At 36.5% G+C, this 72089-nt stretch overlaps 2 protein-coding genes across 3 annotated transcripts in view; both read left to right on the forward strand.

Annotated features, from left to right (window-relative positions):
- Positions 1-4486: 4486 nt before the first annotated feature.
- LOC140162979 (adenylyl cyclase-associated protein 2-like) lies at positions 4487-43333 on the forward strand. 2 transcript variants are annotated; one of them, XM_072186305.1, is made up of 13 exons: positions 4487-4642; positions 17366-17546; positions 18367-18467; positions 19251-19328; positions 22030-22176; positions 28571-28656; positions 31389-31494; positions 32373-32556; positions 34229-34440; positions 35350-35470; positions 39518-39600; positions 41889-42032; positions 43011-43333. In XM_072186305.1, exons 2-13 carry the CDS (start codon positions 17384-17386, stop codon positions 43089-43091), a joined length of 1506 nt encoding a protein of 501 aa, XP_072042406.1. In that variant the 5' UTR covers positions 4487-4642; positions 17366-17383; the 3' UTR covers positions 43092-43333. The 2 variants fall into 2 exon arrangements, with proteins under 2 accessions (XP_072042406.1, XP_072042405.1); XM_072186304.1 differs by lacking the exon at positions 28571-28656 and adding an exon at positions 27365-27450 and having other exon boundaries at positions 4488-4642.
- A 26792-nt stretch (positions 43334-70125) lies between these two features.
- LOC140162980 (uncharacterized) overlaps positions 70126-72089 on the forward strand; it is a 6087-nt gene continuing 4123 nt past the window's right edge. The window contains exon 1 of the mRNA XM_072186306.1: positions 70126-70281. Coding sequence (XP_072042407.1) covers positions 70275-70281 — 7 coding nt within the window. The 5' untranslated portion in view covers positions 70126-70274. The remainder of the gene's footprint in view (positions 70282-72089) is intronic.

Below are 72089 nucleotides of genomic sequence, written 5' to 3' on the forward strand. Positions count from 1 at the left end.
ACTGATAATCATCTTTGAATATGTGATGAAAATCCATCTCCAAAGAAATGACTGTGTGTGTTTTATTGTCAAAAGCGCCCCCCAGTCCATATTCTTGGGAAAATCTATAATTTCTGTCTTAACCAAGTGCTATAATACTTTATTTCACACTGAAAGTTGTTAATATGTATTATATATTGATCTAAAGTTCAGAAAATCTGCTTTGTAAAAGTGTAATGACAACCAGGACATCAACATTTGTAAAATTTGAGGTAAAAATTACCACAAAATGCCTATTTCACTGAAATTTTGTATCGAGGGCGCTTGTGCCAATACCACACATGCTCATTTTGTTGGTGATTAATTTTATCACCGATTCGAAGATGATTATCAGTACTGTAAGCATAAAAGATTTGAGCTTCTAAGTCCTAACGGTTTTGATATGGCAGCTACTTTAAATTGTTCGATCGGCTTCTAATTGGAATTGTACAGGGGTCAACGAACTTTACTACATAGGAACACACATTGTAACTTTAGGCTCTCGGTGGCCCCCCAGGACGACCTCCGAATTAATTCAAACTTGGCACATATTAGTTTTGTGACAATAGGAACATTTTAAGACTAGGGACAGATGAATCCATTGACATGAGGGGCATCTGATGCACCCCTAATGCAGACATATTTGATGCTATTATCTTTTATCACTATCTTATTAATAATATAACATACTATCCACATGACATAACATTAACAAATACATGGTTCCCATAAAAATGTAGGCCTACTCATTTTGTTAGATGAACAACTAAGTAAATAATAATAAATAAATAAACAAACAAAATAAATAATAAATACATAAATTATAATAATTATAAATAAATAAACAGCCTATACAATACACAATAAATAGGCCAACATAAATAACAGGAAGAAAGCGAAGAAATACACTTTAGCTAAGTTAAATAGTCCAGTCTAGTCCAGCCTAGTAATATTAACAACAAAAAAAAAAACAAAAAAGTATAATAATATAAATAATAATAATAAAAATATTAATAATAATATATTGACGATAGGCCTACCCGCTAGTACCCGGTAAAATAACAAAATAATAATACTTTTAATAATAATAACTAGGCGTAATACTGAATTAGAATCATCCGTGTAGGGGGCCTACACGCACCAGTTCAATAGGTAAATTCATTGCACTATTGCCATTCAACATCGATCGATTTTTATACGTGTGATCAGCTGGTAATAGCTCATAGTCATACAGAATACGGTGCATACATTGGATAAACAAGACTGATTTTAAATAAAGATTAATTTCCTTATATTATTTCCTTCTAAAGATCCTAAACAATTATTATATTCATGCAATCTTTTTACTGTCACGCTCAAATAACGCTACAATAGCGTTTTAACATGAGGGGATGAAATGTCCAGGGGATGAAATGTCCAGGGGATGAAAATGCGAGGGGATGAAATGTCCAGTTACCCCCATGACGAATGCCCCCGGTCGAAAGCCCGGATCGAAAGCAAATACCAAACCATTTCTGCTGTCACAGATTACGCCTGATTATTATAAGTTTAAGATTAGGATTGATAAATACATTTAATACAAACCATGTTTATGCCCGGTGTATGAAAGCAAAGCATGAACCGATCAATCGTATCGCCACCTGCTGGATTGGCGCGGGTTGCGCCTGCACAGCTAACACACCGCCAGCACCAGCGTAACTGACAATACACGTTCTTACACTCGGTGTTTTTACCTGTAGCTACCTGTGTTTTTTATAAGGGCTGTGCAATACCTTCGAAGGGGCAATACCGTAAATTATTTGTAGCCCCCCCAAAAAAAAAAAAAAGGGGGAAGCAATTTTGGCACTAGTGCACCTTTTAAATAGCCACCAGTGGCGTAGCAATGGGGGGGACATGGCGCCAACCTTGGACTTGGTGGGGGGCTCCGAATTGATCAATTCATCCAGGCCTGAATTCATCATCGATTCTGAGACCCTCCTATACCGTAGCTTCCTATAGGCCTAGTGATGAAAGTCAAAATTTTCATGTATAATTCCACTTTTTGTTTCACAATTTTTATACATTTGTGCAAAAGTGGAATAAATGCGTGCGAAGCGGGCAAAATTAGGATTTTTTAATTAGCTGGGGCAAGGATTCATTGCTAGTTAGTACAGCGCTAGATCTAGGCCTATATGGTGTGTGGGGTGGATAAAATTCAAATTGAGAAAATATTCTAGGTATGGCTTGTTGTAGGGTAGATGCAGGTAATATGGGACCATTAATAAGGACGTTTAGCTTATTTGCATAAAAACTAAAGAAGATATGCCCACAAGAGATTGTTATGATGAACAACCTGTCCTTTAAGATTAATAAAACAGGCAATGTTACCTTATTTTTATGTTTGTTTGGACGCTATGGCGTCAAAATGACGTCATCGTCAAGTGTCCCAAATTACCTGCATGTGCAGGTAATATGGGACACTGTGTTATCTCTATGGTGAAAATCAAAAAGTTCAGAAAATCACTCTTTTGTTCTAAAAACATCCCCGCACAGTGACATCGCCCCGATGATATCTTCAGTAGAAATCGCCATGGTAGGTTGAATCCACAGCCGGCCCCATGACCATTTTATTCGGACCTTAGGGGTGGTGCAATAATTATGTGTACCTCGGGGTGAATTATAGGGGGGCAAAGATTTTTGGCAGGCCAAAAGGGGGGGCAAGCATTTTTGGCAGGTCGAAAGGGGGGTCAAGCAATTTTTGGCAGGTCGAAAGGGGGGGCAAGCAATTTTTGGCACAAATATTTTGGGCACCATTTCTATATTACGCCCTAAAAGGCGAGGAAAACGTTACATAAACACGCGTTCAAATATGCAAAATTCCCTGCTCGCTGCGCGAGCATTATATGTTAAGACAATTTAAGGTTTTAAATTGGGTTCCCCAAAATCTTGCATGTGTAAGGGGGGCAAAGATTTTTGGCACGCCAAAAGGGGGGCAAAGGTTTTTGGCACGTCGAAGGGGGGCAAAGGTTTTTGGCACGCCAAAGGGGGGAACAAGCGATTTTTGGCAGACCATTTTGAGAATTCACCCCGGGGTACACATAATTATTGCACCACCCCTTATGAGATGCATAATTAGCGACCTGACTAAGGCTATGACAATAGACGGGGTAATTGATTTCTCGCTGTGTGAGTAAGCTTGTATACGACATTGCGGTCAATGGTTATACTGTCTCCACTTGAGTGAGTGCCGCTATAGCCTGCTGCGCTGTAGTCCATACAGGACCAACGCAATATAAAATTAGAGTTTTGGTCAAATTTTGAGTTCAAGACATACGGCCAATTTTCAAAGCGCACGCTAACGACTATCATATCTATTCAACACGTATTTTCAAGTGTATGAGACCACATCTGATTTCTAGAAAAAAAATCATTTACGGGAGATATTCATCATTTTCTAACCCAGTATCCGAAGATTTTCGCCTGATATCAAAATCGTGCATAGCAATTCACACGTGTATCGATCCCGTGTATTCATTTTAATGTCTCTGCTGCACCAAATAATTATTAGCCAGGCGATGTCGGTGTGCCCCGTATACCTTCAACCAACCCCCTCCGGGGTTCTCACCCAATGACCCCATATTTTTTACATTTTGCTCTCACCGAATGCCAAAAAAAGTGCCAGCCCTATATATCCATTTCATATTGAAGTGCCCCCCCCTCCGGATTATTTTACCTCCGAATACCTTTTCAATTTTCTGTAGTTCGGACTGATTTCTGGGGAATTTCTATCAAGTCTATTTACAAACCAGCCTGGCGGTGTGGTGTCAGTATCATTCTCAGAAATCAACGTACAATATTATTTACAAGTTACTGTAACTTAGTGGACATTGCAATCTAGGGATGCGTAAATTAATCAGTGGACAAAGGCTAAATAAGGTTGCCAACTTTTAGATATAACGCAATTTTGGGTTACCTCTAGACTATTCTACATAAATTTTTTCGTGATCCACAGCCTCATCCCCCCACTTTTCTCAAAAAAAGTTGAGATTTTTATATCACTGGAAACCTCTTGCTACATAATGTTTATGTACAAAATATTTCTTGCAGATTAATTCGTTTTGCAAAGATATCGTGAAATTTGAATTTCGTTCTGGTGCACCAGAACGAAATTTAACGCATTGTCTATGGAGCAGTGTAATACACATAATCATGCATAACTCGCAAAAGCAAAATCGGAATCAACTGAAATTTTGGGAATAGTCTTTTTTTGTGGATATGTACTGAAAAATGTCATAAAAAGAGGATGCTAGGATCACGAAATACTCCTTTAAACGATGCTGGTATGAAAAACAGATCATCTTCAGTATTCTTCACATCTTTTTTTGCAAGACGTAAGTTATTTATAGGTTAAATATCATTGCTTTGAAAGCAATATTATTGCATTCAATGGAGTCTTGGGTAAAACAATGCATATCAAAGTTTCTAGCTAAACTCTACTCCCAAAAATAGCAACACTGAAACAAAACCAGAGAAATAACTTCCGGGTTGTTCTACTTCCGCAATCCACGATTCGGTGTGTGAGACCACTCCTCTCGGCTTGTGAAAAGTGGGCGAAGAAGTTGGAACTTCTGTTTTGTCAATTTTGGTAAGTATGTATTCCCTTATTTAATGAATTCTGTTCGTAGTTTTGAGTATCAATATCTTGTTTTCCCGTTTGCGAGCTGTTTGTAAGACTCACGTGGGTTACTCTGCAGAAATTGGAAGTCTTTTCAATTTCATTTCATTTCATGATTTTCTTGAACATTCCTTTTAAGCTTACATTCATTGTACGTCATTATATTATTAGCTCAGTCTCCGTTACTGTAATCTCAGGGCTCCGTACGAGGCTACAGCAGCGATCTATTGAAAAAAACACCCATGGTTTTTCATCCTCCTGTGACATTCCACTTCAAAACGCGTAAACGAGTACAAATCACAGAATTAGAGAAGGAGAACCGGGACTCCTATACTATATCAGGCTGGACACATCACACTACCGTGTGATGTGTCCAGTTCTTCGCCGAACTTACATATATATAAGATGGAGAGTTTAGCATAACGGCCTGCCTATTTACGCTTCCTGAAAACACTCTTGCACATAACATACAAAACCACAAATTCACTAACTTCAACTTGCACTAGCGACACAATGAAAAATATTTTAATTATTACCGATCCTTCAGAATACTTGCAAATATTGGCAGTTTCATAAAATCCTGCTGCTGAAAATCGTAAATTCCACAATCTTCTGTCAGATCCAGGTCAGTAATCACAGATGGGCGAATCTACCAGCGTGACAAGACCAGAGATAATAAAGGATGAGAGGCCACGCCGTACAAATAGCTAGCCTGATTGGCAAGCGTCGTCGCTGGCCAGATCTTCTACGGTCGTGTATGATGAGTAGAGACCATAGAGCCCTATCTAGGGCTCTGTGGAAGAAATGGTTCCTAATTTTGAAGCCATGGATAATATATTCATTTATACGAGAACCATCTTTTTTTGTACCAATCACAGAACAGAATTTCACCTACTCACAGCTGTCAATCATTCTTGTGAAACGAAGCTCCGCCTAGTATCAAGGTCTTCTTCTGCGCATTGGTTGTGCGCATTAAAACGAGCCTCCAGCACAAATCCTGTGCACACGATCAGGTTGGATGGGCGGTTTACGCCTGGTTTACACAATAGGAACTGCGATGCATCCTAAACTGGATCGTTTCCGTGTATTCGCATTGCATGGTGGGTAATCGCCTGCCAGTTTGCGTAGCTCCACGTTCACAACAGTTTAAAATCAACACAGGTAAATCCATATAAAAATTAACATGGACACAAAATTGACATACATTTGTAGCTTATGTAATTGAAATAATAAAATAATAAAATGTAATATTATCATGATAGATGCACGTTTTATTAAAACTTGAAAAGATTATTAAGTCCAATAATTTGTTTGTGTTAGCTTGCACGAGTCACAAAATGGCGACCCATCACGCATTTTCTGCATGTGCCGACATTAGTAACTCATCATAGTGACTGTCCTCAAACTAGCGCCAGTGTGTCTCAGGCCTGATAACGACCCAGGTAATTTTATGCAGAAGGTTTTCTTGCGAACAGCTGCAGGTGACAATTAAACAATGAACACGGCTTGTTTAGGCCGTGTAAAATTAATATTTTGGTTCTCGCCCACTCCTCCTCAATTTCTGGGATTTGTCAGATTTTTTTTTTTTTTTTTAGATTTTTCAATTTTTTAGACTTTGGAATGATTTATGAAATCTTCATACATATAAAAAAAAAAATAAGTTTATTAGAGAACAAGCATCACTTCCAAGTCTTTTTGTGGTACTCTAGGGGTTTATCCTCAGAATCTCACATTTGAAAAAAAAAGAAGGGCCTCATCGCTTCCTCGAGCACTGTTAAAAAAGACCAAAAACTAGGCCTATACAGACAATGCTGATTTTACACTTTAAAACAAACCAAAACAAAAAAAAACACCTCCCTCCCTCATCAATTAATGAAAATCCTCTGGACGAGAACCAAAACATTAATTTTATACGGCCTTATGTACATGCGTGGGGAGGCTTGTATGTCAGCCAGTCTCAATATTTTGTTTGATTTATGTGAAGAGCCAGTCTCAACGTGTTTTGGACATGTTCCGGCGTAAAAAAGTGTTGTTTTTCTTCATGAAAAATACCAGCGATGACCAGTTTTTTGTGGGCTATTTGATTTACAGGTATGTCGGTTCGTCATAGGGTAGAAATGATAGCTGTACAATTTGTATAACATACAGTTTAACATAGGCCTAAACATTAAATGGGCACAACTCGACCTTCCGTATTATGCACAAGTATGTGGAAGTGGCAGGCATATCCCTATACCGCCATGTACAATCGCGCCGTCAGCTATGGGGGAGAAAATTGGGGTATTCGGGTCCTTGCCGACGGTGCTGTGGAGACGAACGAAAACAATTCTGCGCCTCATCTGAAGCGTCTTGGTACCGCGTGCAGGTCGCATCTCTGTGCGTCTCTCAAATTCGCCCATCATCCATGTCGCGCTTGCATGACAACGAATGCCTCGAGCGAATTCCGAGGGAAACCGAATACCCCCAATTTTTGCTCCATGCCTGTATCAAGATGGCGGTCGAGTCCTGGTTCTCTGGTTTTAATTCTGTGGTACAAATAATGTAGTCTCCGCCGCTGTCCGCAGCTATGGCTATGCCTATGACTGTCTGGTTCCATACAGCAATACGCAGTATTGCTGTCTGGTAAGCAGGTTAGGTACGAATAATTCCGCGTGAATTGAGACGTCGGAGCAGGTCAAACACAGAGGACTAGCCTACTACATCCCGTATCCTACTATCACTCAAACAAGCAAATCTCTTCACGAATTCACTCACCTTGCGATCCTACATCATCAGTTGAAACAAGCATCTAAGTTTCCAAAAACAACTTTGTCATTCGTCAAAACTACAAGTAACTTCATTAATAAAAAATTGAAATCCTACTATTACCCGTTATTGAAAATTTTGTTTGATTTATGTGAAGAGCCAGTCTCAATATTATGTACCCAACTGTTAGTACGAGGAACCCATACCGTACTTAGCTCTGCTAGTACGGTATGGGATGATCTGTATACAAAAAGCAAGTGCAACGTCATTGCATGATTTCAATTAGAGTTTGCACTAAAAAATACAAGGCTCCTGTGGCTTAAATAGTTGCATGTTTGTCATAATATTAATTACGCAGCTTCTTGTACTTCTTGCCTAAACACCTATGCTTGAAATTGTAATTAATACTATATTATTTATACAGAATAAATAAAAATTCATTAGCACATGATCCAAATTGGCGCACCCAAATTGAGATGGCACTTCAGTGCAAACTTAAATAGGGCAGCACCAATACGAAAATGGCATACTGATAAATGACGTGTCTGTTTTGCCCGGTTTTTTAAGTTTGCGTTGCGAACTACCCAACTGAAATAAAAAAAATGTTGTTGTAAACTACATCTGTAAACTACAAATTGTAATTTATCACATGTATACATGGGTAGTTATTGGTTTACACCTGTAACAGATGCAATAATGAAATGGTATGAAATAAAAAAAAAAAAAAAATGAAATGGTCACCTACACAGTCATGAAAAGTTGTGTAACGGGAAACAAGGAATTGACTTTCATTGGCCTAACATCATGCGCCATCATTATCCCAACCTGCATTTTGCATTTTTTGAAGTACCAAATGGTTACATTACAAAACCAAGAAAAAAGTTGGGATCTTGATGGCGCACAAAATCAGCAAATCCAATGATTTGATGAAAAGCGCCCTCGTGCAAACTTCAAAGCATCATAACGGGCTGCGCCATCAAGATCCCAAGTCCGAACAAGTTTGAAATTAAAGTTTCATTTTTCAGCAAAAAGTTTTTGGGATTTCGATGGCGCACATAGTTAACAGAGGTCAAAGGTCAAAATTTCCTATTTTCGCACATTTTACATGCCTGTATATTATTGGTTATTGCGGCATAGCGTCACCGACTCTCGAATAGCATTTCATCAAAGAAGAGGTAATTCTCTGCAAGTACTGAAAAAATTAGCTTGGGATCTCTCTTCATATTTTTCTGATTTTTTAAAAATGGACTTAGCCTCATTGTGGAGGTCAATAATTGCCCTCTTTCCCCCCTCATAATGACACGTAGCACAATGTGGGCTTTTTACTGCATCACAAAAAGATGCGCCAACAAGATCCCAATTTTATTTTTCATCGTCTAGCTTCTTTGGCAACTGGTAGACAAAAAAAAAAGTAACAGAACTACTTGGGATCAAGTGGGCGCACTATTGTAAAAGAGGTCAAATGTCAAGCTTTGTGCCAAAGTGACGCATATTTCCCTTTGTGCAGCACAAAAGTGGAACTTTGACCTGCAATAAAAATGGCAAAATAATGGCAATTCGGCACAAAGTATGAACTTTGACCTCTATTGAATTAGTGCGCCCACATGATCCCACTTTTTTTTACTTACAATCAGTTGTACATAAGCCCCTTTAGCCAATCATCCAAAAAATAAGATGGGATCATGTTGGCGCACATTTTTATTATGGGTCAAAGTTCCACTTTTGTGCTGCACGTCGCACATAATGTGTTACTTTGGCACAAAGCTTGACCTTTGACCTCTTTTATATTAGTGCGCCCACTTGATCCCAAGTAGCTGTTACTTTTTTTGGTCTACCAGTTGCCAAAGAAGCTAGACGATGAAAAATAAAATTGGGATCTTGTTGGCGCATCTTTTTTTGATGCAGTAAAAAGTTCACATTGTGCTTAGCATCATTATGAGGGGAAAATAGGGCAATTATTGACCTCCACAATGAGGCTATGTCCATTTTCAAAAAATCAGAAAAATATGAAGATCAAGAGATCCCAAGCTAATTTTTTCAGTACTTGCAGAGAATAACCTCTTTTGATGAAATGCTATTCGGAGAGTCGGGTGACGTTGGCGCGCAATAATACAGGCATGTAAAAATGTGCGAAAATAGGAATTTTCGACCTTTGACCTCTGTTAACTATGTGCGCCATTGAAATCCCACCCAAAATGACTTTGTTAAGCGCCCTGGGCGCTTATTGGAATGAATACAGTTCATACATATAAAAGCAGGGCCAAATTTACCTTTTTCAGGGCCCTGGGCCCAGCTAAAATTTAGGGCCCCTGGCTATATCATGGACGTATAATAGAGCACGAAGTGCGATGGACTTGCAACTCCGTTCGTCGATGTGAGGTCAGCGTTCGTCACGCTTGCAACATGTGGACGTAGATGGCAGCAGCATTTTTCTTTAATTAGCATATATATATTTGTGACGTCATGTTAACGTAAGTCTCCACAGTACTACGCATATTTTTTTAGGTAGCTTTTAGTACTGTCGTGGTGGGCTGGTGGCAGCAGCATTTTTCTTCACTTTTCTAAAATGGCGACGCCCAGGGTTTAATTACAAATTCTTCAATTTATCAATATTTCATGAAAATTTACCAAACAAACGGATACAGTCATGACAGTTAATATTTAAAGTACATGGTCATAGTTATAAAAGAAAGAATATAACTAAGAAACATAAACAAATGAATTGTAGCAATATTCAATATTAATGGCAGCGGCCGTGACTTATCAATGGCGCTGGTGGGTAATACACGGGGGAAGCCGACGGTGTCGCCACCTTTTTGCATTGCGCTGGTATACGAGTTGCAACGGCCTGGCTATATCCAGATCCACATGTTACATCCCGTGATCTGTGATCCCAGTAAGGTGTAATAGTTCTCATTTCAAACCAGTGCTGACTAAATTTTCCCACTTGACTTTGTTTTTTTTGTTTTATCCTCTCAAATTTGGGATCCCCCCTCCTGGATCTTGGGCCTGGGCCCATCTGCCAGTCCTGCACTGGATTTTCATTTCAAAATACAGTCAGATCATAAAATTTCAATTTTTCGAGTGCATGCATAATATTTACCATCTTCTATTCATGAGGTTTAAATCAGAGACAGAATTTAATTCCCTTCTCATCACTCATCAGCATTTTCATTTCCCGGTTTCATTTGGTGTAATTGTGGACAGCTATGCTAAACAAGGCTCTTGGCAGCAGCATAATTTTGTTATTTTTTCACCAAAGTTGAATATCATTGCCATACAGGCTGCAATACATGTATGTTGAAAATTCTACCAAAATAAAACAGAAATTATGCACATAATCATATTGTGAAATGAAATCATGTTTCAGACTGAGGGTTGATTGAATGCTTTTGGTGCGGTATTGTAGACTTTTAAGATAATTTTTGGGGACTTTGGGTTTATCATCACAACTGAGTGTGTCTGATGTTCTACCTAAGTGTGCCTCTTTCTGTGCTAAAAATAAATACTGTCATCAAACTAAATTTGGGTGGATGTTCAGGTTTCCCTGATGAGCACCTTAATGTACTAGTATATAGCTATAATTTTTTTATTAAATATTTTTTAAAAACATGAAAGCGCATACATCTTACTAATTTCAGTCCTGTTGTACACAGGGCTTTGCTGTTTGAAATTTGCAGGGGAGCTTTTGATTGCTCTCCTTGAGTGCTACAGGAGAGCACAAGGAGATCATTTTTACTGTACTGTATATATGTGGTTATTATTGTTACACCAAAGGTAGGCGAGCAATAAAAAGCTCTCCTCAGCTTTATTTGAGGGGCTCCTGCCGCTCGCAAGGCCCCAGTGATTTAGGAGCAATCACTCCAGCTCTCATCAAACTGCAAAGCCTGTGTACATGCATAATATCAACAAATTGTGGGGCTGTATTTATGTAGAGATGACAGAATAGTAACATCCTGATTACACTTTGGGGCTGTGCAATAATTATGAGCCCCCCCCAGCACGCCTAAAAATCGTTTGTCCCCCTTCGCCTGCCAAAAATTCTTTGCCCCCCCCCCCTTGTGCATGCCAAAAACTGTGTATATTTAAGCATTTTCGTACTGTTTTCCTAAGCCTTTTTAGAGCATTTTATTTAAAAGGCACCCCATGAATATGTGAAATAGCTTGCCCCCCCCTTTCAGCTTGCCAAAAATGTCTTCCCCCCAATTTTACCCTCCCCAGGGCTCATAATAATTGCACAGCCCCTTAAGATTAGTAGATTTTAAATTATCAACAATATTTTGGAAAGTTGTAAGCTATAAATTATGGTATCTTGTCCTTATTTATAACTGTATGTTTGGTTTAGATTTAAATGACTGCCAGTATTGTTTACCATGCTGCTATGGTGATACAGTCATGCCACCGTTGCTTTAGGGCTTGTGTTTCATCATGGCTTTATTTACACTCTTACAGATAGATAAGCGACAGCATGCCTGCATTAAATTTTAACAATAGCATTTAACTTTTAAATTTGAATAAATAGAGTAAAAAAAATCATACTTCACACCGTTAGGTATTATGTGGTGTCGTAAATGAAAATTTATGTAGAGATATTCGAAATGAATGCTTTATTATGTCATGGTTGTGGTAAAAAGGTTTCAAATTGGACTTTTCGTATTTTAAAAATTAGTTTGTTTTTTTTGCACGAAATCCTTAGAATGGTTCCCAATTTGTTTTGAAATGTCTGTTTTGAAACGGTTTCTGTACTGTGTGCGAAATGCACAGTAAATGAATTATTTTAAAGTTCAAAATCCTGTTTTGTTGCAGGGTGTGCACAGAAATTGGATACTGCAAAATTAATGTATTTAGTCAAAATTTAAGCTATTGGGTCCCTATTATATGATACCCAAGTTAGAAATTGGAATTTTGCAAGATTTCTAGAATTAAAAAAGTTGTAAACAGATCACCATGATTAGGCCTAAAAAAAATTGTTTGATTGGCGTAACATTAAAAAAAAATTAGGGTAGGTCGGTCACTAATTTTTTTTTTACACACATTTTAAGCTGAAAATCATGATTTTTTTTCTTTTAATCTTTTTGATTTTTTTATTCATTTTTTGAAAAAAAATATGAAAAAAAGTTTAGGGTCGGGTCTATTTTTAGGGTCGGTCGGGTTACGCCAATCAAACAATTTTTTTAGGCCTTATATTTGTAGCATTACATGCCAGGGTATTACTATTATATGTATTGTATATTGGTGCCATTATTACGTGTATGCCTCCATTTGGCAGGTTGAGAGGTGAGTCATTGTGTTTACTCATCAATGCCTTATATGGGCAATGAGCAAGATGTAAATAGCTTTTTGATGTGACTGCTGGAATTCCACTCCTACTAAATGTGCAATTTAGAAGCTCTTATTAATTAGATTTACAATATATACCAAGCAAAAATCAATTTAATGTGGAACTGGTAGACCTGTGATTTGTTTTCATATATATACTTAACAAATTATGCATTCTAATATGAGAGAATTTGTGTCAAACGATGCAATACTGTTTATGTGAAGATTCTGAGCCCTGGGTAGAATGTACAAGTGTACTTCAAAAATATACAGTGAATTGTGTTTGATTGATTCAACATTTTTTATCATTTTTACAAGTAATTAATTCCTGGATCAAAGCATTAAGTACTTGAAGTTGAAAATTGAAAAAGAAAAAATATGGACCCACTCCAGAAATGTGTTCCTTCTTTAAAGCGTATGATTATTGGTTTTCTTCTTGCAAGTGGCAAAATAATTTTTTAATTTACAAAATAAGATTTAAAAAATGTATTTTTGCCACTCTCAACCCATGTTGCACTAGCAAATCAGTACAGGGAAGAAATGCATTGTTGGAAGTGTACTGTAAGATATCTTCAGTTTTTTATTAGTGATATTTAAAAAAAGTTATAAGAATAAAAATGTAACCTTGTTTAATTATATATTTTTTAAATGATAAAAATAATGAAAAAAAAAATTATTGTAGAATAAGAGTACTGGGCCGATATTCATAAAGCCTTGCTAAATTAGCAACCAACTAGTGCTTAGCAAGATGCTAAATCCACTAGTTGATAGCTACGTAGCAATCAACTAATTTCTTATTCATAAAACCTTGCTAAACACTTTGCTAACTAGCTATCAACTAGAAATATTTAGCTGATAACTTATTTGGGTGTTTTGGGTGCTATGGCCTTCAACAGTTGTGTAACATCTAATACAATAGGCTTATATAATACATGTCTATTATACTTGAGCTCTGAACCACAGTCAAAATGATCAAAATGTAATGACTGACTAGTTGTCAACTAGTGACTTAGCGCTGCTCCAGATCAACTCTAAGTTTTGGCAAAATTTTAGAATATCGCTGAATAAAGCTTGTCATCGTCAAAGAAGTCCAATGGACTTCTCCTGTCTCGAAGACGCGTTCTTTCCTTATTTGTGATTTAAGTTCAACAAGCTCCATGATTCTACGAGCCATGTTGTCAGTACGGTGTCCAAATGCAGACTGACTAGTTGTCAACTAGTGACTTAGCGCTGCCCCAGATCAACTCTAAGTTTTGGCAAAATTTTAGAATGTTGCTAACTCTAACTGGGTTTTATGAATAAGAATTAGCAATCAGCTAGGCTTAGCAGCTTGCTAAAGTCAATTTTAGCTGTCAACTAGGCCTAGCGTGGTTTTATGAATATCAGCCCAGGACACTATCAATGTGTAACTTCTCCAAGTACTTCATAATTTTGTTTTGTAACACTTCAATTGAATTTGAGTGTGAAATCAATTAACACAAGTACAAATTTAGTACATTCAATTAAAAATAATTAGTAACTAGTGGGTCAGTTTTTAAATGGTCACTAATATAAAGTACAAGGTATTCAATAGAAAATAAAATGTTAATTGTAATAAAGTGATGTGAATGTGTACGATGTGTACCACTAGTTTAGTAGAATAATAATGTTATTTTTGCAGGGTTACCTTTTTGCAGTTTTAACTGATTCTTCTTAACAGTTTGATTGTTTCTTTTATTTGTGAAAATTTCCCGTTACCGGTAATTTTTAAGTGATGAAATACTAGTTGAGGTACACACACAGATGCCAACTCTCCCTATTTTAGAGGGAGGCTCCTCCCGGGGGCACTCAACTTTGAAGTGACGGGTATGTGTGCCACCGGAGTCACGTAAGTAGGGGCCTATCGGGTACAAAGCGTTATTTTAAAAAAGGGGTCATTGGGTACAAACAAAATAAAAAAGGGGTCATTGGGTACAATATTTCAAAAAAGGGTCATCGAGTATAAGATTTAAAAAAGGGTCATCGGGTAGAAAATTTTGAAAAAATGGAGCAAAATTTTGAAAATTTCGCATAATTTTGAAAAAATTGAACAAAATTTTACAGTTTCGCATTTTTGTTCCATTTTGATGATGCTATTCTAGAAAAAAGGGGTCATTGGGTAGCCTCAACCAAAAAGGGTCGCCTTAACTAAAAAAGGGGGTCATCGGGTATGGCTTTTAAAAAAGGGGTCATCGGGTATAGTCGACTTCAAAAGAGGGCCTATTGACAGGCACATACCGTCACTTCAAAGTTGAGTGCCCCCTCACTCGGGGCTCCCTATTTATAATACATGTCCATTTTGACACCCAAATTTGGTATAAACCTCTCAATTTCTGGCAAGTTTTGTGCCATTGAAATTGCATGTAATTTTTAAAGCCTCCCTATTTTTTGTTTGGATTTTCTGGATGTTTTTAAAATCTTGGTATCTCTGTGCATATAAACACAAAGTTTCATCTACAGGAGAGAGGTGACTTTAATTGCCGGACCCGGTTAGGATATGCTGGATTGGTTCCGGCAAATACGGTGATTGTTCAAATGTGCATCAATTTAAATTTCAGAGAGTGATGATGATTATCTGTCAAGGGATGGGGGGTAAAAGATGGGGACATACAACTTTTATGAGGCTAAAAAGGAAGCAAGCAATTGGGGGGGTTGACAAATTTTGCTAAAAGTGAAATAAATACTTTTTAAACCAAAATAGAAGAGACAATTTTCGAAAAGAACCTCTTCTCGAACCATTTTTTTCCCAATTTGTGCATATAAGGCCAAAAAAAAAAAAAGGTTTGTCTCAAAGCTCACAAGAAATTTAAAGCCCCTAACGCTACCCCCCACCGCTTTTTTTTTTTTTTTTTTATTCCGACTTTTCTTCATGGTATTTTGAGAAAAAAGTTTTCGCCGATTTTTTCTGGAAAGAACTGAAAAAATTTATTTTTTTTGATATAAAAAAAATTTCCGCATTTGTTTTTTGTCAAATCGTGGGATTTTACAAACGCGCGCGCAAGCTTTGAGACAAACTTTTTTTTTTTTTTTGCCTAATCTAAACCTAATAAAGAGCCTGAAAACTTACAGCTAAGATTTGTTTTGATTTCCCCTCTTTTTAACAGCTATCTGTAGACTCCTGAACCTATAACTCTGTGGAAATGCTTTTCACAAAACACACGATTGTCATAAATTTGCACATAACATGCAAAGAATAATCTTTCCCACATTACACTGTTTCAATGTTGTGGATGTACTAAGAATGATATTATCAAAACATATTACAAGGTGTTAAATACATCAACAATTATATCAGTTCTGTTCCCTGTATTCCTTGAGGCTGTGGCAGGACATTTTTGTGATGCAATTGATTTTTCGCTCTTTGTGCAGATACATTTGGAACTTTAGAATCGCAAATTTAAAAGGCTGTGAAAAAGTATTTTGTACTGATAGGGTTATACAATGTATGTGTACTGCACATCTTTGCAAAAATAACAAACCTAAAAAGTGCTTATCTTAAAATTTGTGAAAAATTCATCCACTAAAATATTGCGGTATACATATAGTAGTTGGTATTTGTGTGACATTGCTATGATAACAGTATGTATCATCAGTTGTATAGGACACACATGTGACAAAATAATGTTATTAATAGGGTCTGATCATCATGATTGACTGACCATGGACGTACTAAATAAGATGTACTACGATATAGACATGATATATGTGGTTTGTTTGCTCTTTTAAAGTAACTGGCCTGCAGGGAGGGGAGGTTGATGATAATAATTTAGTTAGGGATGGTCTTTCATGGGAGAACTACTGAACCCAAAATTGCAACAAAGTGAAAATAATATACCATTGCAATGGATTAGATTTTTGAAATTTATGATGAAAAAAGAAGCTTCTTATGCAATTATTTTGGAAAAATTGTGCTGTAAAATAAGCACACATATTGTGAGAATCGCTTTTTTTCAGTACCGGTCGCCACCAGCATTGCTATAACCCTGGAGAGAATTCATACAAAGTACAGCCATATGTAACAAACGTTTACAAAAAGTTTGGGGTTGGGCAGACTCTAAATATTATAATGTAAGCATAGGGAAAATGCGCTATTTTTGAGAGTAAAATGCGCGCGCCAGTTTTTGAAAATGCGCAATTTGTGCATTTTTTTACCAAAATGTGTGATTTTTCTCCCCAAAATGTTCAATATGCAATATTAATTTTTTTTTTACTGTATTTCTTCTATATTTTCTTGCAAATTTTTGTTTGTGATGGCCTATTTTTATACTTTTTTTATTACATGGATTGCGTTGCAGATTATTATGGATTCTTTGATTTTAGTGAAAACTTCAGGTTTTTGAAAAATGAGTACTTGAAAAATGGTTATTTTGGCCAAATCTTAAAGTTCGCGGTCGGACCTACATGTGTAAAATGCACAATTGTACCCAAAATGCGCAATTTTTGGCGTTTTTTGCGCATCACACATTTTCCCTCTCCTTATTATAATGTTACAAATATGTAAAAACAGTCATGGTAAGAAACAATTTATAGCTTTGCATTGAAATTGAAATTTAGCCTTGTTGCCAATCCACAGACAAATAATCAGTACATTTCTGTCTTTTCTTTCTGCAGTACTAAGTCTTCCACAACATGGCTGATCTCTCTGCCTTGATCTCGCAGCTGAACAATGTCAGTATCGATTTGTCCAAAGCTGTAGAAAGCGTTAAGCTTAGTGATGTGACCAAAGATTTCACGGAGACGTTAGAGGGCGTCATTACCAAATTACAAGGCGTATCTAGGGATACTGGCGGAGGTATGTATGATGTAAAGTTGACATTAAAGGTAGGCAATTCGTTAAATAGCCTCATCCCCACTTTACCCATCAAAATGAGGATTTTTCACTGATATGTACAGTGAAATTATAGGCCAGACATGTTTTGTTTAGGCAGTATTGAAAATGGGGTTTAAAAATGGGTTCATGTGATTTTCTCTAAGCACTTTTGCCCAAATTTGACTTCGCAGATGGATTTGTCAAGCCTTTGCCATTCTAAATATGTATACTTTTATACACTTTAAAACCAACAATGCTCACTTAAAAGGGCATTTTGTGATCCACAGACTCATCCCCCAAAAAAAAAAAAAAAAAAAAAGTTGAGATTCTTATAAACCGCTGGAAACCTCTGGCTACATAATGTTTATGTACCAAAAATTTCTCGCAGATTTATTCAATTAGCAAAAATATCGTCAAATTTGAATTTTGTTTTGGTATACCAGAACGAAATTACAACAGTGGCCTATGGAGCAGTGTAATACACATAATCATGATTATCATGCATAATTCGCAAACGCAAAATCGGAATCAACTCAAATTTTGGGAATAAGCTTTTTTCGTGGATATCTACTGAAAAGTGTCATAAAAAAAGGATGCTAGGATCACGAAATCCTCTTTTAAGAGGCCCAAATGTATGCATTTTACAGTGAAGTAGACAACAGATGAAGCTAGATACTGCCTTTGATATAATATATAGAGCCACAGTTGGAATGGCAAATGAGATCATGACATGAGTCGGTGCTATATACGCCATATCAATGGTCCAATAAAAAAAGTAACATTCTCTTTCTTTCTTAACCAGGTGGAGCAGTATTTGTCCAAGCTTTTGATGAAGTTATAAATGGATCACTAGCAGAGTTTGTGAGACTTAGTGGAGAGATCGGTGGCAATGTCAAAGCACAGGTATTTAAAATTGGTATCATGAGACCCCCCCCTCCCCATTAAATTGTTTTGTTCTCACCTGACCTACCCTAATCTTGAAAATCTGGGAAAATATATGATATTACTACTAATTTTGGAAATTCCAGAAAAACTTTTTTTTTTTTTTCACCAATTGTGATCCTTTTAAAAAAAGTTTTAAACAGTTTCTTCACACTCCCAAACTGTTTTAAAACATGAATGAAGTGATACAGTAGAGAAATTTCCCAAAGTGCAATTTTTTTTAATCATAGCTAATGAGGTCATATACATGATGAAATAAATCAGAATGACTGACTTTGTCTTCCATAAAGAGTGCTAGGACAAGCAAAGAATTTTTGCTTTTGCCTATTAAGAGGTTCTGGTATGCTAAATTTGATTCAAATTTCTGAAGTATTTATAACTTTTTTTTTTTATTTTTAAAAAAATTCAAACGCTTTGGCTACTGTAAGGCAAAATGAACAGGCATGAAAATTTTCAGGCTTTTGCCTGAATTCAGGCAGTTTTGTTGTCCAAATTTACGAATTTTTAATTTATTTTCAGCCTGTTTTTAGGCCGAATTCGCACGCTTTTTCAGGCAGTTTTCAAAAAAGCCATTCTCCTGTCTGAATGAAGATAAAAATACCAAAATTGGCATAGAAAAAAAGCCAAAAATGTGACCCATGTTTGCAGAAAATCCCTGATTCCCTGTATGGTCATTTGTATTGAGAACCCCCAGGGGATATTTTCTAATAAATTGAGACATTTTGTTTTGCTTCTTCCTGACAGTGTGATGCAGTACAAGAAGCCTTCAAAGCACAGAAAGCCTTTTTGGGAGCAGTAGCGGAGTTCAAGGTGCCCTCACCGGTAAGCATTTTTAAACCTCCAATAAGGGAGTGCCCAGGGTCGTCACTAGAGGGGGGGTGTGACACCCCCATACACAATTTTGTTGGCAAAAATTGAATGTTGTCGTCAAAACCATGTGATTGTCGGCAAATGTAGTCAAAGCTATATGATTGTCGGCAAATTGCAAGAGTCATATAAAAGATTAATGTGTTACGAAATTGTGCTGTTGTTTACATAATAGACCAATTGTTAATGTTATAGTAGTTAATAATTAAAAAAAAATTACCGAAATTTTTTTTGACTCCTACCCTCCTCCCTCCCTCACCGGTAAGAGTTTTTAAACCTTCAATAAGGGAGTGCCCAGGGCCGTCACTAGAGGGGGGGGGGGGTGACACCCCCCAATACACAATTTTGTTGGCAAAAATTGAGTGTTGTTGTCAACCACATGATTGTCGGCAAATGTAGTCAAAGTTATTTGATTGTCGGCAATTTGCAAGAGTCATATAAAAGATTGATGCATTACGCCTCGAATCATATTGGTCTAGCGCGTCCCTGGGCGTGCTTGTATTTCAGAGCACAGTTCATACCACCAAGTTGTTTGAATGCAGAATGGGGATGGGGTGAAAATAAAATATAATAAAATGTTATGACTGGATGACTTACTAGTATGTACAAGGTCAAACAGAATATTTTCATTAACAGTTAAGTCAATGATGTAACTCAGGATGTAGAAACAGGAACTGTAGAAGAAATAACACACAATGATTGCACTCAATGACCTAATGAGTTTTCTATGATTTTAACTTGTAGCGCACTTGTAGTGCAAAAGTGCAATGAAAGATGGCATTTAAACATGTTGAACATTAAAAAATCCTCAGATGGTGTTAAATAGGTAGAACTAATTACCATATTTGTTCCATTAATCGCCCGACTTTACAACAAACAAAATGTGAAATTATTAACCGCCCATGCATCCAATGCTGTCAAAATACTTCCATTAAGCTTACCTATGATCAAGCATGCATGTGGGAAATTGAGCATTAAAATAAAAATTATCCAAAATATGGAACAAAATTAAATTACAGCACTTTTTTATAGTGGGCAGATTTATAGATATTAAAAATACTTACCAATAACCAGGCTGTAGATGCATTTAACAGGCCAAGTTAACTAAATGTTATCAGATGGTGATGGATGACTGTTCAGCAATGTAAAAAATAAGCGCCCTCCATAGTTAGTGATTCCGGGCTATGTAAGCAAAAACATGCAGTGATTTCACTACCAAACTCGAAGTGTTAGGAAAAGGTATACTTGTTTTGCTTTGAGTTTGATAGCGAGGTATGTGCATATTTTGCTGTTCACAGTATCAGATTGTGGGCTAATGTAATTATCAACAGCGTATACACACATTTACAGGGTGCTTGTAAATAAAGTTGACCTATTTACATCACTACAAAATTTGAGTCAAAAGTCCATCCAGACACAGAGCATAGTAAGTGCTTGTCAGGGCTTGGCTGTGTATTTTAGTAAGGCTTGAAGTGCATGCTGCTTAAAGTTGATGGGAGGGTCACAGGGCCGTTTCTACATCCTGTCTGCTCTGGTTGCTATTGCCACTGGGACTAAATGTAAATAACCATCAAAACTGGTAGTAGGTCACCTACAGACTATCAAAATGATTGGTAACCATCACTTTCCAATTGACAAGATCGCAAGATTGAAATGCAGCAATATAAGTTGTAAACAATGAGGTAGAAAGGATAGAGTGCCCTGCTCGCCGAATCTGTGAAGCCGGTTTGGGTGCTGTATAGATCACAAAGTTGAACAAATCATGTATTAAAACGCATTAAATTTCCCAGTTTACCATTGTTTTTATCAAAAAATTGCTGAATTATTAAGGCAAACACGCCTGAATCTGGTATTTCAGCAGTGTTGCCACGCTAAACAACTCTACCACTTTACGAAATTTCGCCTTCAGTCGCCGTTCCTGTAGCGCTGCATGGCAACGGGCGAATGAACTAGATTTAGGAGCGTGCTTGCCTTTATTATTCAGCAATTTTTTGATAAAAAAATGGTACACAGTAAAGTTGAATATGCTAAAACAAGCAATTTATTTAATTTTATTAATCCATACATGCTAGAGTAAATTCAGTTCCCATTTTAGTTGTATTTGATGCTGATTTTGTTAGGTCCCTTCATTTCATAATGGCTTATTCAGTGTGTGATTGTCAATGAAACGGCAACGTACCAGCTCGAGCTCAGCGATCTATGTTTTTCTACGTCATTGGTTGTAAATAGTCATAATACCATAAATTATGGTCATTTCAAGAGGATCCAGTTCTGACTTTTCTGTAACCTGTAACCCTAACTGTACAACACAAAACCACAGTTCACAAAACATAGGCACGAGCAGGTGTCCCACATGATGAGATTGCGTCATCATGCGAACAGCCATTTGGTTGCGGAAAGCTTGGCTAGGCAAGCCACACCCCATTGGCAAGGTAGGCCTGTGCACGTGGGGTCGGTGGTTCAAAACAGCACCCGAGAAAAAATGTTTTCTTCTCTCCTTTCTTTCTTCATTCCTTCTTTCCTCCCCCCTCGCCAAAAAGCAGCTAGGGTGTTAGGGTTAAACATTAAAATAGATGGGTGCCAATCATGTGTTGCTCAGAATTTGTAACTTCGTTTGTATATAGTTTACAACCATGTTTGACTTACTTCTTTTCAGACTGTGTTACAAAGCCTACTGAAGCCTACATCAGACCAGATTTCTGCGGTGCAGGAGGTGAGAGACAAGAATCGCGGTGACAAGGAACATTTTAACCATCTGACAGCAATTAGTGAAGGCATCCCTGCTCTAGGATGGGTTACTGTTGTAAGTTAGCTCTCACTTCCCATTATTTGCAACACTAACTATAGACCTTTTTCCCTTCTTCCATCATCATGCACTATTCCAGGGGGGTATGAGTGTCGCAAAATACATCATCTCCCCGGGGAGTACAGAGTCATGTTCATTACATTCTGGCATACGGCCATTTCGGCTGGTGCCTTCATCACAAAAAAGGAATCACCGATAATCATGATAATGGCGCACGATCACTAATACCTTTCAGGGAAAAACAACAACATTTCTATGCCTTAGGGAACAACCCAAAAGTTCGATGAAGCCCTATAAACGAAAGTCCTTTCGTTAGGGAGGGAGGGGGTCAAAAAGTTCGATTACGTTTGTAAAGAAGTAGTTAAAACATCGGTCAAAGTTGATCTTTTTTCATGTTTTTAAGGATTTAATATATAATTGTAAAATTTTAGTGTTTTCTGAAGTACGATGTTGACATTTTACAGTGGTTGCTTCAAAATGATTTCAAATAAATATAGAGTGCAGTACCTGCAACTTACAAGTTCATTATTTTTTAAAGCAGCTGTACCGCACTTTGATTCTTTTTTATTTGATAATCCAGCAAGTCGTAATTTTACATGAAGAAAAATATTTCAAAATAAAATAGAATCATTGTTTCTTAAACATGATCAATATCCTAGCAATGTTGCACCCCTCCACAACCCCATCGACCATAGCGACAGCCCTGTGCCCAATGAATACGGGTTGGAATTTTCGATATTTGACACTTGCGTTAGATGGGAGGGGGAGGGGGTTAGCCTTCTAACGAAAGGACTTTTGTTTATAGGGCTTCATCGAACTTTTGGGTTGTTCCCTTATTGACATGGTGTCGTCATGAAAAAAGTTTCCTGTTATTGAAACCTAACTTTGTATACATTTTATAGACCTAGAGGTGAAAAACTAATGACGGGACACGCAGTGATATATGGTCGGCGTCCGTTTCACTTTTTTCGGAGATGAAAATAAAACGTAAACAATAATCTCTTACACAGATGTTATGCATCGCTTCGTAACTGCATCACTTGTGTACTCAATAATTGCATAATTAGTAGCATCGATGGCCTTTACAATAATCCGCATATATGGAATCATTATGCCCATATTAAGACAAAATAATTGCAAAGACCATCGGATGCACACGATCTATGAGGTTAATTGACTACATCATACCCCCCTGGAATAGTGCATTGTGGGATAGAGGGAAAAAGGTCAATTGGTAATTGAGATCACATAATTATGAATTAGACTGATACCCCGAGTTGGACAACATTTAGGTTGACGACTGAGTAACTGGCTATACTGTGTCTCGTCTCGAGTTGAGAGTAACGCCATGTTGGTTTTTGTAGTGACAGACTCAAATCAGTGTGTTTACGCGGTTGCGTCGCCAGCATATGGACAAATCGTCCTTATACGCGTGTGTATACTCCCGGCGGGATTAGGTTAGCTCGCGTGATTTTAATCTGCCACTACAAAATCCAACATGGCGTTACTCTCAACTTGAGGTGTGACACAGTATAGTAATTTTGAGTAGGACTTTCCCCCAGATTCTTGGGAACTGATTCTGCACAGTTGTGTCCAACATAACCTTTAACCCCCTGAGCACTACCTGCCGATCTAACATTGCCTCTGATTGGTCAATTACATGATGTCTTCACTTTAATCACCAATCAGAATGGAGCTTTGCAAATAATTCACCCCATTTTTTTTGCGTGGTGAAATTATTCTATAAATGTTGCTGATTGGTCCAATTGATAATGAAAACTTCTTTTTGACCTATTAGCAGGTAGTTCTCATGGGGTTAACTTCTGACTGTGTTTGTTTTTTGTGTGATGCGTTCTTAGAGCATTCAGTACGGTACGCAATCCTGTCACAATGGCATGGTAGGACATGGGGAGTGTCGGATTGCGACCAAAGTCACTTGGAGAATATTTTCAAATGTCCATCACATTTTGGAATGTATGTTTTTCAGTTGTCACTAACAAGCATCACACAATAAACATGCGCAGTTGGGGGATGACATTCTGTACTGATTTGCTATCTAGTGCAACATGGTTCGATAGTGAAGAAATGTACCTCAATGAACAGAGCACATTCATATCTTGCAAAATATATTTCATGACTATCAACCCATGTTTAGCCAGTCTATTCACAACTTGAAAAGAAAGGGAATCTACAAACCAATGGGAGTGTCATTTGATGTAAATGAGGGGATGTATCATGTTACAAAGGATTCTGGGAAGGGTAAGATTATCTTCTCTGATTACCGCCTTTGACCTGGTTGAATCAGATCACATCATATAATACTATTTCTTTCCTCCAAGATTTATATTTTGTTTGAATTATGCTGCAGTAATTTTCACGGAAAGGCATTTAGTATCTTGTTTGATTGATTGCTTGCTTATTTATTTTAAATTATTTTCATTGAAATCCATGACGAATGACACCAGCCAGACTGGGACAGTCGGGGGTTAAAAGGGCATTTTGTGATCCACAGCATCATCCCCCCAATTTTCTTTAAAAAAGTTGAGATTTTTATATCACTGGAAACCTCTGGCTACATAATGTTTATGTACAAAATATTTCTTGCAGATTAATTCGTTTGGCAAAGATATCGTGAAATTTGAATTTCGTTCTGGTATTCCAGAACGAAACTACAACACATTGTCTGTGGCGCAGTGTAATACACATAATCATGCATAACTCGCAAACGCAAAATCGGAAACAACTGAAATTTTGGGAATAAGCTTTTTTGGGGGATATCTATTGAAAATTGTCATAAAAAGAGGATGCTAGGATCACAAAATACTCCTTTAACATCCTAATCTTTTCAAAACTGACTGCAAGATATGTGTACAGATAACTTGCTATGTATACACGGAACCATCAGCTTAAATGCCCCTCTGAAGGACGGTGTACTCCCATGGTTCATTTACCCAATTAGGAAAAAAAGAAGACATTTGGTAAAAAAGTGCTATGCTTAGTGCTATGTCTGTGACAGACTTTATTTTTTTTATGGCCTTATATTCATCAATTTATGTTTATATCAATTATATGTTTTGTGTTTGGGTTCTGTCATGTTCTGGAATCTTGATTTTGGTTTTGTTGCTTTGTATAATTTCCTTTGCCTTGTTTATCATGAAATATATTATGCAAGACAAATTGTTTTGATTGAACATTATGAAGAGTCACCCATGCATGGGACTCTTGCATGTGTTATGCATGTGCAGATCAAAGTCGTGCACACTGTTTTAGTTATGGATTTGTACACGTCAGAATGTTATTTGAAATATCAAGACTTTGTTGTCTCACTGCCTTTTTTTTTTTTGTTGCACTTTTAAAATGGTAATAGAAGATTGTTGAGAGGCAAACCGCAAAACTTAAACAAACAGACTGCAACAAAATAAATTCAATCTTTGTTGAATGCAGTTGTAATTGCTATTTGCTTTATTAGGCCAAAAAAAAAAAGGTTTGTCTCAAAGCTTCAAGGCGTTTGTAAAATCCCACGATTTGACAAAAAACAAATGCGGAATTTTTTTTTATTTAAAAAAAATTATTTTTTTAAGTTTTTTCCAGAAAAAATCGGCAAAAATCAGACTTTTTTCTCAAAATACTAAAAAAAAAAAAAAAAAAATTGCATTTAGCATTTGTTTTAAATTTCTCGTGAGCTTTGAGACAAACCTTTTTTTTTTTTGGCCTTACTACCTTGCATGATATTGAAGGCTCAAAATATGCTAAGGTGTCATATTATAGCCATATATTTTGACATCTTTTTTTTAAAATAATAATTATAGAAATGGAATATTTGCTAGTTTAGTGGCAAGTTTAGGTAGTAAAGACATAGCATACACAATTTAAGTAAAATCCTTTCACTCTAAATAATAAAAAAATAAAAATAGCTGTAAAAATACCTATTTTTACACTTTTATTTGTAACATGCCAAGAGACGCCTTTTTTTCAACAGCTTTTAATTTTTTTATGGATCCTTATAGAAATTCATGTGACCTGTTTCCCAAAATGGTGCAGTAAACCAATCAAAAAAACAGAAAGAGGCATTATGAATTATAAGTTAACAGATCAAAAAAGGATTTAAAAGTTTGCTTATGCGTATGTTACTATTGTCTGTCAAACTTTTGATTGATTTTGAAGTCCCTCAGTTTTTATAAACAAAGACTTGAAGCATAAACTAAAGGGTAAATCTATTGTAAATAACTTCATTTCTCCATATTATAATCAATTTGTAAGTGGCTGCCATCTTTTTTGAACATATAACAATTTTAACATTTTTCTTGAAATGTCTGTCAAATAGTAACATACGCAAGACGGTGCTGTAATTCCTGCTAAACTAGGGTGATACAGCTAATTATGCTACATGACATAGCATTTAGCTCCACCTAGCTTTGTGGCACTATCACTTTGTGAGGAGAAGCTTTTTGATGACACAATCCATTGTTAAGTGTTGTCTGTCAAACATTTGTATAAGTAACATACGCTAAGATTTGTATGTGTCTGTCAAAAGTAACATACGCAATACGACTAAAAAATTAAAAATCACTTGATGTTCACATTATGATGATAGTTTAGAGTTTATAAAAGTGTTTTAAAACATGTGATTTATAAACTGCATGTGATCTTTATTCAATTTCCCATCTTGAACTACTGTTTTTGCCAAATTATTATTCTGTATGTTACATTTGACAGACATCTTATGTATGTTATGGCTTGACAGACACACATATTTTATTTATAACAATTTATCCTCCTTATTGTAATATTTGGACACATTTTTTTCCACAATCAGTTGCTGTAGGTCCTACACCTAAATAACCACAAAATACCTTATGTAATACTTTATAAATTTTATTTGATTGCAGAAAATCATCAAAATTGTGTCTGTCAAATATAACGCACATAAGGGCTAGAAAATTAAATTTGTGAAGTAAATGGTCTATAACTTATCTTTCTTTTAGTGTATTATGAACGATATATGTGCATACTATAATTTAAACCTGGTTGGAGACCAAAAGAAAAGAGCTGGAAAAATAATTGTGTGTTACACTTTTATGACACCTTAGCTTATTTTGAGCCTGATATAACTTACTTGCATCTAACTGTGTAGTGGATAACCGAGTGTTGTTGTTTTCTTGATGAATGCATTTGTTGTTAACAGTCACCCAAGCCTGGACCCTATATCAAAGAGATGTCGAATACTGTACAGTTTTACACTAATCGTGTCCTCAAAGATTTCAAAGAGAAGTAAGTAAGACTTGTGGTTAAATGGTTGAGTCAAAGATGGTATTCACTGTATCCCATGATGCAATGCTGTGGGACTTTTTTGCAATAGTTGAGCCGACACTGTCGTCTGCAAACTTCCATTCAGTTGTATGTGGATGGAGGGACTTTCCTGCTTTGTTATTTTTAAATGATGGAGCTCGTTAAACAGGCACTTCATGATCTACAGCCTCATTGCCCAACTTAATAAAAAATAATAAAAAAAAGTTCAGATTTTTATACCATCAGGAACCAGGACATGTATGTGTGTAACTCTCTTATAGATTAGGGCGTTTGACAAAGATATCGTCCAATTCCGGCTGTCGACAGCCCAAAATTACAACACATGCAGTTGCACATATGGGGCACTGTAAGACATGTAATTATGCGTAACTTGCAAATTCAATACCCAAATCAACTGACATTTTGGATCGTATCTTTTTTCGTAGATAGCTATTGAACCATACCCTAAAACATATGATAAGTACCTGGAAATTCTGTGCATTTCTTGTATGTGTTCAAAAGATTTTGCTCCAAAAAATCCCAATTTGGTATTACAGTGGGAATCAGTCACTTTTCTTAATACCATTTTTTAAAAATTACTGGGTTCTCCACCTTCTTTATTCAGGCATAGGGGGATAATTTATGGTTTGCTGAGAGTGCATTTGGGAACTAATCATGGCTTGTGCGGGATCCTGGCAGACCGCAATGCGACATGCTTTGTGCCGCAACTCCCAGATTACATCAAAGGAGCGATTTGATCACATACTTATCATAAGATTTGACTTCAGATTTAGTTTCCCAATTATACACTGAGTCCTGTTTAAGGAGTTTGGCTTGTCCTTCTCTATTTATGAGGATTGATCCAATTGATAAAAGTTCACATATTAGATAATTTGCTATGTTCAACACATAATGCATCTTGGGATACTGTGAATCTCTTCTTTGTGCTTCAGTAGTTGCCAGTGGATTTGTGACTTGTAAGTGTGTGATAAATGCGAGGCAAGAATCGCACATACACATGTAACATCTGCAAATTTCTACCGATGAATTGTGGTGGGAGTTTATTGTACGTGTATTTCAGTTATGATTTGGTTAATTTCAGCCTGCTAGGCCTGGAGGCTACATCAAAGAAATGTCTAACACGGCACAGTTTTATACAAACCGGGTGCTGAAAGAGTATAAGGAGAAGTAAGTTGACAGAATTTAATCATTTAATGCGGGTCAGAGGGGTGCATGACCTAGTGTGTTTGCACTCAAATATTGAGACAAATAAAGCTGACGTACAAGAGGAATAGTGTGGGTTCTATAAAGGAAATCCAAGAAAATAAGGGGTCGTTTCTGCCCCATTTGTATGATTTTTCTCTGGAGAGGGAAATGCCCAAAACTTTTGTTTTTATACATTATTGGCCTTAACTCAAGAACTGCAAGACATATGGAATATAAATGTGAGTGGACGCGGCGAATCAGCCGTAAACTCGGCAAATTGTATTCTGAGTTAAAGTGTAAAATGTATGTGAAGGTCGTATTCATAGGTGTATCAATTCGTGGCGACAAGTATCTTATCAAACGCTGTTTAAATCAATCAATAATACTACTGCTGAAGAGGATAATAAGCTTCTACCTGTTTTAATAGAATAGTTCTTGTCTTTGGATGCTTTGGCGAAATCCTGTTCAAGTGGTAGATAACAAAGCATTGTATTTTGTCTAGGTATGTTTAATCAACAATGAACAATGAGAGGATATTTCTGAACCTCGTTGACTTGGGGATGATTTGAAATGACCGCCAATTATGACTGTTGGATATTTATTACCAGAAATGTAGAAAAAGACACACAGACGAAGGAACAGAGTTCAACAAATCATAACCCTGCTTAGGATATCGTTTGAAGTCAAATGATATACCATTTTAAAGCTTATGGTATATATTTTCTAAACACGAAATAAAACAAACTTGACCAGGGCCGACTTTTACGGCTGATTCGCCGTGTCCAGTCACAAATTTGATTATTGGCTTTCTTGACTCATTTCCTATGATAACAAAAGAAACACACTGCAGTTTTGTAGTTAATTACATAGCCAAATTTAAAATATGGCTCCTGACACCCCACTTGCCTTAAAGTGCAGTTGATTGTTTTGAGTAGATGTGTACTGTGTCCTGTTTATAGGGCAGTGCTATTAACATTTGGTTTGGTGAGTATGCTAGCAAAATGTAGGAATCGACTGTGGTGTTCTGTGGGGGATTTAAATGCCTTAATAATACAATTAATTCCAAATTGCTCTGTTGTCCTACAAACACAACCAATACGCTGGCGAAGTTACGTAATAATCAGATTAACTACCATAGCAATAGGTGAAAACAATTTTTGAATTTACCGCGCTACACTGATACGTTCATGCGGTACCTATGCATTGAACCATATCATGCTGATCACTTGCACCTGTAAGATTAGGATCTTTGAAAAGACCAGTATTGTATTCAATCTATGATTGCAGACATACACAGGTGCTAAGTGTAACCTGCTTGTAGTGCAGCGCGATATGTTCAAAATTGTTTTCACCTATTGCTATGGTAATTAATCCGATTAATTACGTAACTTCGCCAGCGTATTTGGCAGTTTCCAATAAAGTTTGAAGTTGGGACATGTGCCATTACAAATATGCCAAAAAATTAAACCAAATTCATTTTGCAAAGATCGTATATTATGGCTTCCAGAACTTTCAATTCAGGATGAGATGATAATATCCCTAAACATGAATACATGACAGTCCAGGTTTCATGTAACTTTAGCAATTTGGTTTTTAAAGATTTTACTTTGAAAAACGGATTCAGCACTTTTTTGACCACAAGTATATTGGTACATTGCTACCAGGGCAGGTTTTGCCGACAACGTGGCAAAAACTGGTAAAATACCTGTTTTGGCCAGATTTTGCCTGGTTTAAACTGGTAAAAACTTATATAAGAGTCAGTGAGATATTAAAAAGTAACACAGAAAGCTCATTAACAGTAACACACAACCATTAATGAATCATTCAACATAGTTTTGTCTTATCAAGTCCTTAGAATGAAAACGTTTTGAATATGATATGTGACGCGATCAAGCAAAATCAGTCGGAACTTGGAAATATTGATTTTGAGATATATGTAAGCAAACAAAGGAAATATTTCTTTTTGTTTTGGAAACTCTTTTAATTGCTCATATCTTTGGAACTGGTTGTTCAATTTCAATAGGGTTTTCTGCAAAATGCCACTTTGTAAATGCTTTTTACTAAACTACAAATGTATAAGAAACTGATATTTCCGAGTTCCGACTGATTTTGCCTCATTTGAGGTTTACCATTTAAAATGAGGGACAGTCTGCTTTCTGAAAATTTCAGTGATGGCAAATTTTCACTTAAGAACAGCAGAAAATGATGAAAATGTCACTTTAAAATTTGCTATAGCATTCTCTTCAGTTTATTGTGATAAATTCAGACCTGCAAAACCTTCTTTGAATGCTGTATTGCACACCTCAAGTCTTTGAATTTGTCGGAACCTGGTTTGTGTACATATACAAGGTTTTGGTCTCAATGTCCCTCATTCTGACTTCTGTAGGTTGGCAGGTCTATTGATCGCATCACATATGAATTTTTTCAGTTAAGTGCACCAGTGGGAAATGAAAACCACCACCTTTCATTTCTTAATTTGTTACTTGTTTAATTTTTCCTTGGAAATTATTTCTGTTACTTCATAATTTGTTTTGAATCGAAAAAAAGGGAAATATTGATTACTTTATTAGTTTTACCATTTTTGCCGGCAAAAAACATGGTTAAAACAATGTTTTTTTCATCTGCGGCAAAAACATGCAGACTGTGATTGCTACAGTGTTATAATTCAATATACGAGACAAATATGTAACAATTTGGTGTCTTATTATTTACAGAGATAAGAAGCATGTTGATTGGTCAAGGGCTTTCTTGAAACTCTTGAGTGATTTGGAGGCATATGTGATGCAGCATCACACAACTGGTGTACAGTGGAATAGTAAGGTAGGTATATGGGTTCAATTGCAATTATTATTTATAGGTTAATAAATATGCGTATCACTTGTTGGGAGTGAAATTGTACAAAATGATACATGCATACTCAGTACAAGTGCATTATTTCCTACAATTTCTCTCCCAACAAGTGATACACATTTATTAACCTGTTTCATACACAAGAATTTTTTTTTATTATTTTCACTATTTTTATAACAAAATTGTCACTAAATATGTTGGAAAATACGCAAGAAAAAATGAATGCGTCCAAAAGCACTACACGTGGTATGCAGAGTGCAGGCCTGTGCATTATACACTATGGTCTACGACAGAATTAAAAGAGTAATTGGCATCTGACATCACTGTCAATCAAACTCCCCACCACATTTGATTGGACAATCGTGTATTTCAAAATCAGGAGTGCGTTGGCATGGTTGGATTGGCTTCCGTGTTACTCACGCACAGTCGCACACGCTGGCGTACATCGCAAAGTGTACACGGTGTCACGCTATGTCAAGCTGTGTTATTCAATTAAAAATTCCAGGTAAACATGATGTTGCTGGGAGGGGGAAACCTATGTGAAAATTAAGTGGGCCCTTGTATCAAAACTTTTGTACAAAATTGGATATGGAATCAAAACCAGTGTCTGCAAATGAGAAGTAATTCTTCTATAAAATGCTTGCTGTGTTGTAAATATATTTGAAATCAGAGTGAACATATAGGGTTTTTTCTCGTAGGACTGTAATTTGCACTGTTAAAGGTTTTGAAACTTGAGGCCAAGTTTTCACATTACAATGTTTTATACATGTCAGGGGCCATTACTGTGTTTTAAGGAAATTTTTGTTTACATTTATATAGAACTACAATATTTTGCCATTTCCATCTAGGGCAAGGATGCTGTAGCTGCAGCCCCACCCCCAGCACCAGCAGGAGGTGCACCACCACCCCCACCACCAGGCCCTCCACCCCCACCCGTAGAACCAGCAGCTGGTGGTGGTGATGATGACAAAAACAGAATGGCTCAGGCGGCGTTGTTTAGCGAGATCAATAGGGGCGAGGGCGTCACTTCTCGTAAGTATTTTTATACATTAGGGCTCTTGATTTTTTCCCGTTTCAGTTTCTTGATCTTCTGGTGTTGTCTCCCATGCATGTTATTGATTTCATTCAGATTCAATGATTATATTTCTTGTATAAGAAGTAAGGATAGTAATGCCATATTTGCCTTAAAGCCTGACTAACTTTTGACACCTGATCCTCAAGGGAAGCGATTAAAATCACAAGACCATTGCATCTGATCCAAAACCTTCCATATCCAGGATTCTGGCTAACTTGCGTTTTGCGCGATTTCGCTCATTTTGGTGACATTTCATGCATGAAATTTGCATTTTGAAGAAGCAAAGGGGTTTTCTGGCGCACAACATTTTTGGGACCGACAGTTATTGTTATCCATGCCAAATACCAGTTACATGTGCTCAAAACAATGTGTGGTCTAGCAAGATCGATCTCACTAAATCGCACCTAGAGCGTGGTGTAACAAGATCAATCTCGCTATTAAACCACACCTAGTGAGTGGTCTAGAGAGATCACAAAACCGGAAATCAGATGGCCAGGTTCGGCATCTTTGGGGAAAAACCCTTGCTCACATGATTGTCACGGTTGTTTATCAATTTGATCGTATGATCGGAGTAAAAAATCTTCAAAACAAAGAGGAAAAAACAAACAAATGCAACTATACAACAAGAATTGTGTTCAGCAGATGTCCAATTCATTCAAGTGGAATACCATTTGATGAATTCTGCATTGAGTGTGCAGGTAATATATGCTATTTTAGGTTGCAGAATTCGTCACCATTGTCAATCACTTAAAACCCCTTACACCTTTAAGAAAACCAATTCTTTAGAGAATCAAGGGGGTTAAGGTTTTTTTTTTCAAACCCAATGGGAATCGTGTGCATCTAAATGAAGTAGAAAGGAGCCTTAGACGAATCGCTTGTGTTTAAGTTACTACCTCAATCAATACCTAATAAAATAAACCCACTATTCGTGCAATACCTATCTGATATTTTTATAACTTTTGGGCTCCCAAAATGGGAAACTGACTCACAGAGACCACACATTTATCTCTCTTAATTTCACAGGTGCCTCTGATTGGTTAATTACAAGGTATAATCATCTGAAAACCAATCAAAATAGAGCTTTTGTAGATCTCTTAGCAATTTTAAGCTTAATCCCTTTGGTTCTACTGACTGTTCTTACCATATCTCTGATTGGCTCATCGACGATCAATATATGATTATAAACCTCTTTGTATCCAATCAAAATAGTTCTTAGAGGCTGACAATTCAATAGTGGTTGATATCAATCTGCATTGTCAGGAGGTATGCCTGTTTGGTAGTGATTTATTTAAAAGACCATATTTTATCATATTTTCTTCGCCACTTCAGATCTTAAGAAAGTCACACCAGATATGCAGACCCAGAAGAACCCAACACTTCGTGCATGACAAATAGTTCCTTGATTTAAAACGTTAATATTGTGAACTTGTAATTGACGGAAATATGTTGATATAGATGTGTCCCGGCTTAATTTACCGTTTAAAAGCTCTAAAAAGTTTTGGCCGATAACTTTTCACCCGGACCTGTAACGGCCTGGCCTGCTATTTTTTGAGGTATATTTATAACACTGTCAGGAGGTATGCCTGTTTGGTAGTGATTTATTTAATCATATTTTCTTCGCGACTCCAGATCTAAAGAAAGTCACACCAGATATGCAGACCCACAAGAACCCAACACTTCGTGCAGCTGGAGCTGTTGGTGCGAGCGCACCTAAGACGCTGTCTGGACCCAAGCCGTACAAGGCACCAACTACAACATCCAAAGTATCCGCACCCGCTGCCAAGAAGGTTGCACCAAAGAAAACACCTAAGACAGAACTGGAAGGCAAGAAGTGGGCTGTGGTAAGTTTGATGTTATGTTTTGTTTACTTGTATGTTTGTTTGGTTGTTTACAAGTGAAATTTCAATTATAGAACTGATAATGAATATTCGTATCTTAAGAAGCCTGACCACTGGCCAGACTTTGAGAAATCAAACTTTTGGGTCTAATCTCTCTGGGTAATTCATGATAACTGTTATTTTATTAAAACTTGCTTTTTGTATTAAAACTTGGATGATGTATATTCATGGCAATTCTAAAGAACTTACATCAAACGAGTACCGACTCATATGGGGTGCTGAAGAAGTGTCGCTAGCAGAGTGTACTACAACATGTAAGCAATCAGCAATGCATACAGTGTGTGTTGCTGTGTGATGTACATTTACACAAACATATGTTCCAGCATAAGCGATTGCAGAGTAATAGCGGCTTGCGTAGTTTTACCTACTGCTGAATTGACTGGCTAGTCCCATATTCAAGGTCCCTATTATTATCTGAAAATACTGTGTTTCCTCGAATAAACGCCCCCGGCGGCGTTGCATGTTCCAAATGGAGGGGGCGTTTATTAGAGGTCATTTTTAGCACGACAATTCCCGTTAAAATCAGTAGGTAAGCTTAAAACTCACACTAAAATGACAAACTCTGAACTAGAAACACTGACTTTTGGTTCACTTCCGGGTTTCTGATGCAGAATTTTGCCAATTATTGCTGCTATTATCGACAATGTGAGCAACTTGGTAAGCTTACAAGATAGCATGGAAATTTCGGCATTTTTGAAACATCTTGGTTGAAAAAGTGGTGGGGGCATTTATTTGAGGGGGCGACTATTCGAGGAAATACGGTAATCAATAATTCTGCCCGCATGTTGCGGAGAATGGTAGCATTATATTGTATCTTCCTTTAATATTTTGTGTGTTATTTATTCTTTGTAGGAATTCCATGAAGGTAATCGTGACCTAGTAGTTGAAGGTAACATGAAGCAGACTGTGTACATCTACCAGTGCAAGGAATGTACCATTCAAGTCAAAGGGAAGGTTAACTCTATCACACTGGGTAAGACTGTAACCCCATCGGTAATACTGTCTTTTGTACAGTGCCCCTGATTGGTTAATTACATGATTTGCTCAACTGAGTAGCCAATCAATATAAGGCTTTTAGATCTCACAGTAATTTTTATATATGCCTACCAGTGCAAGGAATGTACCATTCAAGTCAAAGGGAAGGTTAACTCTATCACACTGGGTAAGACTGTAACCCCCATCGGTAATACTGTCTTTTGTACAGTGCCCCTGATTGGTTAATTACATGATTTGCTCAACTGAGTAACCAATCAAAATCAGGCTTTTAGATCTCACAGTAATTTTATATATGCCTACCAGTGCAAGGAATGTACCATTCAAGTCAAAGGGAAGATTAACTCTATCACACTGGGTAAGACTGTAACCCCATCGGTAATACTGTCTTTTGTACAGAGCTCCTGATTGGTTAATTACATGCAGGGGTCGTATTTAAGGAGTTTGCGCGTCCAGGGACTCCTTATTTTTTGATTTTGCCTATTTTGGACTCCTTAAATCACAAGTTGAAAGTGACCAAAGGGTCAGATAAAAACTGTATGGACTCCTTAATTTCACGATGCACGAAGGCATAAATCATCAATTAAAAATAAAAAAATAAAAAGATCAGTAAGTCTTTTGAATCACCATAGGCCAGCAACACTAATAATTACACTGGAATATTTGACAAGTTCTGAAGTTTAGAATTTCGGACAGATGGACTCCTTAAATTCTCATCAGACCCCTTAAATGTTGGTTTTGCAGGTACCAAAGGGTCCAGAAAAATTAAATCGGACCCCTTGTTTTTTTGTGCTCGCGCTACCCCTGATTACATGATTTGCTCAACTGAGTAGCCAATCAAAATAAGACTTTTAGATCTCTCAGTAATTTTATATACATCTATCAGTGCAAGGAATGTACCGTTCAAGTCAAAGGAAAGGTTAACTCTATCACACTGGGTAAGACTGTAACCCCATCGGTAATACTGTCTTTTGTACAGAGCTCCTGATTGGTTAATTACATGATTTGCTCAACTGAGTAGCCAATCAAAATAAGGCTTTTAAATCTCACAGTAATTTTATATATGCCTACCAGTGCAAGGAATGTACCATTCAAGTCAAAGGGAAGATTAACTCTATCACACTGGGTAAGACTGTAACCCCATCGGTAATACTGTCTTTTGTACAGTGCCCCTGATTGGTTGATTACATGATTTAATCATCTGAGTAACCAATCAAAATAAGGCTTTTAGATCTCACAGTAATTTTATATATGCCTACCAGTGCATGGAATGTACCATTCAAGTCAAAGGAAAGGTTAACTCTATCACACTGGGTAAGACTGTAACCCCATCGGTAATACTGTCTTTTGTACAGAGCTCCTGATTGGTTAATTACATGATTTGCTCAACTGAGTAGCCAATCAAAATAAGGCTTTTAAATCTCACAGTAATTTTTATATATGCCTACCAGTGCAAGGAATGTACCGTTCAAGTCAAAGGAAAGGTTAACTCTATCACACTGGGTAAGACTGTAACCCCATCGGTAATACTGTCTTTTGTACAGAGCTCCTGATTGGTTAATTACATGATTTGCTCAACTGAGTAGCCAATCAAAATAAGGCTTTTAAATCTCACAGTAATTTTATATATGCCTACCAGTGCAAGGAATGTACCATTCAAGTCAAAGGAAGATTAACTCTATCACACTGGGTAAGACTGTAACCCGATCGGTAATACTGTCTTTTGTACAGTGCCCCTGATTGGTTAATTACATGATTTGCTCAACTGAGTAGCCAATCAAAATAAGGCTTTTAGATCTCACAGTAATTTTATATATGCCTACCAGTGCAAGGAATGTACCATTCAAGTCAAAGGAAAGGTTAACTCTATCACACTGGGTAAGACTGTAACCCCATCGGTAATACTGTCTTTTGTACAGAGCTCCTGATTGGTTAATTACATGATTTGCTCAACTGAGTAGCCAATCAAAATAAGGCTTTTAAATCTCACAGTAATTTTATATATGCCTACCAGTGCAAGGAATGTACCATTCAAGTCAAAGGGAAGATTAACTCTATCACACTGGGTAAGACTGTAACCCGATCGGTAATACTGTCTTTTGTACAGTGCCCCTGATTGGTTAATTACATGATTTGCTCAACTGAGTAGCCAATCAATATAAGGCTTTTAGATCTCACAGTAATTTTATATATGCCTATCAGTGCAAGGAATGTACTATTCAAGTCAAAGGAAAGATCAAATTTATCACGCTGGGTAAGACTTTTAATACTTTCAGTGCCCGTGATTGGTTAATTACATGATTTAATCATCTGAGTAACCAATCAAAATAAGGCTTTTAGATCTCTCAGCCATTTTTAGCTTAATCCCTTTAAACTCTACTGACTTTTCATACCATACCTTCAATTGGGTCAATACATGATACAAAATAATGCTTTTGCATGAAAAAGGGAAGGAAATTTAATGAAAAATCCTTGCAAAGGGTGCATTTGAAGAATGATCATGACATTGCTGGGCTGGAAAAGCTCATGTAATTTGAAAATTCAAATGCAAAACCTCTTATGTAAAAAGTGGCCCCAAAATCTCCTTTACCTCATTATGTGCAATTTTGGTCAAATTCTCTTTTTTGTGTGAAAATATCCCTACACACCTTAATTGTAAACAGTTTAACAGTGTTTTGTAGTCACAAAAAAAGCAATTTTCACAATAAGTCGAGCTCATCTGTACATAAATTTGTCGCCAAACCATGCAACAATCAGGAATTAATTGTAATGCTGAATTGGTTTATTAGGTCCAATAAAGTAAAAACAAGAAATCCTATTTTGTATTCTCTAAATATCAATACGTAGGAAAGTACATGTACACTGTACAAGCATGGATCAAACTTGGGCGAAGAAAAAAAAAGATAATAGATTACCGTATATGTGTATCATCTGAACTACCATATTTTTTGGGAGGGAAACAAATACAGGGTGTCCCAAAAAAAAGAGGCCCCACATTGCGCCCTCTTTTTCTCCTATTTCTGAAATGTTGATTAAATATATTTTGGTATGTAAAGAAACCTTGAATCGTTAGCTTTAATAAACCAAAACAATTATTTCAATCGGCTCACAACTTTTGAAGATATGCCCTTTTGAATAAAAGTACCCGTTTTTCACTCTGTCCACGGATATCAAACAGAGTGGTTGGGATGGCTCATGCTGTGGAGTGGCCTGCACGTTCACCAGACCTCACACCACTTGATTTTTTTCCTTTGTGGCAAAATCCAAGATATTTGCAAACGTATTACTGAATGCATTTGCAAGTATTCGGAGCACAAGTATGGTACGCAACGCAATTGATGCAATGAGGACCAGGGCTGAAACCTGTATTCGCCAAGGAGGCAACCAGGTAGAGAGCAGAGCAGCACAGTAAACTCATTTAAAAAGAACCAACGACAAACCAAACAGCCTTTTATGGCTACCTTTTATCCTAAAAAGAGAAATGACTTATGATGTAAATAAAAAAAAGAAAGCAAGAAACATAATAAAACAAAAAGGCATAAAAAATAAGTAATTGCAAGTAAAGCAAAAGAAGTCCCATTCGGCATCCATTTTACCTACAAATTAATGACACTATGAACAAAATCCATTGCCCATAAACCCACCAGTAAAGCCCATTCCATAAATAAAGTTATTTTATAAAGTTATCATTGAGGAATGTTTGATATTCATGCATGGTATGTGTACTCCTTTTTAATCTTTGATTTGAAGTAGCCAAACCTTCTCCGTGGACAGAGTGAAAAACGGGTACATTTCTTTAAAAGAGTATATCTTCAAAAGTTGTAAGCTGATTGGTATAATTGTTTTGGTTTATTAATGCTAACAACTTAAGGTTTCTTTACATACCAAAATATATTTAATCAATATTTCAGCAATAGGAGAAAAAGAGGGCGCAATGTGGGACCTCTTTTTTTTGGGACACCCTGTATGTAGGGTCTGGAAAACCACCTTCATAGTCCATTTTGGGTGTATTTTTTTCCTATTTTAGATAACTGCAAGAAGACAGCAGTAGTATTTGAGGATGTATTAGGCACTGTTGACTTCATCAATTGCCAGAGTGTGCAAGCCCAGGTAAGAACTGAACTGTCTAATGTGTATTTCTATCACTGTCTCCTTGGTAACCAATCTGCAGGGGAAAGTGTAATGCAAGCATCATTCAGAGGTTTTTTACACATTTAGCGTGATGCGTCAAGTAATCATGTCTTGCTGACTATACAGATGAGATGAGATGCAAGGGTGAAAATAAGTGGGAGACAGGAGCCGTTTAGCCCCCAGAAACCCTAAAATGGCCCCTGCACCTTTGTTCCATAACCATTAAGGTAGAGGACATTTTTTGTTTTTGCTATAGCCCCCGAATGAAATGTATTTAATTATGTTTGTACTCACTCAGGTAGCATTGTGTGTGAATTTTACATCCGGACTAGAGGCTATTCTTTTTTTATGGCCATTTTAGTGTCTAAAATGGCCCAAAATGAGGGTTTTTCAATATTGCCGTCCATTTCTAATCGTCACTCCCATAGGCTTTACATGTAAAATAAAAAGGCTCGTAAAAATTTAATAGCCTCTAGTTCGGATGTAAAATTTCGATGGTTCTCCTGCGGCTTACAGTTTTAAGCCGCAACACGCCGATGAATTGATATAGTATATCCATATCACTGGTTGCGAATTCGCTAGTAGTTATGGGCATCGACTTCGCAACATCGTGCCATCTTCTTGCTCTGCGGTTTGTCATTCATTACTCAAAACCTTTATATTAATGTTTATTGTAGTACTTACTTGAGTTTAATAACCGTAAGTAATTTGTGGATCAGTCGATATAATCCGTCATTCATCAATGCGCTTAAGGATAACGTTGTCAAGTGTTATAAGCCGGTTGCGAGACATGCAGGAGTTGGTTCGATGAAGCCGATGAACGTGTGACTGAACATGGCCTTTTATCGGGCAGACACACATCTTGTTAGTGCATATCGCAACTGTATTATATTTCTCAGCATAGTTGCATCGGCGTGGGTCTGCGGCTTGGGCACCGGGGCCTAATCACTAGCGATATATGCATTTGGATTTTGTCACACACTGCGATTGCTAGTATGATAACCCCCGTAACAATTTATCCTGCTTGATAATTCTCATAATATCCATATCATACTATAGGGTCCACAACTTATAAGTTCCCCCCCTAATAAAAAAAAAAAAATTAACAAAATGCAAACGTTTAAAAAGGTATGGATAGCCTTATTTGTTTTACACAAATGGACCGAATTATAGCGTCACACGTCGTTGCGTTCAGTCACAATGGCTCATTATGTAAAAAAAGAGACCATTTTAAACAGTGTTAAAAGTTGTATCTGAGTCCATAGGAGTCAACTCTCAAACAATACAGTCGGTCAGGTATATTCATGTGTTTGTTAAAGAAAACATGACTGCTATGGACTCAGATGCAACTTTTAAAACAGCCTCTTTTGTCACATAATTAACCATTGTGACTGAACACAATGATGTGTGATGCTAAAAATTGGTCCACATGTGTAAAACAAATAGGGCTATACATATCTTTTTAAATTTTTACATTTCGTAAAATATTTTTCGATTTATTTAAAAAAGTATTAGGGGGGAACTTATAAGTTGTGGACCCTATAGTATGATATGGTTATTATGAGAATTATCAAGCAGGATAAATTGACTCAATTGGTCATAACCCATTTTATTACACTCAGCCAGAGAGCCCAGGAAGGTTATGACCAACTGAGTCAACATGATAACAATGGGTGTTCATTGGGTGCTACTTATATTTCAGACAAAATGTCTGTGGCAGGTCTGGATGTGCTTGATGTACCTTGCCTTTTCTTGCCATTCCTCACCAAACTTGCCCAGGATCAGAGCAAGACTTAATTTTAGTTATTTCAACTTGCCATTCATGGCCTTTTCAGTTAAAAACAAACCCGCAGTGATATATAGTGCGCTACGCACAGGCACAACGCCTAGACGTTGATCCACAAGCCTCAGCACACTTTACAGGTTGTCGCTGACCACTACTGCCCACATCATTTCATAAAACATTTAACAACAACACAGGGACTTTGCAGCTCGAAGAGCGCACACCCTAGACATACCATCGCAACCAGGATCAGCTCCCTGAGTTTTGTACGGGTTACAACGAGACAATTAACAGGAAGTTTCTTGTCCAGGGGAAAATGGGTTTCTAGTCAGTTGAATCATGGTGAATATGGAATCAAAAGCTCACATATATTCAAAGCAGATAGTATGCACTCTTAAATAAAATAATAATAAAAAGCAACACAATGCAGCTATGGCAGCAGCAAGTAAGCTATTATTTTTCCTTCATCTTTCTGCTGATCTAGGTTACTGGTAAGGTGCCAATAGTAAGCATTGACAAGACTGATGGTTTCCAGATGTACTTCAGCAAGGATTCCTTGGAATGCCAGGTGGTCTCTGCCAAGTCGTCTGAGATGAACATTTCGATACCTAATGCTGATGGAGAATATGTAAGTACACATATCTTCTTGAGTATAAGGATTATACAGTATAAGGATTGAGCCATATTTGACTGATTAACATTAATATTTGAGAATGTTTTGGGTTGCAGAAGCGGTGCTTCTAGCTCTCCTCATAATAGGCCTTTAAGAAATTGATCAATTTCGCAAAAAAGTTTTATTCCACAAGAATTATAGTTCTTGTCTAATTAGCTATTTTTGTATTTTTTCTTGACAAAAACCAAGTGAATTTTTACTCACTACAATTTTTCGTCCTACACATTGGAGTACTTCATTAGTATTTAACCTAAAGAGTACTGGCTCAAAATTGTCCTGTGTGTAACGCTATGGTAGAGGCTAATCTGTATAAATAAGATGTTAACTCCATGAGAACTACCTGCTGATTGGATAAAAAGAAGTTTCCATTATCAACTGGACCAATCAGCAACATTGTTAGAATAATTTCACCGTGCAAAAAAATTGGGGTGAATTATTTGCAAAGCTCCATTCTGATTGGTGATTAAAGTAAAGATTTCACGTAATTGACCAATCAGGCAATGTTAGATCGGCATGTAGTGCTCAGGGGGTTAATAATGATAATCCACCATTTAGGTTTGCCGCTCATGGAAGGCAATATTAATTAGTATTCTACTGACATTTTTTGACAAGATTCCAAAATTTGGATCAAGTTTGCTGGGCACATAGTGAAATTATGCATATGTACACTATTTTGCCTTCCATGCGCGACACACAAACATGGCGGAGTTGGTACTCTTAGTACAACCTCATTGGATATGATTGATATGGCCATCTGATCAACTTTCCCAGGACTGCCGGTTTCCGCTACTCTTTAGCCTCTCTTCCAATATGAGTAAAAATTCACTTTTTTCAAGCAAAAATACAAAAATGTTTATTTTGATCAACAAAACTAATGGATCTATTCAACGATACTTATGCCTTGTTTTCATGTCATTTTTCTCCTTTGTACAGTCCGAGTACCCAGTACCAGAGCAATATAAGACAATATGGGACGGCAAGAAACTAGTGACAGAATGTACAGAGAGTGTCTAATTATGGAAATAATTTTGATAATAAATTTGCCCAGGATGATTTGTGGTATTTTGGTGGGTAACACAGGCTTTTATAAACTCAGCTTGAGTAGAGTAAAGAACTTATTTGCTGTCGTAGTGTGGCGGCAAAATTGATTGTTGCCAATTAGGTCAACTGGTTCACACTATCTGTGTTCGGAACCACAATCAAAATGATCACAACACAAAGTCAATTTTCAAGGTTTTTGCAGTAAGCCTGTATTACCCCACAAATATATCGAGAATCTATGCCTCACGAATATGTAAATATAATAATGTTTAACACCAAGTGTAGCTAAGAAATTTTCTGCACAACAAAACAAAACATTTTAGTCAAAAACAACCATTATCTTATAGAACATTTATAAGGAATATTATTATATCCCAAGAAAAGTATGTATGTGAGATTTTAAGTTATGAATTATGAGAAATGATCAGAATTTTAATTTTATTATTTTTATTTCATTTTGCTCTTAAATGACATTTCAAACGATTTTGGAAAAATTGGCTAACATATAAGATGACTATTTAAGTTTCAATCATGTTTCACCCTTCATTACCGTTTAACAACGATGCGTCTGCATCATCTGTGTGGTTTACTTTGTGAGGGCAGCGTTATGCTACCTGAGCGAAGTTAACCATGCAGACACACCGGACATGAATTGTTAAAAGGTGATAAACAATGGTGAAACATGATTGAATCCCTTGTAACAAAGAAAACAAGCTACATGTAAAAACCGTCTAATTCACACTTCATAAGGAATATCAGACTTTGCCACTCAGCATTATAAGAAGATCAATGGATTGTCTGTTGATATCAGGATAAATAATTAGTGCTGTAATCGATAAGCTTTCTGGGTATCGATATGTCGGGAGGCAAACATCCGACATGTCGATACTATTATCGATACTCACGCAGTTTGAAACACGGATTTGAGTTTACCAATTTTATTATCAGTAAGATCCAGAAACAAGTTAACAACAAGTGTATTGAAGCCTAACAGCTAAAACTACATGGATCATGCATCAAACAAACGAAAGTGGTATTGCAAATCCGCAATTTTACATGACTTTGGCAATGTGTGCCATGTCGTTTGTGTATCGATACTGACATTGAGTGTTTCGACATGTCGGAAGTCTATGTATTTTCTGACTATCGATACTTACGACAATCGATTACAGCACTATAAATAATATCAAAGTCATCTCGGACTGTGGAATTAAGTAGGGGTGTGCATGTGTCATGAAAATGTGAAACACAACATTATGGTTTTGATATGCATAGCAATTTCATTACACATGTACACAGAATTTGCTTCACAATTATAAGCAAAACATGGAACATGGCGTTTTGTGTGAAATCTGAAACTGTTTCATTTATTCCAACACAGTGTTACAAAATTTTTCATTCAAAACAGCAAGTATTGGCTAAGCAACTGTACATGGAATAAGCATGTGTTTGAACTATTGTGTCACATGCATTGAAATACAGGGAATTGCGCACACTCAGGAATAAATTGACCAACAATATTTAGTTTGGCTTGTTAGATTGTTTACATGATCTAGTAGTTGAGCCATAAAGTAACATAAAGTCACAAAGTAAACAAAAACTTATTGTTAAGGTTACAATTTTATTCTGGTCACATTTTCCATAAATCTTTGACTGTCATATTTACTCATATACACCTCTGGCCAGTTATATTCGAGTAGAAGTAACGTATAGGTTATAACAAATTGCACATTACCTGGTAAGCCAGGCTGTTACTGAGGAACTGGTTTCTCTAAAATGCACTTTATTGTATCGTTTGCCCTAATTTTACCTACTGAAGATAGTTCTTCCATTAATTTCTGTTGTTCCGTGGTGTAAACCTAAATTGTACATCTCGTTATTTTTATTACTAGCGGGATACCCGCGCTTCGCGCGGGTCCCCGCTAGATGAGTAAATGGGAGCGATCACTAAAACAGGAGGAATTACTGAAAAGGTAGAATCATTGAAAGGTAAATTTTATTTTTCTATAAACCCGTTCCTTCTTGCATTTCCATTTTCTTTTCAGTTTCTTCTGCACGGGCCTAGTTTGTTTCCATTAAAACAAAATGCTATTTAGCTTGTGATTTTCCGTTTCCATGTTATTTATCTATCTAGGCCTAACCCCATTCCCGTTATTTTCTAAATCTATCCTTTCTTATACGTTTCCCTTTATATCTTCTTTTTTATTAGCTGCTTAGCTTGTGATTTCCCGTTTCCTACAGTTGTTATTTATTTTTCTTATTTTTCCTGATTAGTTTCTAATTTTAACGTCTTTTTTCCCCTTAATTTTCCTGATTAGTTTCTTTCTTTCCCTCTTTAGTTTGCTCCCGTTTCATTTAGTTACTGTAACCATAACTTTTTTTTGTTATTTATTCATTTAGCTCATTTCACTTCAGTTGCTTTTGCATAGGTCTATTTTGTTCCCATGCTGCTTAGCTTGTGATTTCCGTTTCCATGTTATTCATTTATTGAGCCCGGTTCCCATGCATTATTTTATAAATCTACCATTTCTTACATTTCTCCTTTTTTTCTACATTTTATTCCCATTTTTCATATTTCCTGCTTAGCTTGTGATTTCCCGTTTGAATTTTATCTATTTAATTCTGTTCTCATTATTTTAGTTTCTTTTTTTTACATGAGTTTATTTATTTTTTTTATTTATTTATTTTTTATTTATTTATTTATTTATTTATTTATTTATTTATTTATTTATTTATTTATTTATTTATTTATTTATTTATTTATTTATTTATTTATTTATTTATTTATTTATTTATTTATTTATTTATTTTTTCTTTCTTTCATTTTTAGCTTCCTTCTTTCCTCTCGTATCCTCACGATTTTTTATCATCTTGGCGGGTAATCTCTTAACCGAATCCAGTACCATGCATATAATCCACAACCCGACCCATCCATGATAGGCCTACCTTTTCAGTTTTGTCTTCCTTTCTTTTCTATTTCTCTGGCACGGAAAGTTAGTATGTGCATATGCACCCCGACGCGCGCGTCACATTGCTCAGTATGCGCCGACGATTAACGCCAACGCGCTGCTGCCAGTTAGTTACGGTATGCGCGCTACCACTGAGTTTTGACAACAAAAATCCGGGGAAAAACCCGGTTTTAACCATATTTTCACTGATTTTGAGGACAATTCTTGGTCTTGACCGTTTTCAACCAAATAAAGTGCAATGCGTTCCCCGTATAATTCCTCAATCTCCCGTATGAATTTGGCTGTAAAACTAAACGACGATTCATAGGCCTAGAATAAATAATAAAATTCACACGACGTAGCCTTAATCTCTTGGCTGCCAACTTCGGTGCAGTGGCGGAAAATGGGTTGCGTAGCTATGCGTAGGGGCGAAAAGCTCCTAAGATCATTCTTAAAGTACGCGATGTTGTGCATCTAGATAGCCTGAATCATTTCTTGGCCACCTCGCAGTTGGCAGGGGGGCAATGTTGCTCTGCGTATGGTTTTTAATGGAAATATTATTACGCGGTTCACACTGTCCTTATTACCCACAATGCCACTGCATGCGATTTTGCATAGCAACACGACAGTTTTTTATGTTATTCTCTTAGTTACCGTCAATTTTTGCAAAAACGAATGTCCGATGGAAAAATGGCAATATGTACCCGATCAATATACCACTGAATCAAAGCCGAAAGTCTAGGCAATTCGGAGAACACTCGCGCACAAGATGGGCAACCTTCCTTTTATTTATATAGATATTTTCATAAAAGCTGGTGAAATGAGGAGAATATATATGTTTACTCTAACAAATTTGTTGATATACATACTGAACACTGCAAACTCAAGGACAATGTACAAAATTAAAAAATCTTGTCTGTTATATTGTCACCATGGTATTTGCTCATGAGTAATTTGAATGTAGATCTAGGACAAGTCTGATAATAAAGATCAAGTTTCTCAGGATCACAGTGCTAGCCTATAGGATCTGGTTGAGTACACCAGCTTACTGAATCTGGATTGATCTGGTTTGCAAGTGTACATGATGATGCAGTACACATCCTTAAGGCAGTGACAGCAAGGCTGTTCACACAGGACAGTTGCTCCATATCAATACGCTCTACAAAATCCAGATTAAGGTGGACCTTGGATTCCTGTTAGATCTCAGTAGTGTACATATCAATGTAGACCACTTATTGATGCAGATTAATTCAGATCTGTAATTGTGTTCACTGGAATATACTCATGTGTCACTCCGAAGCTAAAATAGAAGTAAAAATGTGGTGCGATCAAGCAAAAGGAGTCGTTTATTGAGCAAAATCAAAACTTGATTTTCAATTCACTACTTGCAAGGTTCTGCCATTATGTACTATGTGCAAGGAGAGCCTCGAACTGACATCACATGAAAGGAATAATTACATAACTTTACACACAATGTAATATGATTGGTTCGCTTCTGATTCATGTGTGCTGCCAGTTCGAGGCTCTCCTCGCACATTGTGCATAATTGCGGAACCATGCAAGTAGTGAATTGTATTGCAGAGCTTTATCTCCATGAAAACTGCATCACCATTGTTTGGACTTACAGAAATTTCTTATTTTATTGTAGCCACTGTTATTGGCTATAGCAGCAAGTAACTCGTTTAGCTTGATCACAATTAAATGAAATGAAACTCAATCAAAAACAGTACATAATTTGAAAACATTTGTACCCACAAGTAGTGATATGGGCCCAACGTAGACAAAAGAGGTGCAATTATTTTATTACAGAGCAAAGATGATATTCAGTTTATTTTAGTCAATGTATTTCTCATATAGAACCTCTTTGTTTTTATATTATTCACATATTTTGAAGAAAACATGTGTGATTCTACTTAAATGCAATAAATTACAAACTATGAAATTATTTGTACTAACAATAAATGACAAAATATTAATGCAGAATATTGTATGTTGCATGATCAGTAAAATTTGGAATAAAATTACTGCAAGTTTGCAATCCTAATTTGTGGCATAGGGTATTGTATTTTGTGTACAGGAGTGACCATTGTTTTTCGGATAGTGAAAGTATATACTCGTCAAATTTGCATAACCCACCTGAGTATTTTGCATTCACTGTTTAGCAAGAGCAATGGTCATAGCACTCTCACATCTGTGACCCACTACCTTGAAGTGAGAATAAACATGATAAAGTCGTTGGTAGTTTTGAGACATCCTGGCTGCTGAGTTGATGTTCGTTCTTTACTTGCCATGCACCTGTATAAGCCAGTGGTATGTCCTTTGGGAAGGGCCTATTGTGCCCCCATTCACAAAGAACATGCAGACATACTATTGGCTTGAACAGGTGTTTGTGAAACAAAGAACACCAACGCAGTAGCAAGGACATCTCAAAACTTGCAACTTTACGCTCATTTTGTGGTAGCAGGTCGCATATATAGTACAGAAGGTTTAGAGAATTATACTGTTACTCTTTTTCTTTCATGTTGCAGCCACGTCACCACATTGGAGAAACCTATTACCATTCACCGTTTACTATAACTAGCATTAATTTGGTTGTTTAATTTTATATTAGTCCCAAAATATTTTGTATGGGAAGAAGATACTATGAAATATTTACACAAAAATTACACACTGATATCTGAAATGAACACTGAAAATAACGCTTAAGTTGTTCTTTTGTTATTCTGTATGCAAATAACCATTGTCCAACCACACTGAAAAATGGACTGGAAAACCTCTGAAAATCATTGGCCATTCATTAATCCCACAGAAATGGATCGGGCTATTCCAGTTGAAATCCACACTACCCCTGTGGAAGATTTTGGAAATATCTTCCACAGGGGGTGTATGCTTTTTAAATGTAATTGGTCAGAGGTAATCATTTTGAAACCCATATACTCCCCCTGTATTATGGCTTTACCTATATCTTCCATAACTGTAGAGAGTATTACAAATGGAAGTTACCCAATTGTCTCATACTCCCTCTGTGGCAGACTATCTAAATCTTCCACATGGGGAGTGTGGATTTTAAATGGAATAAACACACTGAAACGAGCGAACTGGCCTGTTCTGTTGTTATGGAAATCATTATAGCAGACAATGCTATACCACTAAAAATACACTGATACACAATTTCAGTATTAGTACTTTTTCTTTTGTTCTGGGGATTTTCAGTATTAGTCTTGTCATTTTCAGTGTAAAATTTCATAGTAAGAGGACTTTAAATAAAATAAATGATGACAAACACGGCTAGAGTAATATTTGGTTTATTTCTCTTGTTACGTGCATTAGACTACTCCCAATTCCAGAAAAATACGGCAATATTTTATTGGTATTAAAACAATATCTTTGAGATTAATTATTTAAAATTTGACTTCAACACTACTTGTTAATTTTAAATTATTCTCATTTTATTACCACTACATACGAATCTGCAATTTCAATATTATCAGGTTTGTTTGGTTTTTTTCCAAATGAAACGCACCCTTATCCTTCAGTTGGACCTAATTGGCAATGAAAGTTTTAAACTTAAAATTTTATTTAAAAATGTTGATAAATGGCAAATTTTGGAAAAAGGGCAAAACCTTACAATTTTTCATGTTTTCATATAAACATCTAAAAAAAAGTAACTAACCCCCCTTAAATAATGGCTATTATTCAAAAAGGGGCTATTGTATTGCAAATCTGTAAAATGCGTTGGAAGCAGAATTTATTTCTGCGTATTTTGACACCTCATTTGATATGATAGCCCAGAAAACAATAAAACACCGGTCAATTTAATGTAGTGAGGTCCAGATTTGAAAGTTGCACTTACATACAAATTTTTACAATACAAAAACACTCCGATATCATTACACAGATTTCCTTCCATTACACTGAATGCAAAATCAATAGAATTTACTGCAACTTTCAAATCTTAGGCTACATTGGTTTAAATGTACGCTGTGATGTGACGTCAATATTTAGTTAATTGCTACAAATGAGATGTCAAAATGTGCAGAAATATATTCTGCTTCCAACACATTTTACAGATTTGTAATAGAGGTTATCCGTGTTCAACGACTGCTATACCTTGTTTAGGACTTTCAAAAGAAGTACCTGCATGTGCAACCATGACTGTTTAAAAATAGCCCGCCAAAGTAATGCAGGGAACTCAGAGGTCGTGCATTGAATTGGTTTGAATGAGGAATACTATGGGAATCGGCGCCTTTTGTTAGAAGTCACCCATGAGTAAAGTGGATAACCGCTATACAATCACCCGTTTTTGAATAATGGTCATTATATAAATTCAAATTTTTTTATTTAAGGGGGGTTAGTTACTTTTTTTGAGATGTTTACAATTGGGAGTCGCAAATTCCAAAAAGATTTGGGCTCTGCTGAAAATTTTTTGATTTTGACACCCTTTCCAGTATGTTTTAGTAGCCCTTATAGGCCTAGTACCGGTGTGGGGTTTCGTCTGAGGTACCCTTTACAGAATTTCACGACACCCCGCTCAAATAAGATAGGCCTATAAATAAATATGACCATGATGGTGCTGTAGTTATATATCAAAATTCTTTACTGTTAAAAGTTGAGGACTTTGAACTGTATAATCGATCAGTACAGTGCATCTTTTTCGTATGTCCTTCAAACTTAGATGCATCATATCATCGAGATAAAAATAATAAAAAAATACCTCGATCATATCAAACATTGAAATTCGCAATTACAATCGTGCCCGACAATCATGCATGTGTGCCTGTATGATATGTATACAATTCACCACATTTCACTTTTATAATAATTAATATAGCCAGTTAAACACTTAGTTAAGTGCGTCATTTATGACTTTGAAAAACGTATTATATTACAGTAAAGCACACAACGCAATAAATTATTATACAGGGTGTCTCAAATAAAAATAGGCCCTGTGGATTAGGGGACGTAACTTAAAATTCCGGCTGTAAAATCAAAACTTTTTGTAGATTCAAGAACCATGACGTTTCGTCTTCCAGATGGTGTGCAAATCAGCAAAATCTGTTCACGCGTCACTGAGATAATTGGGATTGTACAAATAGACCCATTATTGGACCGTTCCAATGGGGCAATACACATAATGTGCTGCATTGTAGTTTAGAAAGGAAGAATGAAATAAAGTAAACTCTCACGAGTTGAAAACATCAACCAACCAATTAATCAATCTCCCAAAAAATGTTTTTCACACGTTTCTCTTTAGGTTAAAAAATATGTGAAATATACCTTCTAAAAAATATAGTTCATACATTTCTCAAGCAACAAAAGGCCCATAGGGTCAGTTAAGTTTTAGAAGGTACACATGCTTGACCAGGAAAAACATCTTTTTTTCAGTTAACGAATCAGGAGAATTGCGATCCGCTATAGTTGATGCGTTTACATAGCTTTACATGGTTTAGGAGTCATTTACTGATCCCGATAATTCGCAAAGCGTGCTTCCTCAACTGATTTGCACCAGGACCATCACTCAAACATTATAATTATTGGAAAATTATAAAGAAATCATATAAAGTGTGTATTCTTTTTAAATCCAGATAAAAAAAAATTCTGCTTATTTGTTCCTATATATAGGGATGTTTTTGCTCAAGAGGGTAAATCCTGTTTAGGTTATGTTCTGAAAATCACTAGTCGCGCATCAACTAGCGTTTTTTGAGCCACTTAACGCCATTCGTGAGATTAATTCTTGAGAAATGTTTGAACAATATTGTTAACCCAAACAGAAAGGTGCATAAAACATTCTTTGAGAGAGTAATTGATTGGTTAATTTTTTATTTTTTTTATTCGTACCGAGCAACTTCATTTCTTTTTGTCCATTATAAACTACAATGCAGCACATTAGTGTTTAATGTGTATTGCCCCATTGGAACGGTCCAAAAATGGGTCTATTTGTAAAATCCAAATTATCTCTGTGACGCGTGAACGGATTTTGATGTTTTGTGCACTATTTTAAAGAAGAAATGTCATGGCTTTTGAATCTTTAAAAATGTTTTGATTTTACTGCTAACATTTTAAGTTACGTCCCTAAATCCACAGGGCCTATTTTTATTGAGACACCCTGTATAGGCCCAAATACACTGAATCAGATCTCCTTTGACGAAATTCAAACTTTCCAAAAAAGCATTGGTTTATTTGATTATTATGTTATTGTATATCTAATTAGCGTACGGTATGTATTTTGTAAGACCTTGAGAGCTTTCTTATGATCGGATTACTAGTACTTTTGAATACATGTAGCTTTTTCTTTCAAGTTCGTTAAGGTGGTACTACACCCCCTGATAAATTTTGTGACTAATTTAGCATTTTTCTCAAAAAATCACTACACACTAGTAACAAAAGTTATGTATATTATAGGGGCGAGGAATCCGATTACTTCACTGAAATTTCAGTGATTCCAGACAAGTGGTTCATAAGAAATGAGGTACATTCTAGCGGTACGCGTACGGTACCTCTTTTCTTATCATAAAAAACGTACCGCTTGTCTTGAGTCACTGGAATTCCCGTATATTGATTCCTTGCCCCTATAAGGCAAAATAAAAAAATAAACACGTTTCACGTCCCCTCCGCTTCCTTTTTTGAGGTTTCCTCAAATATATTTTTATTTTTGAAATTCAGTTATAACTTTTCAAAAAATATGTCTAGGAAGTTGAAATGCTTTCTATAGCCTTGTTAAGATACAAGAAACATTTTAGATAGGTTTTGTGATCATTGGAGGGGGTGTAACTCTCAGAACAACAAATAAAAAAGGGCCTCCTCCTTTTTCGAGGCATTATTGTATACGATAAAACAGCTCTAAGTATGGGTATTTACACCAATTTTGTGATAAAAATAGAAAATAAAAAGTCCCTCCTCCTTTTTTTTTCGAAAACCCGGACGTGAAACAAGTTTTATTTTTTACTTGGCTTAATATACATAACTTTTGTTACCAGTGTGTTATTATTTTTTGAGAAAATATGCAAAAATAGTCACAAATTTATCAATAAGAGATTCTCAATATTTTAAATGTTCCAAAATACAAAATGGGTAATTTTGTTCTGCACACTTCATTTAATTTAAGGCGAGTGAGGTGGCAGTTTGTTTTCCTTTAACTAAAAAACTGAATAGCGTACTTTTCAATTTTAATACACTAGTTTACTGGAAACGAGTCAATAATCGCATATTCGCTTAATGTATGAGTTCCGTAGGTCTTGCGGTTCTTGAGTTATAAGGTCAATAATACAGGCCTATCTTCCAAAACGAAAGTTTCTCTCAAGAAAAATCATGCACATTGTGCAGTTTATGAACTTACTATAGGCATATATCAATATGCGATAATGGTGTGAATTATTTGCCTATTTTTAACTTCAAGATGTAAGAAATTAGAGAGACCCGTGGTTGTTGATGCCAAACCTTATGTAGCGGAAAATTGGTTTGAAAAGTTGGAAGATATTCTGAAATTGATACACCCGACCATCGCTGTCCTAAATCGGAGCTGGTGTTTATTTTAGAAGTAGGCATATAGCTCCTTATCATGTTCACAACGATTTTGTCCAATTGGCTAAACAAAATTCAAATTAAGAGGTTTGTCAATAAATGTCTCTAAAACAGTTTGCAAGTACTTTTTATTTTTTGGGAGCGGGATTTTATCATTTTTTGTTGGTCTTAGTCCACTTATTATTAATTTTTTAATAACTAAAAAAAAAGGGTTAAAATTAGAGGCAAAAAAGTGTTTCCCAGCGCCTAGAGTATCACTAAAAGACTTGACAATGAGCCTTGTCTCTATAAACTTATTATAATAATTAAGATTTCCTAAAGCATCTCGAAATTATTAAATGTTTTGAAATGAAATATCAAAAAAAAAAGTGAGAGAGAGAAGAAGAATAAAGACAAGAACCAACAAGTTAATTTTATCCTGCTTATGCATATGGTGTAGTATAATTTCGATGATTTTAGTAGATAATGTTTTAAAAACAAACAAATATACAAAAAACTCGAAAATCTGCAAGATTTTATGAACGCGCCGAGACAAACTATACCGTGTGTCGAAAGTCCGTTCCGCCTATATTCCGACTTTAGCCTCAATATGGAAGTACCCCCTCTGTTTATTTGCCTTTGGGCTACTAGCTGCAATGAACCTTAAGGCTCATTGCAGCGAAAAAAATATGTCGGCCGTTGTTCTAGAATTTTAGAGCTAATTTTGTATGTTATGGCAGATTTAGAGGTCTGCAAACCTTGATTTTCAATGGAAAAACAACAATAACCGAGGTTTGCAGACTTTCGGAGGTTATCGATCATAAAAAGACAAAAACTTCAAATAAAGTGCTAAGTGACATTTATATTAATCCAAAACAATAACCAGTAACAAATTAATATCAAATTAATAGTGTAACTTTAATAATTTACAGCATGTTAAAATGGTTTTCCTATATGGGGGGGGGGGCAGACTTAAGACACGCGGTATATAATAATATCATGAACATTTGACTTGCTTTTGGAATTTTGCAAACAACGTAAAACTTGACGGACAGGTCAGTTGCGTTGAGGAAAAGTTAACTTTCTGTGATGTGTTTATTGGCGTTTATAGGCATAATGGGTGTACATCAGTTCGGGGGCACTCGTAATAACCGGACGTCTCCGATTTCAAAGACGGGTCAGTGATTTCACATACGGGGGTCTGTGATATCATATACGTCGAGATTTGTTGACAATTCGGCACTCGATGCAGCACATCATCGGAACGAAGCTGAGTGTATTACAATAAGCTTTCCTATGTTTAGCAAATATCTACCTGTGCAAAAATTATATTCTGACAAATGGTCCCAGAAAACACTTAGATTGCAATGGCTAAAATCAAATGTTTTGAGGTAAAAAAAAATCCAAATTTTACTATATATCCAATTCATGAATTGGATAGTAAAATTAGCAGGCACTCAACATGCTCAACTTGGGCTAGCTACAACCCAGATAAGGCCTAGGCCTATACACAAAATTATTCCCACTGCGCTGGCACGTTCATCAAAATTACTTATATCGTTTGCGACTGGGTTTTGAAACTAGGGAGTATGTGATTTATGAGACGTCTCTCCTCTGAAATATGATACTGTAAGGTGACATAACGCTTCAAGAGTATTTGATATCAGAGACGTCTTTGAATTAGCAGTGCCCCCGAACTGACATGTATAAACCCTTGAAATCGATTCCTGGGGCCTCTTGACTGATCAAGACTTTAGTCAAGGCTGCCTGATTCCACATCCAAAATTTGATCAAAGTTGATTAAATATTGATCAATAGTATTCAATACTGATCAATGTTTGAAAAGGTTTGGTAGGCTCCGTCTACGTTTTGATACAAACCAAAGTCAATTCGCTATTATTTACTTAATGAAACTTTCATTAAGTATGATATTTACTTAAAGAAACAAAGTTTTGTGTCAACTCTCAAGCTCTTTTTAACTGGAAAATGTCCAAAGAATAAATAAACTCAAGGCGCTTTCGATCGTATACGTCATTCAAGTTTTTTGTCACATGATTTTTAAAGTTGCGTGTCATCATCTGTCATGTCAACAATCGTGGCAGTGGCAGATATCTTAAGATTAATAATAATATATATTAAATAATAACATTGTACAACTTAAAAATCTTGTATACGGTTTTCTTTCAACCCACATGCACCAGGGCTTCAGCATATTCAATATTCAATATTAAAGTCCCATTCAGTGATCCTAGCAAAAGTGTAAAAAAAAATTGAAAGTGTTTACAAATTGCTTAAAAGTGAAGGATAAGTTATTCAAATTGTCATTTGGTATTTTTGAAATACAAAGCCCCATTCAAATACATGATGTAGCTAATTTATATACTGTCAGTATAAATTACAGATTCATGTAAAATGCCTCATTTTGTCTTAAATACACAGTTTTTGGCTGAACCACTAGCAGGCTATGTTAGCACATCTATGACATAGGCCTATATGACAAAGGTACCAAAATCTGAATTTTGATGATTTTTACGATTGTCCGGATGAGCAAATCGCTGAATGGGCCTTTAAGCAATATTCAAGGTTTGACAAAGATTCGTGTGGTTGATATAAATAAATAATTTTATTATTACCATATCTCTTATAAAGCCGCGCGTTGTCAAAACTGCCAACTAGTCTATATTTAATGGTAAACATAATTTGTAATAAATGTAGTAGGCCTATTTAGAAATATAAAACATGGAAAATGAACATGTCCGGAACACCCGGGGGGGTGCACTCAACTAAAAAAAAGGGGGGGTCTTTCAGTAAGGAGGCCCCAAAGGGGGTCTTTCCATGAGACTGGGGAAAAACTGAACCAAAACAGATGGTCATTTAGTGAGACTGAGAAATATTTTGGGTCAAGATATAAAAGATCATACAAAATTTTCACAAATTTATCAAAAGTTGAAAAAATTGATGAAAAATTGGGGTCATTTAGTGAGAGATAATCTGAAATGTTCATGATTTTTTTTTTGGAAATAGGGGGTCTTTTCGTGACAGGAAAAAAGGGGTCATTGGGTGAGAGGAGTTGAAAAATGGGGGGAGGGGGGGTCAATGAAGCCGCACATCCCCGTCAGCCACCTGCTGGTATCTTTCAACTCGAAGTATTTGCAATCATGTTTTTGCTTTCACATGCAGGTTTTAACATCTCTCTGAGTGACAGGCATGAGACTGCACTTTCCTAAAAAACCTGAAAAAACTGAAAATGCGCGTGAAATTGGGCAAAAAGTACCAAAAGCAGGCTGAAATTAAATAAAGTTGCGGAAATTTTGACTATAAAAAAAACTGAATTCAGTTTTTAAACTGAAAATTCTCATGCCTGGAGTGAGATTTCGGAGTGTCTGAGATCTGTGTTTCCCCCCCCCCCCTCCTTCGACCTGCCAAAAAATGCTTTCCCCCCTTTTGGCCTGCCAAAACAATCTTTGCCCCCCCTTTTTTTTTTGATGTGCCAATTAATCAAATGATAGTCATGTACCCAGCAAACACAAAAACGTTTTAAAAACGTTTTAAGGTACTACACTTGAAAGTTAATTTTGTGCCTATTTTTGCATTTTTCTCAAAAATTATAGCGCATTGGCGACAAGTAAGATATGTATATTATAGGGGCAAGGACTACCAATACTGCACTGAAAATTTTATTTCAGCACAGACAACAGTTGTGGAGTTACAGTCAAAAATGAGGGAAACCAATATTTGATCAATAAATCAATAACTACTTGCCTTGAGTTACTGCATTTTCAGTGCAGTAGTTGTTAGTCTTTGCCCTATAATATACATATCTTACTTGTCACCAATGCGCTATAATTTTGAGAAAAATGCAAAAATAGGCACAAAATTGGCCAGGGGTGTAGTTCCACCTTAAATAATAGGCCTACATTTTTAGACTGCTTAAGGGATCTAAAATGAGCGTTTATTACGTTTCGACAGTATTTTTTAAATAAGTTATATTTTGGCTTTTGGTTTAGGTAAAAACGATTAAAATGTCGGGTTATATATATAAAGGTCATGGAAACGTTTTAAAACGTTTGGTATGAAAACACACTATAACAATATTTTTAAAATGTTTTCAAAATGTTATTGTAAACTATTTTTGAAAAAAAAAATTCCAAATGTTCTTAAAATGTATTTTTCAAAACGTGTTAATAACATTTAAATGTCGGGTTATATAAAGGTCATGAAAACGTTTTTAAATCGTTATTGCAAATATTTTGGGCAAACATTTTTCGCAAAATATTTTTTCAACCCCAAAATAACATTCTGTTCAGAATGTTTTGTATCAAATTTTCAAAAATGTTTTTGGAATGTTATAAAAACGTTTTATACCCTTTATATAACCCGACATTTAAACGTTTTCTGTAAAACATTTTGTGTTTGCTGAGCAGTCGATTATCAACAAATGTTTTTATAATGTTATGAAAACGTTTTATACCCTTAATATACCCTTTATATAACCCGACATTTAAACGTTTTCTGACAACCTTTTATAACCTTTTGCGAATGATGTCGAAAACGTTTTGTGTTTGCTGGGTAGTCAAATCCTGAAAAATCCAATCTGAGATATAGGTAACGTCTTATAGAATTAATTACAATATTATTACCCCTGCAAGGAGTATAAAAAGAGGCTGAGGAGCCTGACGGGCAAAATCAGCGCTAATAGACCTACCATGCGAGCATGATACCCGCATATGACTGTGTTCCCCTCCCCTTCCACAACGGGCTCCACAACTCGGGTTTTTTTTTCACATCATAAGTTTCACACATTTGTCTTAAATTGTCTATCTTAAATTCGACAATGTCGTCTGATCGACAATCGACATCTGGTAACGGTAAGTTCTCTGGGCAAGTTCCAAGATCAGACACAACTACCGGGTATAATAGCGAAAATATTACTGTTTTCTAAACTTTTTTACACACTGTCTATAGACAACAACAAGTTGCACTTTTGAGTTAACATATTCACTGGGTCCCATCATAATTCGGATTCCTAAGATATCTGCAATCCTGTAGCTCCCCAAACATATCAGCTAATGATCTCTTCTGCAAATTAGCGTGAGCTCCATTCCGGTTTCTGTCATTCCTCCTTTCTTCCGACATTCTTCTCATTTCATCAATATGAAGTAACTCGCCAACTATACTCGACTTGCGATTTTTTACTGGTTTCTGATGTGCCGTGCCGAAAGTTTGAGCAATTAAACTTGTAACTGAGCTATGCCGATTTAAGCAACGCTTGCACGTGGCTCCATTGTGACCATGCAAATGATATTGTTTTGCTTGTTTTGCTTGTTGTTCATTCATTTTCTTAGTTTTATCGTCAGTTTTCTTTGTCATCAAACTATCGTGACTTCTGCTGACTGTAGGCCTACTAAGTGGGGTAAGCAATGAGGAAGTCAGTTTTTCCTTTTGTTCAGAGGGAGTACGAAGAATTGGCGGAAGATTGATTGACGACGCTCTACGAATCTGCACTGGTGTACTTCTCGCCAAATCCATTGCCGCTAAATTTGAATTGCTCACAGCGCGGCGTGACTGCAGCTGATGTTGTGTTGTTGGTAAGTCTTCCATCTCGTTTGCGAAGTCTATGTGAATGGATGGCGGTTGCCTTTGCATAAACAATGGTTTAACTGTCTTCTTCTCCATCTTTCTGCGGTTCAATTTGAATTTGATATTTGTATTGATGTGATACCGCGGATCTGTAAGCATTATTGGAGCACTTTGAGTACTGTATACCGACTCTGTATCAGACGTATCCACATCTCGATCATCATTAAATCTGACTCTCTTTAACACATGCATCCGTAATCCACTGGTAGTTGAATTATTAATCGGTGTAAAAGTTTGCTCGCCGCTAGTATCAATAATTCTGTATTTCAGTGCACTCACATCTTCCGAATCATGGTTTCCACCATTGAAGTCAGCAGAAATTCTTCCTCCCTCAATTGTTTCCTCCACCATTTCTTGATCTGATGATGGCTCAAACATCTTGTTTATGACTGATGAATTAGTTTATGTTATCCAAAGAAGAGATCGACATGCAAAAAAGACAGCGTAATTTCGCTGCTGAAGAAAGTAATGCCAAGTTATACCACAAATCAAACAAGCAATATCTGGTTTGACCGATGAGTACTTTTATCACGAAATTGCCAACAATGCTGCAAGTGGCGTCGTCGACGGAAACTCAAAGTCAAACTGATTTTTATGCCAAATTAAACCGCGAAACAAACACCTTCCTGGGGAGGCAAATATCACGTGTGCCGAAAATTGATCAAGAAACTGTTATCAACCTGCCAGTTCCAAACAAAAAAGTTCCAAGTAGTGGTGGTGACGAAAAAGTGATCAGATTTCGAAAGTTTTTGTCACATCAGCACGCACTCAGGTTGCTGACCTATTACACGTATTTTAATACTTAAAAGTTCTGCAAAAGAGAGTTCAATATCATGAACATGATAAAATGATCATGTATGTGGTGCTGTGACCAAAGCCAATAAAGGAAACTTTGAACTATTGGCACGTCGTTGTGTTAAAGTCCTCTAAGTGTAACATATCCAAGAAAAAAAATATGACTCCAATAAAGAAAGTTTCCAAGTATGTAAAGAGTTCCAGTTGTGGTGTCATTTCCAAGTTTCGCAAAATAATGTTCAAAAATTCCACTCCTTGGGTTTGGCGTCACTGTCAGAAGTACTATGAATCCAAGACTTTACCGTATTTCAACATGTTCAATTTGAAAATGATGTCGGTGGGTCACTGATGAAGACTGGTCTTGCCCGACTGCAGAATGCCTATGTAAAAATGGAAAGACAAATCATTTAGATGGTATAGCCTATATACTGCCGTTAACAATATTTAAACATGACGTCAAAGTAGTTACATCAGGTGTAAGACCTTGCCCCTATAACATACATATCTTACTTGTCACCAATGCGCTACAATTTTTGAGAAAAATGCAAAAATAGGCACAAAATTGGCCAGGGGTGTAGTATCCCCTTAATACTGAACAATTCTGATTTTGGAATCTAACAGTTTATTCGCGAAAGCCCGAGTAAACTTGGGAATCTAACAAACAGAGGGAGTACGGTGACTGATCAGATGTGAAAATCTATCAATTGCACACAAATTAATACAAATCATAGTTTTATGCTTAAATGTAATAGCCAGAGTATGCAAAATGGGCAAGTTGTCTACGGAGAAGTCTAGGTATAGTAGGGGCCTATAACTATTACACGTATTTTAATACTTAAAAGTTCTGCAAAAGAGAGTTCAATATCATGAACATGATAAAATGATCATGTATGTGGTGCTGTGACCAAAGCCAATAAAGGAAACTTTGAACTATTGGCACGTCGTTGTGTTAAAGTCCTCTAAGTGTAACATATCCAAGAAAAAAATATGACTCCAATAAAGAAAGTTTCCAAGTATGTAAAGAGTTCCAGTTGTGGTGTCATTTCCAAGTTTCGCAAAATAATGTTCAAAATTCCACTCCTTGGGTTTGGCGTCACTGTCAGAAGTACTATGAATCCAAGACTTTACCGTATTTCAACATGTTCAATTTGAAAATGATGTCGGTGGGTCACTGATGAAGACTGGTCTTGCCCGACTGCAGAATGCCTATGTAAAAATGGAAAGACAAATCATTTAGATGGTATAGCCTATATACTGCCGTTAACAATATTTAAACATGACGTCAAAGTAGTTACATCAGGTGTAAGACCTATAGACACAAACGTACTCCAGACTCACGCTCGTGACTGGTGTGAGGCTTTTGGGTATACACCGGTGTGACTCAGGGTGTTTGATAAAGGGGCACAAGTTTTGTCAAAGGCAAGCAAACAACAAAGTTTATTCAAAGTTCTTTGAGTAGCATTAATGACAGTGAGACGTCAAAAAGAAGGCAAATGAGATGTTTGGTTTTCGTGTTTGAATAAGCGGTTGATGGAATGGAACAGTGGACTTGAAGTAAACAAAAGAACAAAGTTGTCAGGACGCAACGGAGAGTATGGTATGAAGTTTGTCACATTCATTGCCACGTAACTCGGGATTAGATGGTCAACCAATGGTCAATTGTCTGGGCACACATTACCCACTGACCATTGACCTAATATTGTAATGATGATGAAAATGAAGAGATTGAAGAAGCATGCAGATGATGATGATGGCTGATGATGATGGCTGATGATGATGATGTTGATAAAGATGGGGATGGAGATTGAGAGGAAGAAGCATACAGATGATGATGATGGGTGATGATGAAGATGATGATGATGAAGATGATGAAGATGAAGATGGAGATGAAGGTGAAGAAGCATGCAGATGATGATGGGTGATGAAGATGGAGATGGAGATGCGGGAGATGAAGATGAAGATGGAGATGAAGAAGCATGCAGATGATGATGGCTGATTATGAAGAAGATGATGAAGATGAAGATGAAGATGAAGATGAAGTTGAAGATGAAGATGAAGATGAAGATGAAGATGGAGATGGAGATGGAGATGGAGATGGAGATGGAGATAAAAGTTGATGATGATCATATAAAGATGAAGAAGATGATGATGAAGATGGGAGATGAAGATGAAGAAGCTGAAGATGCGTACAGATGATGATATCTGATGATAATGAAAAGATGATGAAGATGTGAAGATGAAGAATACAAAGTTGATGATCACATAAAGATGAAGATGGCGATGAAGGTGAAAGAAATTGAAGGTGCATATACAGATGGTGATGATGATGATGATGATGATGATGATGATGATGATGATGATGATGATGATGATGATGAAAGTGATGATAATGAAGACGAAAATGAATAAGATGAAGATTAGTTGATTATAATGAAGAAGATGATGATGATGAAGAAGATGAAGATGATAATGAGGTAAATTAAGTTACTTCCATGTTTTTTCCAGGCCAAATAAGCTGTATTAATTACGAAATTTTGAAATAACCTTTGGCACACAGAAATTAAAGGGTACTCAGAACGGAAATAATATTATTTAACTATAGTTGAAACATTGCAACACAAACTGAAAAATAAGCATGGAATGACACGATAACCTCTTTGGTTTAGCGAGTGTTAAGATGGATAAAGGGAGCTATAACAAAATGGTTTAAGGCCAAACTGAGGCACAAATATTGTCATCTAAACCAGTATTTTACTTGGTAAAACTCAAGATGATGTAATCAATCTTATTACATCTTTTCTGGTTAGGCCCTACTGGCATTCATATATATTTATGACCTTCCGAAGAAAATGGCATGCGCCTGTACTATCTCTTCACTGAAGAGGCAATGTGCCTCCTGTAAAGTTAGAGGAGCAATACAAAAAATATGTAAATTTTTAGTAACAAAGTGTCGGTCTTCTACTTCTTTCCTATTTTTAAACAAAATTTTAATAATTATATATTACTTACCCCTGTCCCGATGTTTTGTATAGTATTGCTAAAAAAGGCCCAGTGTATAGTATAGTATTTCACAAATCTCACAAACGAAGTTAAAGACCACACCCACTAAGACCACGGTGACTGTTTAATAGGTGTGAAAGTCCCGATAAAAGTAACGATCAAAGTTTCGTCGCGTTTGTTTTAATTTCATGAAAATCACGAGATGACGATGCATAAAATCTGTAGGCCTATATCGATTATTTAATTGCTGGTGTATTGGGTCATTATTAGACAATGAACTATATCGATAAAATCATCTTTGGTATCACTAAATCAATTGAATTAGGAGAAATGACGTTTGTTGTTTAATTGGAATCGGTTAGACGGCAAATTAAAATAGAAAATCGTTTTGAATGTTGAATAAGATGTGTAAGATCATCGACGTGCAATTATAATATAATGATTTTACACCTCATCCGGTCAATCGAATATAAACTCATTCTTAAACAGTATAAGGGTCGGTTCATAGTGAATATTCGAAGGCGAATATTCGGCTTCGAATACTTTTTGTGACGTCAAAATATATACGGCAACAAATAAAATATGATGACACGCCGAGTTGAATCGGATTAAATATCGCGCAACTGATAGCGAGATACTATTGATTTATATGAAAGGCTCGAGGTCACCTGAATATCGTTCGACGAACGATGATTTCAAAAATCCCCAATGAAAAGGGTTTCAGGCGCAAGCGCCATAAAAGCAGCACATTTTGATGTATAGTACCATTTTTTCAAAAAATTTTATGCTTTATCAAATTTTTCCGCCCTTTTTTATTTACTGCCGCCCCTTCGTTTTTACCGCCCCTGCTTTTGCCGCCCCTTCTTCTTCCGCCGCCCCTTCATTTTGGCCTCCCCCTGCTTTTACCCCGGGGGGCTGGCGCCCCCAAAGCTCCCCCCCAAATACACGCATGTGATAGGCAGTAGCATTACAATGCTGTAGTGATGGTAAGTAATGTGTTATGCAAATAATATGATATTTAGGCTTACAAACATTACCTAAATGTACAAGTGAATGTTTCCATATTAACGTAGCTCTATATAAATCGACTGATGCAGACTGAACTCCAAATTCAGATTTATGCCTCTACCCCGGTTTTACATAAATAATGTTTGGCCCCAGTTCTAGGTCCCCATATGCATCTGCCCCTGGCAAAGGATGTGTGAGGGTCTGGGGGTGGTAAATCATTGGTTATTGATATAAAAATGCGTTTGCCATGGAGGTTCACCCATTTTTGTCATCTTTTCCGCACTAGCGGAATTCTTGATGTTTTTGGCACCTATAAACGATGTTATTTTGGGCGGAATAAAGATGTAATGCGTTGTTATCAGTCAAATTCATAATCATAATTAATAATTAAGAGGGCAAAATAAGTAACATGTAGGAATGGATATATAGCGCTTTGCAATGAACATCTTCATAAACTATGCAGAACAACCAAAACCCTATCATTGCGTGTTCTTTTAAAAAAATTCTTGTTTATTTCTATAATTTGTGAATCAGGCATTAAAACACACTTAGGCCCTAGCAATGTAGGCCTACACAAGTTCGGAACGAGACTTTTTATCTTTTGACGCGTATTTCAGTCGAATGCCAAAATTGATTGCTCAATGAATCATGAAATGAGAGCAATACTACTTTGATGATACCGATCTCAAGTGCATATCAGCCAATGAAAAAAGTATTTACCGGAAATATATTTGTGGGAGTTGAATTTTGTTGAACTCGACAGATATATATTTGGTGGGTCACCGTGGGTGGTCTCATATATAACACTTGTGAGGGCTGTCATATTTGTCGTCGCTTCAATCACATCTTATGATCCCAGCAAACACAAAAACGTTTTAAAAACGTTTTAAATAAGTTATATTTTGGCTTTTGGTTTAGGTAAAAACGTTTTAATAACATTAAAATGTCGGGTTATATAAAGGTCACGATAACGTTTTAAAACATTTTGTATGAAAACACACTACAACAATATTTTTAAATGTTTTCAAAAAATGTTATTGTAAACTATTTTTGCAAACATTTTTGCCAAATATTGTGTCAATACTTAAATAACATTATGTTAAAATATTTGAACCCAGCAAACACAGAAATGTTCTTAAAATGTTTTTTCAAAACCTTCTAATAACATTTAAATGTCGGGTTATATAAAGGTCATGAAAACGTTTTTAAAACGTTATTGAAAATATTTTGGGCAAACATTTTTCGCAAAATATTTTTCAACCCAAAATAACATTCTGTTTAGAATGTTTTGTATCAAGTTTTCAAGAATGTTTTTGGAATGTTATTAAAACGTGTTTATACCCTTTATATAACCCGACATTTAAACGTTTTCTGTAAAACATTTTTGTTTGCTGAGCAGTAGATTATCAAAAAATGTTTTTTAAGGTTATGAAAACGTTTTCTACTCTTAATATACCCTTTATATAACCCGACATTTAAACGTTTTCTGACAACCTTTTATAACCTTTTGCGAATGATGTCGAAAACGTTTTGTGTTTGCTGGGATATTTATTTATATATATATATATTTATTTATTTATTTATTTATTTATTTATTTATTTATTTATTTATTTATTTATTTATTTATTTATTTATTTATTTATTTATTTATTTATTTATTTATTTATTTAATTATTTATGTATTTATTGACTTATTTATTTATTTATTTTTTATTTATTTATTTATCTATTGACTCATTCATTTCTTGATTTGCTTTGCAGTTGAAACATTTGCAAGAAGGTATGGGTCAACCTCCGCGCCGGTTACAGGCAGGTCGTAAATGCCCCGAAAAGCAAATCTTTTTGACTCCTATTCAGGTCAGGGGCGTAACCAGACCTGACCTTCCGGGGGGGCAAGATTGAAACATTTTCCAATTTCTGATCAAAAGTTTTAGTAATTATGTTCGAGAGAAAGCTCACTTGCCGCGAAGCGTTAAACGGGTGGGGTCCAGGGGCAAAGCCCAGGCGGGGTCAAGGGGGCTGAGCACCACGAAGCTCCTGGTTTTTGGCATATTAGAAAATATCAGTGTTTCAGCGTACAAATTTCACAATGAAAGTAGTAGGCCTATAGATCTTCTTCTCTCTTTCTTTCCCTTTTCTCTTCTCCCTTGAGTCCCTTCCCTTTTCTCTTCTCCCTTCCCCCTTTTCTTCCCTCTCTTTTCTTTCCTTCTTTCCCCTTTCTCTTCCCTCTTTCTTTCCCTTTTTTCTCTTCTCCTTCCCCTTTTTTCTCTTCTTTCCCCTTTCTCTTCCATCTTTTTCTTCCCTCTTTTTCTCTTTTTCCCCCTTCCCAATTTTTGACTCTTCTTCCAGGTTTTTGTTTCCAGGGCAGCTTGCCCCCCCCCCGGCCCCCACTGGTTACGCCACTGCTCCTATTTAGACCCATTTATACAGACATTAAATCATGACAATAGTTCAATGGAGTTTACCTATTATGATTTTATTAACTTCGTTAAAGAAATTGTCTAAATTTTGATTACCTTGGTCAACGGGCAATACTTGTTAACAGTCGGGCAACGCTGTGAATTGTAGAAATATATCTTTCTCCGGTTCATAGTTTTATATTCGAAGCCGCATATATTTTGACGCCCAAAACGTATTCGAAGCCAAATATTCGCCTTCGAATATTCACTTTGAACCGGCCTTAAAAAGATAGGCCTATTATTTAAGTTGACCCAATTGTCCGGCGCGATTTAGGGTCGATCATTCATAACCCTAAGGATGGCCCTCCTTAAGAAGAGGGTAGGTTTAGGGTTCAGGTTAGGTATTTTGTTTCTCTGCATTTTAGTCTTATGAATTTTTTTCCTTCTCTTTTTGTTTTCTTTTTTTTCTCTCTTTTTGTTTTTCTTTTCCCCGCTTTTTTTTTGCTCTAATGAAAATAAAGGTATTATTTATTTCAAACGTGGCAATTTGATTTTGAGCTATGCTTTTACTCTGGCTTTTCATTGCAAACAAAAAAACGTTACAATGTCTCTTACATCCATGGTTCAAGTTCTTCCAGGCCAAAAAGGCTGTATTAATTACGAAATTTTGAAATACTTTTCTCAAGTTAGATTTTAAAGGGGTGAGCTGAACTGAAATAAAGATATAAAACAAAGTGGTTTGATACGTAGAACAAAATGACATAACCTCTTTTGTTTAAGGGGGCACGCAGGATCACCGAATATTGTATACATTGTTTTGTATTGTATCTTTAAAAGTATTGATGCTAAGTACATAAAAGTATACATTTTCAGAAAGGAATTGATACAAGGAATCCAACTAGCACGGCAGATTTAAGTGAGCAGTTGTTGAGAAAAGCGCCAAAATTGATTTTCCAAACCATTTTTTTTCGGTCCGCCATAACAATTTACCTTAGGCCTAAATATCAAAATTGACGAAAATTGCATATTTGTGTTTTAAAGACACACTCTAGAATTTTTTTTTTTCGAATTTTTGCTTCGTTTTAAAAATATGGGTCAAAAAGGATCAAAATTTGACTTTTTTTTTTCAATTTTGACCAAAATTTTGGATATTTCAAGGTATACCGGTATTTTCAAAACGAAGAAAAAATTGAAAAATTAGAGGAAACACTTTCTAGATTTGTGTCTTTAGAACATAAATATGCAATTTTTGTCAACTTTTTGGTGATATTTAGGGTAAGTTGTTGTGGCGGACCGAAAAAAATTGGCGCTTTTCTCAAAAGTGCTCATCTTAATACTAATTACGGCGTGTCCGTCCGTCCTCTGTCCGCGCGCTATCGCGTGCGAGTGGCTCACTAACGCGTGAACGCGGTGCGCATCGCGAGCGTCCGCGCGGTGCGCTATCGCGTAGTTCGCAGAGTACCAACGGGCGCGGTGCGAGCATCAGTAAGCATTTACAGTGTTGCTAATCGTGCAGGTGCATCTGATCGGATCAATAGGCCTATTTCCAACACACACGTGCAGAGGCCTATTACTCAGAACATGACTATTTCCGGGATATTTCTTTTGGTGGGGCTCATATGTGGTAGCAGGACAGGGCTTGGAAGGTAGGTAGGCCTATGGGTAACGGATGTTGCGTAATTAGAGAAAGTCCTATCACGAGAACCACACAACCCGAGAACCGCGAAATCTAGTTTTTGATAAAACTGCGTGCTAATTGGATTCCTTGCATCATTTCCTTTCAGAAAATGTATACCTTTATGTACTTATCATCATTACGGTACTTTTAAAAATACAATACAAAACAATGTCTAATATTTCCAACTTTGAGTGATCCTGCATGCGCCACCAAAAGTGGAAAGGGAGGTTCTTGATCTTGATCTTGAGTACTGGCCAACACTCCTCCTGGAGTCAGACGGTCAGGGAATGTGCGTGCGGTGTGCTTGGTTAGTATTGATGTTGCTCTTTGACGTGGTTGGCTACAGCTTCTTTAAACTGTGGTATGTCTTCTATTTGGGTTATTTGTTCAGGTAGTAATAATTGTTCGGAGGAAAAATGAAAATTTTAAGCAGTCTTTGCTGGTGATTGTTGCGTAGGCGTTGCGGTGAAGATGCCGCCGTGATTGACGTTGGACGGGCTGTAGTAGTGTTCCAGTTGGCAGGGATAAGTGGCCTAGGCGAGATTGCTGCAGGATGGTTAATCTGCGAGAGGTTCTTCTGTGTAGTCATTGAAGACAAAGCGAGCAGCTCTTTTCTGTATCATTTCAATCTGGTTTATAGAATCTTTGGTAGGGGATCCATGCATGCAGCCGATATGAATATTCTAGAAGTGGTCTAACGAGGGATCTGTAAGCAGCTTCCTTGGTGGATTTAGGACATGAATAAAAATTTCTCTTGATGAAACCCAATGTCCGGTTTGCCTTAGCAGAAATCTGTTAAATATGGTTTTTCCAATTGAGCTTACTGGTAATGAAGACACCTAACTAGGGGTGGCCATCCGTTTCATTTAAAACAGAGTCACCCAGTTTGTATTCAAAGTGCTTCGGGTTTCTGGAGTGTGTGAGTCTCATTATGAAACACTTTGAGGGATTGAAACATTTGTGGAACTTACTCTCTTACTCCGTCGACTGTGGGTCTAAATCTTTTGTGCATACGGACCTAGGGGTCCGATCGGTACAAAACGTTGTTTTTAAAAAGGGGGTCATCGAGTAAGCCTATACAAACATGTAGCAAACATAATGAAACAAGTAGGCCCTACCAAATTATACCTAGACACAAAATTCCTATATAAATAAGATCGTACATTTATGGCTTTAAAACATTTTATTACCCTTGCCTTTGGCATGAACCCGCAGATTCGGAACGTTGTGAACAGTTTTCCAACTATGCAAATATTTTTTGTGCTCTTTGGGACCAAAATACAAACTCTCATTCGGGTCAGATACAAATACCTGTAACATTTAAGAAGAACGAGTTTTATCATAGACTTTAACCGATAGCTACCGATCAAAATTGAAACTTTGAAATTTCCTAATAATCCTGACCTCAATTTAGCATTCGGAGCTAGCGTATGAGCGTCCTCCCTTAACTAGTAACAAACGCAGGGCGCATGCGCGAGCCGGGAAGTTCAAGCTTGCTGTAGAATCGGTCCCTACACATGTACGACACGTTTGCAACGCCCCGACTCAGGTGTCAATTTGTGGATTAAATTAAATAAAATTAAATATCTTTTTTCTATATGTCCGTTTCTCCGTCTCCCGGGAATTGACTTGAAAACACTATGAGGATTACTCAGTTAATTTTTGAGGACAAAAATCATGAAATTGGTGGTGTACGGGAATTTTTATGGCCAAGTTTTAAGGCCAAAAAATATGATTTTTTCGAAATTTTTTTGACCGAAAATTCGACCCTTTCTCACTTATCTGATGAATTTTCAACTTCTTTTTGACATATGTGCTAGATATGACTTTGGTGTTTATATTCCTAAAGTAATTGTTGTAATTTTGCTTAGTTTTATAAAAAGAAGTGATTTTCTGCATGGAGTCGTTTTGATATTCAGCTTTGTTTACGTTTCAAAACCAAAACTGAATTTCCCGGCTCGCGCATGCGCCGTGCGTTTGTTACTAGTTAAGTCCTCCCTTGATCGACATGCTGATTTAAATATCGCCCTCACTTGTTAGCGTTATCGTATCCATGGATTCGGGAAATGGGGAAGTCATGAACGATTAGCTATCAAAATAAATCCAAATTTATCAAGAAGGCTGAGAAGCAAGAAATATTTTAAGGTGGTAAACATAATCTTTAGTGTGTTGAGTTAATAGAGAATAATGCCAGGTGGGTAGATTCTCTTTCATTTTCACACATACATACGTTTCGTAGTGTAAACAAAATTGACAGGTGCAAAATTCAACAACCATTCATGCAGTGGCGCGTGAGTGTGTAGGCATGCATTTTGTGAGTAAAATTATAGTCTCATTATAAGTCTTGTTTACCTTCCTCGAGTCAGTGATTTAGATATTGTTTCTTATTGTATCTTTGAGAAGTATATAAATGTATACATTTTTAGATATTAAAGAAAATGATGCCAAGGAATTAACAGTTTTTGACTCTGAGAAAATCTCAAAATAAAATTTGATTTTACTTTCTGACTCAAACAAGGAAGGTATACTATATGGAGTGACTATAGATGTATGCATGTATATATGTCATTGATGTATGATTGAACGACTCTGCATAAATTAGTCTGGCGTACCCACAGAATTTAGTAGAAAAGGAGAACCGGGATTCCCGCCCCCCCCCCCCCAACTCAACACAAAAGTTGACAACCACATGACCATGAGAGTTACCAAATTTTGCGGAAAAGGTTTCATTTTTTTACCAGTACTCAGTAGCAAGCCAAGGTCCCTGTGAAATTGGCAAAATAGGGGGTATTTAATTTGCACCGTCCGTGAAATTTGACAGTAAAATCAGCAAAATAGGGGTATTTAACTTGCACTGTCTGCGAAATTTGGATAAAAGGGGTACGGTACTTGAGAAAATCCAGAATTTTATGTCAATATTTAGTGTCATTGATATTGGGTGTTTGAAATTCTAATCATTCATGACATTGAAAAGGGGTGTTTGAAATTCTGGTCATTGAAAACCACAAAAAAGGGGTTGTTTTTGGCCAAATTTTGTCATCGATTTTGCATGAAAAAAAAGGGGAGTAAATTTGATGAAAAGTCATTACAAAGGGGGCATTTGATAGATTTGGTACCGTAACTCTCATAGCTTCTCATGGTTGTCAACTTTGTGTTGAGTTGTGGGGCCGGGCTGGGACTCCAGGCTATACCGCCACATACAATCGTGCTGTCACTGTCAAAATATTGGGGGTCTTCGGGTCCTTGCCGACGGTGTGCGGAGACAAATGAAAACAATTCTGCGTCTCATACTCTTCTTAGCAATAGCATCTTGCAATTGACGCATTTCACTGAAGCGTGTCAAATTACGCTTAGTATGCGACAGCGATGTCACGCTTGCATGACAATGACTGCCTCGAGAGCATATAGAGAAAACGAATACCCCTAATTTTTGCTCCATCATGACTGTATCAAGATGGCGGTTGAGTCCGGGTTCTCCTTCTCTAATTCCATGGGCATACCCTACACCAAGAATGTATAAATTTACTTATTTTAATTTTTTACTTCAAGCTATAGCTTAAATAATAGTTGCTCGATCCTGAGAGCTCAATCGGCACGCATTGCGTCAAGCGTACAACACCTACCACACACATGCTTTGGGTAATGCTGCATTTCCTGTGCGTGCACAATCGATCACGCTATCGTGTCATTCCACTAAACTTGCGACATTATGTTGCACGCAGTACGTTCTACTCTCAGGATCGAGAAATTAATATTTTCGGTAGGCCTATTATTATAGTGCATTGCATCTGGGTTCAACTCAATCTTTTAAGTTCAATTGTCTATTTGGTTTAAACAATAGTTCATAAAATCATAATCATAGGTTTTGGAATATGAAATGAGTACTTCAGAAAGTAGGCCTAGTCATCTGATCTGCATGTGTACATCGTGTAGTAAATAGCATAGCGATCGAAAGTGATATACTGGGAAGTTGGGAACTAAAAAGGCTCAAATTCACAACTG

This window comes from Amphiura filiformis, chromosome 10 (assembly GCF_039555335.1).
Source record: "Amphiura filiformis chromosome 10, Afil_fr2py, whole genome shotgun sequence".
Classification (NCBI taxonomy): Eukaryota; Metazoa; Echinodermata; class Ophiuroidea; order Amphilepidida; family Amphiuridae; genus Amphiura; species Amphiura filiformis.

Coding starts and splice junctions, on each gene's coding strand:
- LOC140162979 (XM_072186305.1), top strand. CDS start 17,384: ATGGCTGATCTCTCTGCCTTGATCTCGCAGCTGAACAATGTCAGTATC. Junction 18,468..19,250: donor GTGGCAATGTCAAAGCACAG/GTATTTAAAATT, acceptor TCTTCCTGACAG/TGTGATGCAGTACAAGAAGC. Junction 32,557..34,228: donor GGGCGAGGGCGTCACTTCTC/GTAAGTATTTTT, acceptor TCGCGACTCCAG/ATCTAAAGAAAGTCACACCA.